This window comes from Malus sylvestris, chromosome 13 (assembly GCF_916048215.2).
Source record: "Malus sylvestris chromosome 13, drMalSylv7.2, whole genome shotgun sequence".
NCBI lineage: Eukaryota > Viridiplantae > Streptophyta > Magnoliopsida > Rosales > Rosaceae > Malus > Malus sylvestris.
Genome location: NC_062272.1, coordinates 26,190,904 through 26,262,992, shown reverse-complemented (window position 1 = coordinate 26,262,992; position 72,089 = coordinate 26,190,904). Strand labels below are relative to the sequence as shown.

General features: G+C 38.4%; 2 protein-coding genes and 1 pseudogene across 3 annotated transcripts; all 3 read left to right on the top strand.

Annotated features, from left to right (window-relative positions):
• Positions 1–33,677: 33,677 nt before the first annotated feature.
• LOC126596816 (VIN3-like protein 2) lies at positions 33,678–39,975 on the top strand. Of its 2 annotated transcripts, none has more exons than XM_050263472.1 (5): positions 33,678–34,024; positions 34,167–34,251; positions 35,373–36,051; positions 37,926–38,245; positions 38,609–39,975. In XM_050263472.1, the coding sequence occupies exons 2-5, from the start codon at positions 34,230–34,232 to the stop codon at positions 39,802–39,804; spliced, it is 2,217 nt and encodes a 738-aa protein (XP_050119429.1). In that variant the 5' UTR covers positions 33,678–34,024; positions 34,167–34,229; the 3' UTR covers positions 39,805–39,975. The 2 variants fall into 2 exon arrangements, with proteins under 2 accessions (XP_050119429.1, XP_050119430.1); XM_050263473.1 differs by lacking the exon at positions 33,678–34,024 and adding an exon at positions 34,646–34,673.
• A 2,041-nt stretch (positions 39,976–42,016) lies between these two features.
• On the top strand, positions 42,017–44,596 carry LOC126597011 (pentatricopeptide repeat-containing protein At2g20540-like; annotated as a pseudogene).
• Positions 44,597–44,623: 27 nt separating this feature from the next.
• Positions 44,624–46,688, top strand: LOC126597010 (ribulose bisphosphate carboxylase small subunit, chloroplastic 3-like). The gene is made up of 4 exons (XM_050263762.1): positions 44,624–44,841; positions 44,983–45,628; positions 45,698–45,829; positions 46,250–46,688. Exons 2-4 carry the CDS (start codon positions 45,482–45,484, stop codon positions 46,514–46,516), a joined length of 546 nt encoding a protein of 181 aa, XP_050119719.1. The 5' UTR covers positions 44,624–44,841; positions 44,983–45,481; the 3' UTR covers positions 46,517–46,688.
• Positions 46,689–72,089: the final 25,401 nt, after the last annotated feature.

Below are 72,089 nucleotides of genomic sequence, written 5' to 3'. Positions count from 1 at the left end.
ATCATACCTATGCTCCCCACGCTAATTACGATTCCTACTTCGATTCTCCCATGGTTAAGGTTCGTAATAAAGAAAAAGATAAAGCCTTTTTAAGTGGCCGTGGCCACTCGCTAAACAAGTTTAAGATCTGGTATGAGACCTATCTCCGATCCCAACCATCCTTGCACCAGAATCCATCCCTGGTATCTAGATTTATTGCTAAAATTTCCTTTATCCCATTTGCTGCAAGAGATTCTAATCTGCCACATGGTTAGTCTTTGCAACCTCACTCTTACCTCCATTCGTATCATTATTAGTTATGAGCGTCTAAATGTCTAGTATGGAGCGGACCTTGGTCTTCAAGAACTTTGCATGCTTTACACACAGATGAGAAGGGCCAATACCCACTACTTCTTCCAATCTCGGTCAAATCTCTAATATCACTTATTTGATCCACCAAGAAAAGGATTGGTACAAAGATGTCCTTGTTGTTGATGGAAACTGGGAGGGGGACACCACCAGGGCCAGAGTTCCCAACATGCCTGTGTTGAGAAAAAAACTTAAAGTACAGAACTCTAACACAAGTGTTGGAGAGACAACACAAGTAAACAAATTACTTGTATTACACACAAAAAATATTAAAACACTCAAAAGGACACAAAGACACTTTAGAAGCAATGACACTCACTCTCTTTCTAGAGACAAACTCTAGACCACTCACACTTCTCACAAGACTACTCTTAGTTCTCACTCTCACTTGGTTGCCTACTTGGCTATTTTCTTGTTGGTTACATAGCACCACACCCATATTTATAGGGCATGTTTGCCGACTATAAACATGCTAGAACTCTCTAGTGCATTTATTAAGTACTCCACCAACTTACACATTGCCCACTGACTTGGGCATGTCATTTTACTAGTTTTCTAGCTCTTTCTACAAGGTTACTTTAGCTTAGATATTTTTATATTTAATATTCATTCACTGACCACCTCTCATGCATATTCGAACTAGAAAAATCTAGTTCCATTTCACCAGGACAGAGTGCAAGTTTTCCAGAAGCTCTGCCTACTAGACTTGCTGCTAGAGTCTTCTAGAATCCAAACACCAACTGGGCTGGTGTTGATCTTCAACACTCCCCCTCAACACTAGCTCATTCTTTCCTCCATGCTGAGTTGATGACGAAGCTTTTTCTTGCACACCCATTTGCATGATATGGGTTTCACATCTTTTCGCTTTGGCACTAGATTCTAAGCTTGATTTAGCTCCGCTACAGTGAGCTATTCTCCCAACTTTGAGCCACTCAAGTTCAACTGCTTTTTCTTCTATGGCTACGTTGGCGTATTTAGGATTTAGCTTCCGGATTCTTGTTAACCTCCTTGGTTGTGGAGTCGATACTTCCACTTCACTAGGTCTTTCTTCTTCTGGTTGTTGATATACGCCACCTTGCCAATGGTTTTGAGGTACTGCTTGCTCAACACCATCATCATCAAGTGAATCCTCAGACTCATATGGTCTCAATTGGATTCGAACAGTTTGCTCCCTCATCTTCTGTTATAGCTTATCTTTAATCTCTCTCGAATCAGGCAATGCCTCTTTTTCTGAGGACCACCAAGAAGATGCTTCATCAAACACCACATCTCGTGATGTGTAACACCTTCTAGTTGTAGGATCACAACATTTCCACCCTTTTCTTTGGCTGTCATATCCCATAAAGATACATCGAATTGCCTTCTTGTCAAACTTGCTACGTAGATGACTTGGAACAAATACGTAGCACACACAGCCAAATACTCGAAAGTAACTAACTATAGGTTTCACATCCCACAGTTTCTCAAAGGGTGAGACAAATTCTAACCTTGGTTGAGGAAGCCTATTAATCACATGAGCTGTAGTTCTCATTGCTTCGGCCCAAAACCTTCCTGGTACATTCTTGGCATAAAGCATACTTCGACATATCTCTATAAGATGTTGATTCTTTCTTTCCGCTACGGCATTCTGTTGTGGCGAGTTCGCACATGTGAACTGGTGACGTATTCTACATTCTCGTAGATACTGGGAAAACTCATTCGAGGTATATTCTCCTCCATTATCCGTGCGTATGCAACGGATCTTCTTTCCCACTTCTCCTTCAACTGTCTCCTTAAACTCTTTAAATTTTGAAAATATTTCAGATTTTTCTTTCATAAAGAAAACCCAAACATACCTGGAGAAGTCATCAATGAACGTCACCATGTATCGCATCCCACTTATTGATGGTTGCTTGATGGGCCCGAACACATCGGAATGAACCAACTCCAATGGATTTTTCGCTTTAAACTTCGACTCTTCGTATGGTAGTTGATGTGCTTTACTATACTGGCATCCCGCACATACTGTGTCTGTTCGCACGTCAAGTTGAGGAAGCCCCTTAAGAATCGACTTTTTCACCATCACACTTAGCTTGGAATAGTTAACGTGACCTAACCGCATGTGCCATAGATCTGATGTCTCATTTTTCCTTGTCCTATCTACATATGCAGATTATGCTGACATTACCTAGACTGACTCCAATCGTCGCCCTTCCATTGTTGGTATTTCTGAGATTTTGAGGTCACAATACACCTTCATATCTCGTGGACCGAACAAGACATAGTGGCCTGATGATGTCAATTGGGCCACAGATAGCAATTTTTTTTTCATTCCTGGGACATGATAAACATCTTGAAGTGGCACCTGGTTAGAATTATATCGAGGCGTAACTATCGTCTTACCGATGTGAGTTATCGGTAACCTTGAATTGTCGGCTGTCACCACTACATGACCTCCCTTGTATTCATATAGGTTTTGCAACTTATGTTTATCACCCGTAATGTGATTTGAGTAGCCCGAATCTACAATCCAATCATTTTTGTAGTCAATCTGTTCTTGTGTTGTTACCGTGAGGGCTAATTCTTCTTCCTCCACAGCGAATAATGCTTCAGCATCCCAACCATCTTCACTATTCTCCTTTGAACTGGAAGTAGCAGTATTACTTTCAACAGGATTTTTCTTGGTCCAACAATCTTTCGCCATGTGGCCCATCTTCCTGCAATTGTAACACTCGCCATCAAACTTTCTACTATTACCACGATTCTTCGAAGCTCCCTCTGGACGAGAGCTTCCCTTTCCTTGGTGACTTTTCACCTTGTCTCCCTCCTTTTTAGATCCACTACCAGTGTACCGTTTGAAAGTGCCTTTGCTTTTGCTGGTGTAGAGTGCTTCCTTTTCACCCTTCAGCGAGACTCCTCCCATTTGCTTGGCCATAGCTTCTTGACCTACAAGCAAATTTTCAAAATCAACAAGCGATGGTTGTGTCGGGCATCCATGTATAACAGCAACGAACCCTCAATATTCGGGTCTCAAACCATGGATAATTATTCTCTTCATCCTGGTTTCCCCAATAGGAGCTGTTGGATCTAACTCTGAAATTTCACAGCATATCGACTTCACCTTGTGAAAGTACTAGGCAATCGTCATGTCGCGTTGTGCCATGGATAGTAGCTCGTTCTCTAGAAGTTGCAGTCTTGTATCATTCTTCTTTGAAAATAGTGTAACAAAAATGTCTCATGCTTTCTTTGGCGTTTTGGCATCCCGGATATGCTCCAACATTTCTTCTTCAATTCTGATCTTTAAAGTAAACATCGCTTTGCCTGCTTTAATTTTCCACTTTCGCAAGATGCCATTGGCATCTTCTGCCACCGGTTGTGTAACCTCACCACCACCGACAACCTCCCAAAGGTCCTGACCTTGTAAGTAAGACTTCATACATGTTGCCCACGTGTTGTAGTTTTTGTTGTTCAACTTCTTGATTCCTCCAACAACTTGAAGGTCTCCCATCGTGTCGGCAGAGCTTCGATAAGCCGAACAAGATTAACCAACAATCTTGTGAAGTACTAAACTTCTCACGATTCTTAGAAGCTTCACTAGAGACGGTCCCCAATCGTACCGCTCTGATACTAATTGTTGAGGAAAAAATTACTTGTGTTGGAGAGACAACACAAGTAAACAAATTACTTGTATTACACACACAAAATATTACAACACTCAAAAGGACACAAAGACACTTTAGAAGCAATGACACTCACTCTTTTTCTAGAGACAAACTCTAGACCACTCACACTTCTCACAAGACTACTCTTAGTTCTCACTCTCACTTGGTTGCCTACTTGGCTATTTTCTTGTTGGTTACATAGCACCACACCCATATTTATAGGGCATGTTTGCCGACTTTAAACATGCTAAAACTCTCTAGTGCATTTATCAAGTACTCCACCGACTTACACATTGCCCACTGACTTGGGCATGTCATTTTACTAGTTTTCTAGCTCTTTCTACAAGGTTACTTTAGCTTAGATATTTTTATATTTAATATTCATTCACCGACCACCTCCCATGCATATTCGAACTAGAAAAATCTAGTTCCATTTCACCAGGACAGAGTGCAAGTTTTCCAGAAGCTCTGCCTTCTAGACTTGCTGCTAGAGTCTTCTAGAATCCAAACACCAACTGGGCTAGTGTTGATCTTCAACAGCCTGTTGTTGATCTTTGTTGTAATAATGACATATGGGGCATCGGCCAGTGTCGTCCCCAACTAATTGACAGGGAGTTCTGAGAAATTCCAATCGAACACCGGAGTTGGAAATGGCTCTCCGAAAAGAAATATATAGCATGGGAGAGATGCCATTGTGAACTAGCTCTAATTATCCCATCCCTAACCCAATCTGGGTTAATGCTAAGGATACCATAATGCCAATGAACTCAAAAGCATTAAGTGAAGTTTCCAAAGTTGAGAAGAAGAAAAGGAAAAAGCCTGAAGGTGGTGCGAAAAATGAAGGTGAAATCAAGGCTTCCAAGAAAAAGCCCAAATCAACAAGCAATTCCAATGGCTTTCGAGGAGAGGTTGACCAAGTGCTAAAGGTTCGCGATCCCACTCCCTTTCAGACATAATATTGAGTTGTCTTAAAGTGTTATTCAGTTTCCCTAAGCGCTATGCTTAAGTAGTAGATGCTAGTATGATTGATTGAGTAAATGTATGATTCTTGAACTTTGACTGAATGATTTTGATTAATGATTTGATTGTGAATTTCATTTACTATTATAGTAGTAAATATTATTATGTAGTTTTCCAACTATATATGTTTTACAAAATGGGGGTTAGTATGGTCTGATTTTACTTGACAAGTGATTATGACCCACTCACTTTGTTATGCACCCCCTCAGGTCTTAGCAAGTGCAAGGCGTATGTTGAGAAGGATGAGTGAGCGTGGCAGTAGTGTTGACTTCCTACATTGTTAGGTCGTTTTTACTTTTGCTTGTTCTTTATTAAACTATAATCAATTGTATAACATTACTATTAATTATAAATGGCACAACGCATACTTTGCGGTTTATTGATGTGGGCACTACTGTTATGCTCTGCTTGATGTGATATAAAAATTGAATTGTGTTAGAATGGCAATGTCACAAGATTTTCTCCATGTCGTTGTCAGGCACATACCTTCTTATACATTGGTCTGGACAATGCTATAAGGCTCATCCCAATAGTAATGTCTGACTAAAAAAATGAATCCTTTCTTCTGTTGCCAAGTCAAATCAAGAGGCATGATATCACTAACTAAATTATTGACATAATCTGCATACCAATGAGTGACTGCAGATTTAATGGTAAAGAGCAACACATTAGGAAATGTTTCTGTCATTGTTGCTGTAATGATGCACTAGTCAAGAAAGATGACCTTCCACCACATTTTTAGACCCCTTTTTAAATTGTCTCTCTAAATCAAACTCTTGTAGCAACAACACCCATCGAATCAACCTAGGCTTTACATCTTTCTTGGATAATAGATACTTCAAAGCTGAATTATCGATGCGAACAATTATCTTTGAACCAATGAGATAAGAACATAATTTGTCTAAAGCAAAGACAAAGCTAGAAGCTTTTTATCAGTAGTGGCATAATTCAATTGTGTGTCATTAAGAGTTCGACTAGCGTAATACATCACATGAAATAGCTTGTTCCTCTGTTGACCAAAAATCGCTCCAATAGCATAGTCACTTGTGTCACACATAATCTCAAAAGTTAATTCCCAATCTAGTGTAACTATCACAAAGGTTGTTGGCAGCTTAACTTTCAACGTGTTGAACGCCTAAAGACATGGTGAATCGAATACAAATTCAGGATCTTTAAGGAGCAAGTTACACAATGATTTTGTAATTTTTTTAGAAATCCATAATAGAACAACGATAAAAACCAGCATAACCAAGGAAACTTCGAACCCTTTTGATGGAAGTGGGTGGTGGAAACTTGGAAATTATCTCAATTTTCGCCTTATAATCTCAATGCCTTTGACAAAAACTTGATGTCCCATAAAAATCCCTTCTTGCACCACAAAATGACACTTTTCCCAATTTAAAACTAAATTGGTTTCTTCACATCTTTGCAAAACCAATGCTAAATTATTTAAACAAGAATCAAACAATGAGTCGAAAACTGAGAAGTCACCATCCATGAATACCTCAATATAACGCTCCACCACGTCAAAAAAATACTCAGCATGCTCCTTTGGAAAGTAATAGGATGAACTAGTGCAGCTTCCATAGGATCATTGGGCTTCTCAACTTCAATTTTTTGTTCTTTTTATTTTTTTGAAATCGTTGTATCAACTAGATCAACTCGAAAACAATCTTCCTCTTCTCTTGGAAAATTTCAGCCATGAATACTTTGAATGTTGCTTCTTCTCCAATTCTCAATGTCAAAATCCCTTGTTCCACATCAATTAAAGTTCTTGATGTGATAAGAAAGGGTCAACCCAAAATCAACGGTTTCAAAATCTTCTTCCATATCCAATACCAAGAAACATCCTAGAAAAATTAGCTTATCAACCTTCACTAACACATCTTCAATTATTCCCTCTGGATATGCAATTGATCTATCCACTATCTGCAAAGAAACAGTATTGGGTTTAATCTCACATATTTCAATATTCTTAGCAACAGATAAAGATAATAAATTAATGCTAGAACCCAAATCACATGAAGCTTTTTCAAATAAATTTGTGCCATTAATGCATGGAATTTTGAAACTCCATCTATCTTTTTGCTTGAGCGAAAGCTATCTTTGGAGGATTGCAATGCAATCTTCTGTCAACTAAATCTTCTCATGATCGTCGAATTTTATTTTCTTTGAGATGATGTCTTTCATGAGTTTAGCATAATTCGACATCTGTTCCAGAGCATCGGCAAGCAGAATATTAATCTCTAGTTTCATCTTTGAGAGTTTGATATATTTCTTGTCTAACTTATTCTTCTTGAACTGCTGAGGAAGAGAAATAAGGGCACATATGCCTTAGGTAGCGATAGCAATGGCAGATTTTGGAGAAGCTTCCGTAGTGGTTCACGTGGTGGCTGATGGATGTAGGACAATTAACAATGGTTGCTATTCTTGTGCAATTTCTTTGACCTCTTCAAGGTCAGCCCTAAGAATTTAGGGGCCCTTGGCGAGCTTTTGATGTGGTGTCATAGAGTTATTTGACTCTCGACTCTTTGTACATTGATATGTATAAAAAATAAAATTAAAAAATTTAAAATTCTGCCTACATACATGAGAAAAGTCTATTTTACATCAAATGTCATTAATATTAATATTGAAAAAAAAAGATATGCAAACATTACTTAAATATTACAGGTTGTGTTTTTTTACACAAATGTACTAATTAATTTTATATAATGCAGTCGCCACCAATTAAGTTTACATATTATACATTTCGTGTGTTTACACGGCTCACCTGCCAGTCGCCAGCAAGTCAGACCAATTTGATCGAAAAAGAAGTCGCTATACTCCCTACGCAGGATGCCAAATTTCAATATTTTTTTATTGTTTATTGTTACATTGTTACTTATTGCGTCAGCAAATGTATGAATGGTTGGATTACAGGGACTGCATGGGACGGCTGGAGAAAATATTAGAGTGAAGATTATAGTAATTTCTGTACACGTGTAGCCTTTATTTACATGTGCGTGAAACAAAAAGTAAAATTTTTGTTGTGAAAAATTATATTATTGCATATGATTTAATTTTTTTCATATTTTACAAAGTCTAACAGTTGGATTATAGGGAATGCATCTAACAACAATTATTTAAACTAGCATATGCCCACACACAAAGTGTGTGTGAACACTTCTTATTTTTGTGTTTAAAATGGAAGGAGAGAGGAAGAGAGTGAGAGTGAACATGAGAGTGAACATGAGAGTGAGGAGAGAGGAGAGAGAGTTTTTTTTTTTTAATATTAGAGATATATTAGTCACGTGTTGGGGAGGCTTAAAAAGAAGGAAAATTTGGCATGTGTGAATTTACATTACTACCAATATTTTTCATTTATGTTCAGCTTTGATTAGAGGGATAAAATTATAATTTTATGGAATTTTGGTTGACAATTGGTGGTTACGCTTTCACTAAAGCTAAAGGTGGAAAGTCTATGAAGCTACTTGTCAATTGGTGGTTACACTTTCATGCATTTGGACAACTCACTTAATGACTAAGCTTGATTTAGCATAAGGTGGTAGAGTTAAGTAGGAGGTGTAATGTTTTAAAGCCCTTTATTACCTTATGTCGACACCTCTTGTGCATGCAAATAGGTAATCATCAAATATGTAAGAAGGCAGTGCATGCAGTTTACGTAGATTTTATATATATATAAGAAACATGGAGAGCTATGGTTTAAGGGTGTGCATTAATCTGAGGGATAAATGTAAACTGCACACGATGACATTATGGCAGACTGGCCATTAGGGGTCACGTAGCGAGTTACAGTTTATGAAGGATATAGTGAACACATAAAGGGATGATGTGATATGGCACTACATGGCTAAAGCGTTGATATTATTATTGTATTTTCTAGAGTGTGTAAAACGACATCGTTTGACTGGCATATTATATATTCTACTCACTGAGCGATGGTGGTTGTTGCTCACCCCTCACCTTTTATTTTACGGATGAGTCATTTGGCAAGACAGGTGATAGACGAGCTAAGATTGTATTAGACAAGAGATTTAAGAGTTTTACTATTTTGTACACCCTGTTAGGATTTTGGAGCTATTTTTATAAGAGAAGTTTGTTTTCTGTATTTATTTTAATTTTTGCTTGCACACTGAGTGCGGGGGTTTTTTTTTTCCACCGACCCCAAGTTCGGGAGGTAAACACATACCAAGCATTCACCTTCAAGAAAAAAATGAAAAAGAGTGAGAATGATCCTAAAAAATAAACAAATAAAAATTGAGAATAAAAGAAAATAAATAAAAATATCATAAAACTAAATTAAATAAACTTGATCCAAGACAACGGCGCCCAAAACTTACTGTGATAATGAGCTTAGCACAAGCACTAAGTTAGAAAGCTACTATGTTTAGATCCAAACTGACTTAGCTTACTCGCATAAGATCTCCTATTCATAGATATGCGCCCGCCTTTATATAGTTAGATAATAATTGCAAGTGAACAATATCGCTCAGTAATATAACGATAAGTAGAATGTCGTTCTAACAATGATCAAACTAACCTAATCTTACTTTTGCGATTAACTTCAAACTAAAATTAAATAAAACAAGACTTTCGTTGACAAATTTGAATATGCAAAAGAAACGAAATGCTTGAAAATAAAGATTGATCAAACACGAAACAAAGTGAATGAATTATGAAAGGTTAATACATGGAAACACTAGGATTTCAGGCTACTCGTTCTCAATCCCATCTAACTCCGTTCTTCAGATTAACATCAAATTGTTCTCATGTTGCTAGCAATTATCCCTTGATTCGTCAATATTTCCAATCAAAATATACTAAATGTGTTTCTAACTGATACCCACGCTATGTCTAGCCACATATATAGATAATTATACAAAACTGCACAAATCATAACCAATGTCTACTCAACTATGTAATTCATGGTAATTGTTATGAGAAGCAATCCCCTAAACTCAACTTGTCAGTCACAATTTAGTTTTTAACACAAATAATGCCCATCTATTTAATAACAATAACACATAATAACAATTACTCAAGATGAAAAATATGCTTAAATTGTGCAGCAACTTAAATTGTATATGCTTCCTCTTTTCTTTCTTTGTCTACATCCAATAATGAATTAAAACCCTTTTCCTTTTAAGAAAAGCCCAGCCACCACTTTTTAGTTATAGTGGGTCAACTGATAAACAGAAGTTGGACTAAATTGCTAAGGCCCAAATTCCAGCACAAATCTCACGTAGCAGCAGTCCACTTGTTAAATAATATGTAAAGAGTTAAAAAAATATATGTAAAATATCAACCTAACAGTTACTTTGTCAATTGAAATTGTTTTTGTCGCCTAAAGTCTCTGAAAAAGACTTCAAATGTTGATCCCTTTTAACCGATCAATTTTTTTTTTCCGTCGTGTAAGTTCATTTGCCCCATGAAATTGGATCTGTCGGACAAATGGTAATTTTTGATAGAGAATGTTTGAATATCCAGACGGTTACAGTGATCCATGAGTTCCTATTAATGTTGTGCTAGCATGTGTTCACAATGGTAAAATACTTTGTTGATCTTGCTCATCCAAATGGTTACAGTGAACCTCATTAGTGACTATAGTCCATAATTTAAGGTCGAGGGAAATACACTACATACATGCACTGTTTCTAAAGGTTTGGACAACAATATATTGTGATCCATGAAAAGCAAAGAAAGTAAAAAAAAAAATATTTGGGAACTTTAACGAAAAACTCCCGGTACTGTTCACTTTAACGAAAAACCATATTTTTACACTAAAAAATCAATCATGGTACTATTCACTTTACCCTTTATTTTATCTTTATCGTTAAAAGTCAAAGTTTTCAAGTCATTTTCTTTAGTTTTCTTAAAAAATGGTGCTTGTCATTGGAGAACAAAGGAGAGAATGAAGAAGTTCAATACAGATGACATATATTATAAGATATTATATTTCGTGTAAATAAGTGTCTATTTATACTTAAAATATATATAATCTCATCACAAACTACAAAATAGAAGGACATATATTATAAGTTTTTGGAACATAATGAAAACATGGGAAACAAGCATATAATGTGTGTTCATTTAAGTATTCAATAAGTCTCTTACAATTTATTGGAAAAAAATAAAATGCAAAATGAAAGTTATCTATTTTCTGTCTAAGTGAGTCGCAACTTAGGCGGGTGCCTAGACGGGTTTGGGTGGGCTTGGCGGGTGCCTAGGCAGACTAGGCAGGTGGCTCACTAGGTCTAGGCACAATTTCTTAATTTTCAAACGGCTAGACATTAATCGGGGCGGTGGATAGCTACCTAGCGCCTATACGAGGCCTAGGCGGCGCTAAGCAGAGATTTTTAAAACAGTGACTAGAACTAGTTACCAAGGTAACGAGTCTTCAGCTTTAAATTTTTTATTTTTTTTAAGTGAAACAAAAATTCCGAAAACTAAATAAATGAAACAGCCTAGTTGTTTAGGATTGGATTAATTAAAAGGTTAATTAATTACACGAACAAGTTTAAATAGGGTCTTAAGTTAGTTCTAGGTTTCATGGCCCTGGGCTTTCGGCTCATTGGACCCATAGGACAAACATTCCTCTCTCTTTTCTCTCTTTTTAGTCTACTTGACATTACCTTTTTGTTTTTTATTTATCAACCTTTAGGCCTTGAAAATCATGGAAAAATGATTTAATTTTGAGTTCGTGTTATCTTGCTTCCTCTTTTAATTCAATTTTAATACATTAGATATTCAAACCAACCCCTGATGGTAACAGATGCCGCGCAAGACCAACGCGAGCAAAACCCAACTTATTTTGTTCAGTAAAAGATCCAAGACTTACTTTTATATGTCTATTGTGTTTCTCAATTGCATGCTCGCATTAATAAAACAAAGTGGTCCACCATATTTTTTTGGGAGTTTTAACAAAACATTTCTGGTACTGTTCACTTTTAACGAAAAACCATATTTTTACCTTTAACTGATATTATTTACTATACCTTTATAAAGGGTTTTCCGTTAAAAGAGAAGTTTTTTTTGGACTTTTCGTTAGTTTTCCTTATTTTTTTCCAGTTGAAGACCAATTGTACTTTTTTTGTTTATGCTCCTTGTTATTTAATATTTTAGTACGATAACGCCAGAGAAGCAAAGGATTCAAACGATGCTAGAGAAGAAAACAATGATGGGGAAGCAAACTACACGAGCGAAGTCGACCGGCTCACACGAGGTCTCCATTAGGTTGCCACCCTAGGGCCAACTGAAAATGGCATGGCCGAGTGCAGGGGCAAGTGCATATATGGACCCGAGTGGTCTCTGGACCACTAGGAGGAAGTCCGAAGAAGCGTTTGTGAGGACTTTTGAGGACCACCCAACAGTCTAGAAAGGTGGTAAAAGAGATAATACCACCATGACTATGCAGATTTAGTGCAACAGAAGCTTTGAACCAAGAAGAAAAATTTAATTTCAAATGAAGAGGAATGCAGAAAAGACCACCATGACTCTGCTGTTCTTGGACCTTGGTTCCAACAAAGAAGAAAGACTTTCTCTCTCCATTTTCCATGTGACCAACTCCATATTCTTTTAGTTGTTATCCAATCAGGTTGTGTCACCTATCATTTTAATCAATAAAATAATAGTGTAGTACTCAATGGATACTTTTTATAGCATAAGTTGACACTTTAATTATTTTGTAAATTCATTATAAATTCATACAACCTTTGAAAAATATTTCGTAAAGTATTACAAACTCGTAGTCACTTGAACTTTCATTTCGTTCTATCAAACTTATTGATGTAATACATAATAAATCTACTTAAATCAGCTGCTAAGCGCATAGGCATTAGGTCCCAGTCTGTTATTCAGCTAGTGTCTAACGTACCTTGATTAAGGCTACCCGATATTTAGAATCCAAAATCCACCATTGGGCAGGCAATGTCGAGCCTCTATTTAGAGATAATGAAGAAGAAGAATGAGTGAGAACGACGAATGATGCTGAAAGAAGCAAAAGAATGATTAGTGATGGATAGCGAAAAAGGTGTTTCGTAGAGGGTTCACAGTTTCAGGTTGATAGAAGGTTCACGGTTTAAGGATGAGTTATTTGAAGAGAAAGGAAAAGAACGATGAGAATCGAGGAAGAAGATTGATGAGTGAGAAAGAGAAGAAGGGCGAGGGACAAGAGAGAGGAAGAGCCTTTTGGTCAACAAAAGATGTATTATACGTCTCCAAATATCCCCTCCAGATGATCTTAATTAATATTTAGTAGTAATGACTATTTTGTCGTGAATAAAATTTGCATCTCATCACACGGGAAATAAATATATCTAACTCATTGTGAGTAACGTATCTTTTCCATATTAATTTTAATCGAAACCGTTCAATCTCTTATTTTCTTTTGAAGAATATCTTTACAAAAACTCACTCAAATCAAAGATCATTTAGTCTTCCAAATTTAAAAAATAATATGCGCGGTTCAGTGGATGGTATTTGGACCGTCGATTTGTTTTGTACATTTGGATGTATAAACGATCTTCAATTCGAATAGTTTCTTGCAATAATGGTCTTCAAATGAAGATTAAAAGATTCTTATTATAAAAGTAACAAAAAATATACGCTATTTGTAAAAAGTAGAATATGAGCAAGAAGAAGTGGGATATGTGCATTCCTTGTGATGCAAGTACTATTTTTTTGTCTTAAAATGTGAGAGGAGGGGATGGAATGAGATAGGAATAGGAGGGGAGAAAACTCTATTTCTTTCTTATATGCTTTTGACCTCTCTTAGACTGACAATTGGTATCTTATTAAGACACTAACTGGTGGCTAAGTGCTTGTAGATGAGAAAAATCCCCTCTGGATCTCACTCACCAAAGCTCACCAATCAATTAATTTGGGTTTTTGAAATTTAATCAAATGATTACAAATAAGAAGTTCTTTTAAAAGTTATAATAATTTTAACCTCTTAATCAAATTTCAAGGATCGGGATTAATTGATTGATGAGTTTTGATGGGAAAGATCCGGAGGGGATCTCTTCCCCCTGTAGATTATCAACCAATTACGACACCCATCACACCGTCCAATCCATTGCTAGGGATCCAGGTGGCAACAGAGTGGGTTTTATAATTGATACCTAACACCCACAAGACAACAACTTGGCTGCAGGCTCACCCTTTCCCATCCAACCATTTCATGTGTTTCATGACAAAATTTTAATTTTAATTTATCTCTTATTATTTTTATAAAATTGGGTCAATATCTCTGAGAGTTTCTTAATGCCTCAATTTTTGTCGGCGCCCAATTAGAGTATCTCCTTCCCTATCTCTTATTATTTTTAAATTTGTGCACCAAAACTGAATTTCATTGCCAACCTAATTAAAGTCAGATTTTGTGTATGCATGGCTGGTTGTACAAATATTAATCTTAAGTTTGTACGTCTCAGTTGTGGTAGTAAAAATTTGCCGTCTTCAGTCATGACATTGTACTTAGAAAATAATTAAATATCTTTGATCAAAGATCAAAGCCACACGTCCAAGGAGTGGAGGAGGGGGTGTGTTTACTAATGGATCTCCGATGCCTAAGTCATTTTCTTTAAAAATAGAGTGTTTAAAGCTTGATTGCTTAGTAAAAGCTTATCAAAATTTGGTGTAGAATGGGGTATTTGTAAAGCATAGGGTCGGCCATGGAGCGAGGGATCTCACACCATGTATCAGCATTCAATTGACCAAGGTGTGTCATCCATTGGACGAAGGAGAGAATTATCTCGAAGACATTATTTAATTAATAATATTTTAGAATTATCTCATAAAATCCTGGCTTGGATTTGATTTTGATCCCTTACTTGATTGAGCTGATCTTCAATAAGGAAAGCTTATAGATAGGGATTAGTTATTAATCCTATCTTTAATTCCCTTGTCTTATCTCTTTGTCATAGGCAGCGAAGCTCGGAGAAGTTGTAGTCAGCAGCTCAGGTGTTTTTGAAGGTTGAATTGTGTGTGGAACAAATGTGGGCTTTGTCAATTGAACGAGGGCATCTCATCACTTGGAGGTAAAAGTCCCCATGTTAGCTCTAAGATTTTATGGATTATTTTTGGCACCACAAATGTCAACACCGTTGTTGTCCCGCTTGTAGGTGGTGCATAAATCTCAAGTTAAGTAGGCTTGCCAAAAATGGGTTCCTTGACTACATGGGATTTTGGGCTCTGACTTGCAGTGAAAGCCTTTAGGAGATGTAATATGTTGAGGCCTAAAAATGTCACACTCAAACCCAATGAAGTCTCATGGCCCAATTGTCGTACAAAGCCTTCATTCAAGCCTAAACACATGCCAAGGTGCGGGATCGAGAAGGAATTATATTTACAAACTTGCCACACCACGGTAATTAAGCTAGACATTTACACAAATCAAGCCATGTTCATGCCTATCCATCATGCCAAGCTTCTTCATGCTAGTCTCTATTCATGCTAAGCCCAAGTCACATTCTCAGTGCTTGTCAAGTGAGTTGTGGTGTGGATGGTTACAAAAGGTTATTGGGCCTACGCAAAATCGAGATTATTAAAGACTTTGAGCTGCTTGAGGGCCTAGGGATCCAAGCCCATACCCTTGCATTCCACGTAGGCAATTGAGAAAGAACTAGCCTAGTTACCTCTTTCCCTAGCAAGCCAACCCTCTTCGTTAGGACTAAACTAGATTCTTGCATTAAATGTATGCTAAACCCAGCAAGTCAAGCATTTATGTTGACTTTCTCTTCTCAGCTTGCACAGACAAACAATGTGCGAAAGTCATGGGGCGCTACCAGAAGTAGCGCATGCGGAAGGTCAGCCTAGGAAAGCTGCCCCTCGGGAAAAAGCAGACTGCAAGTTTCAAAAGTGCAACTACCTTACACCAAAAGGGGAATAGTAAAAAGGTTAGGGAAAAAGAAAGGGGAAGATCAAGCCACAAAGGGAGATTCCTTTGAAGCCTAAAGAAGAACCCTTCATCTACAAAAGGATGGAGGAAAACATTGAGCAGGGGGAGATATAGAAGGTAACACAAGGAGAAAGAACCACACAGGAAATAAACTCAGAGAGTTCCATTTAGCCTAAAAGTGTACCTCAAGCCTCTAAAATCGTCATTCATGCAACCTTAGTAATTCCCACAGTTCTCCAATGAAGATCCCAGCCATTAGAAACCTTGTTATCACCCTAAGAAAGCTTAAATCATCCAGCCAAGACCCTCATGCAACCATGCAAATCTTTTCTCTCTCATGTAAAACCAATAATCTTCAAGCTTTCACACCACTCTTCACTTGAGCAAGTCATTATCTTGATCAATCATGCTATCTTCGAGTCATTGATATCGCTGGGGTATTTCCTAAGACAAGCTAACTCTTTCGAGATATTATGGGACTTGGTACTAATCCTAACCAAGGGAGACAAAAGGACATTCTCAAGCCCAAGTCCACCTCGACCTAAAAGTTCCCCAACAGAATCTAATTGCCTATAGAATTTATTTAACTTTAACTTAAGTAAATGATTAAATAAAAAGCTAGAGAACAATTATTTTGCAAACAAGAAAGAGAGAAAACCATAGGAAATTGTTCCCCTTCCACAGTTTTCTTATTTGTTTGCCTTGTGAAGAGTTGATTATCGTCTTCGTCATTGTTGTAGCGCCTCTAAGGTAATAAAAAATAAAAAATATTTCCTTCAAATGCGGCTCGGTTGGAGCTCCTGGTGCAATCGGCGAGGGTTGTGAGTTTTGAAGAGGTAGGAGCAGCTAGGAGCCACGAAACAATTTAGCACTCCTGGTAGTCGTGGTGCACAACGAGCAAGCGTGGGCCGTGTCCTAAGAGGAGAAACATGATGGGCTTCACGTGGATTGGACTTGAAATTCTTGTTTGGTGATTCTAGGCCCGTGAGGATTGGGCTTCAAATTCAATTCAAGAGGAGGCCTGACATGTGAGGTGCTTGGTTACAACCTGATAGGTTGCTTTTGATTCTTCAAGCATGGGTGATCACAAATGCCAAGGGCATCCTGGAGAATAGTGGTGAGTAGGAGTACAATTCTTCGGCTGAGTTGTGCATCCCAATGAAGTTTCTCGAAGATAAGCGAATTGCCTTACTTTTCCACTGCTTGCAATGCAGAGTTGAGCTGCTCGTAAGCCATCATTTGAGTAAAAATCAATGACTTCCTATAGTGCTTATATTGATTATACTACCGACCTATAGGCAATTAAGTCTTAGATCACCTAGATAGCAATGATTTTCAGTGTTCTTCGTTATACATTTGAGAAGTAGGTAGACCTACTACGTACATGCTGTCAGATAAGGGATATGAGTGGTGTCAAATTACACACCTTATACTTGCGGTTGGAGGTTCTATTACTTTGGTGTGATTTAAAACTGCATCTACGAGTGGTATTTTCCAGAGTGATTCCAACATGAGCTATAGGTAGAGTGCACTACTACCGAGTAAAGCATATGTACGATTGATGAGTATACACTTTACTAGATTGTACCATTTTCTCAACATTTCTCTGAGGAGAAAAGGACAAAGAAGGTGATATGAGGTTTTTTGACCGAACATTCGAGACCTGCTATCTTTCAGGGGTTGTCGTAATACGCTTAGGTGATAGGTACATGCACAACGAAGCTCAATGAGGAATGTAATGCACGACCGAATGAAGAGTAGAGAAAAAAGCCTATTCAAATGGGCATTCATCTTATGCACATTCTGGTGGGGCTCAAAAGCAATATGGGTTTTCGTCTGGTAGGTCTTATGGCCTTTCTTGCAGATGACAACATTGGCTTACATGAAGGGGCGATTTGTTTATGTAAAGTCTAGTCTTAAATGTTTGGCTTTTCTTGTCAAATATTGTAAGTGTACCACATGCTCAATTTGGTTTTAGATTACTTTCTCTAAGTATGGGATGCTGCTACTGGGATTAAACGTTCAAGGATATGGCTCACCTCACTTCAAAGTTTTGTTCATGCATGTGCATATCATATCTCTATTTGTGTTGCATTATGTTTAGTTTAATTATATAGTTAGTTTTGCGTGCTGACTTCTAATTGTCTAGGGCACACAAATTAAGATAGCCTACATGGGTTGACTGACACCTTTCTACTGGTAGTCAGTTTCTGGCCATTGATCTGCCTAGATCTCTTTTGCAGTCGACAAGTGTCTTTGGGACAAGTTGGCTGATGGAAAACTATATTTCCTTGGGTATATTTGCTTCTAAGGTTGCAGATTGCTCTTTCGGGGTTTAGAAATAGAGTTGCTTTATGGCTTTGAGCTTACATCTTCTCCATTTATGAAACCTGAACTGCCTAAATTTTCTCATGCATTAAACACCCAATCATTGTCTATTAGGGTTGCATTGTTTTAAGGTTTTGCATTTAAAGTCTTGGTCTGATTTTAAGTTTTAAATTCGGTTTTAAACCAAGCTTTTGGATTCAAGTTAGATTCATCTTTCAACTGTTTGACTGGAGAATCTGATTGGTCAATTGAATCTATATTTTATGTGCATATCATAAAATCATATCACATCATTGATTGTGTTGATCTCGGTGCCACAAGGTGATGAGCTCAGGAGGAGCTGCCACTTCGTGAAAACCAAAGAAATCCATCTCGTGTAAGGCAAGGTTGTACAAAGGTAAAACTGCTCCATAGATAGGGTTTAGGAATTGAGCATGTGTGATCTTTTGCATAAACCTTTGTTTACACTAATAAATTGGACTCAGTGGAGAGTCCCCGATTTTTTAACACAAAGGTGTATTTTTCCTGCCAAAAACATCTTGTATTCAAGTTCTTGCTATTGTGTCACACATCTCACATACACATACATGATACATATATAGCTTTTAAACATTTAAATTGTATGTGCTCATAATATGGCCCACTGGACATATTAATAACTTGCAACAAATTGCAGCCTTGCTGACTAGGATAGTTTGTGGGATTAGAAATTGGTAATTGAATCTTTGATTTATTGACTAACAAATCTATCTCAGTTGACTAGTGGGCTTGACTAGTCAGTCCAGTGGATTATAATTTTTATTTATAAGAATTTCACCTGGTATCAATTTCAACTTACTTTTGAAGGCTTGTTCTTCTTGTGGGAGTCACTGTCGTTTTCGAGGAGACGCTCATAGTGTCTTCAGGCGCAGACCACATAGTTCTTCTGGGGGAAGATAATATGCTTAGTCACAGATGACCATAATACGATTTTGCTCACATTGTGGATGTCGACAATCGAGCCTATGTAAGAATGAGTCTAAGGCGTGCTTTTACTGCGGCCAGGTTGGCCACTTCATCAGGAATGCCCAAAGGTAGCAATTTTATGTACGAGCAAATCAACGGCTAGTGTTGGTGGCTCAATTGCACTTTCAGTGCAGAGTAAGCTAGTTGGATTACCATTGGACTTGATTCAATTTATGACTGGGCAGTAAAGTGGTAGATACCCGGGAGGAGGTCGGCATAGATTATCCTAGAGAAGCAGAGCATGATAGAATAGTTCATTGAGAGTTACTAGAGTTAGTGCACTTTCCGCTTTAGGGGCTAAGGCAGAGCCTGACATGATCACATGCACGTTGAGTTTAGGGAAGAAAACTATTTTTCAGGGAAGAAGAATGTGAAGTCCTATCCCCAAATTTCATTATTTTATTTTCGTAATATGTATTTTCATGACTTTAGTTTTTAGTTTCAACTTTAGTATTCCTTTGTGCATCTTGTTTGTATTTCTCACACCTCTACATCATAGTGTCACGTATCAAATATTGTACGTATTTCAAATCTAGGCATTACACCGTTAGCCTAATTGACGAACATCGAAAAAAGGGTGAGGGTGTTCGTCAAAGGGTTTGTGATCACTAAGTCGGAACTTGTTTGAGAGAAACTTTGAACTTGAGAAAGTTTTGAGAAGTAAGTGGCGATTATCAATTGCCTTGTTTGACTTGCTATTTTATAGACTTAAACCCTATCAGCCTACTGAGATAGGATGCTGCAGGCTATATTAAGCATACCTTAACGTTGTGCTAGTTATAATGCTGATCAATATCTGCAATCTTGCCAACTAGTAGTCTTGAATGTCCATGTTGGTAAGAGCGCAGGTGCATTGGACGCTCAAAGAGGGACTCCGAAGAGTCGGTTTCCTACCACCATTGGGCTAGGTATTGTTTGGTGGCAAGACATATCATAGATCCAAAGCACCTGATTTTAATTGCAATTTGATCTTTGATTTAGATTAGCTTATCACCAATCTGATCCTTCATTTTTTGTGTTGATTTCACTACAGGAGTTAGATGGGTCCTCAAAATCCTAGATTTTCAAGCAAAATTTAGTTGCCACTTTTCAAAAGAGTGTAGATTCGGTTAAAGTTTGATGCTTGAAGGGGGTTGACGCATTAACTATTGGTTAAAGTTGCAGTTTTTATCTTGAGAGAAAGTTAATTTTTAGTAGGTGGATATATTTCCAAAAAAAAAAAAACTCAAATTGGTATGATAAGGTTCAGTGTTTTCACATTTGGCATATCACACTAGAGTTGCTTGTATCAAATTTTAGCTTCATTTGATTTTTAGAATTGGATTTGAATGGACAAACATGTAAATTCAATCCTTTAGACCAAACAAGACATGGTATTGTGATCAAAGGGATGGACACCACTGCTATGCCCCTTTCCCTTAAAGCTATCGAACGAGCAGTAAATTTATGACATGAAATCTCACCGGGCAACAATTGTAATTTGTTTGTATGGAAAAAATTATGAACAACATTAATATTGTTTACTATCTAAAAATTATTTGGTTATCTACATTTTTTAAAACTTTTTACCTTTTAAATATTGCCTCTCCATTGGACAATTAATGACTTTACCACTGCATACAACGTGATATCTTTTGGTTGGTCATGTATTTATGTTTCCGGGCCATACTGGTTTGTACAATTGAGTATTGTACCTATTGATTGTATTGTACCATCATTATGTGGCCCCCAACATAACATTGTTATAGTGCTATATATATATTACATGGACCACGAGGAATAGGAGGTGCTCATATAATTTTATAATTTCCTTATCAACTCGTCAACTTTATATTATTTTATAATTTCCTGCACAACTTAATAGTTCTAGAGAGTATGCGTGCCACTTGTGCATGTTATTCCTTTCCTATAGGAATCGTATAAGATCATCTTAACACTCATGGGTCATGACTAGTCTAACCCTCAATTATTTTAATTGCCTATTATCATATTCAAGAAGGATTATTCTCTTGCTCATGTTTTTATTACATAAATTCATAATACTTCAACCTTTGAGATAAATCTTTTCATCCATTCAAAGTCTTGATCAACCGTTATTTCGTAATATGATCTAATGGTATTCTTCTTCACTTATAAGTGATAAGTCTTATGTTCGATTTTCGTCTAGATGAGTTTGAACCACATTATTACTAACCCATTGTAAGATTAAACCTACCTCCTCTCACATAGTGTAGATAATATCGTTTTGTTAAAAACAAAAAATCTCGATCAATCAAAGCCCTTAGAGTTAAATTAAGTGGTGAAAAAAAAAACACACACACACTAAGAATAGGCTAGATCGCGAATTCCTTTCCGTTCCGTTATAACCAAAAGAAAAGTCTCAATCAAGTGGTTTACAGTAAGGATAACAAAATCGATTATTCTCTTACCTATCATATGGCAACACGTCAACCTTGTTATTCCATCTAGCGAAAACATCGACATATTACAACCTTTTTTTTCCTCATTTATTCTTTTGTTGTGAGAGAGCAAGGGGGTTTTCTTTGGCATGTCTTAGAACCCCTTGGCTTTTCAATATTCTAGTCACTAATGTTAATGTTTCTGTTCGCTTTTGATCATTAATAGAATTCGTTTATCGTTCGAATAATAATAATAATAATAATAAAGTTGATCTAGTAATTACAAAAATAAATAAATAATGAATTTAAAAGGACCCAATATTTATAAGAGAAAATTTGATTATTGGTCTTTAGACTTTGATTTAAAAAAAAAAATTTTACCATCCTTCTGTGAGGGAGAAGGAGAGGGAGTGTGATTTCATCGAGGGGCACATTGGAGAGAGGACGAGAAAATTGAATTAGGCAGAGGCAGAGGAGCGGGAGGCGGTGGTGGGATTTGGGGAATGATTAGGGAAATGGATTTGAAAGAGAGTGATTTGGGTTTGCTTAAGAAGGCAGTGGAGGAGTCGATCGTAGGTTAATTGGGCTACTACTGACGGCGCCTCATCGGAATCATCATCCTTTGAATTCTCCGCCGTCGCCTTCTTCTTCGCCCTTGGCTGGGACTTCTAAAGCCAACTCATAGTAGAATCCACGGCTAAAAATTTACAACCATCCTCCTCCATGTAATTCAATCCAATCCTATCCAACTCAATTTTCAAGAAATAACATCCTAAAAAAATAGAAATTGGAAATGAAGATGCTAAGGGCTTGTTTGATATCCTATTTGAAATTTTTTATCATTTCTTGAAAACAATTTTCGTTAAGACTCAAAAACTTGATTGGCTTGCGATTTAAAATTTTTAAATCTTACGACTTAAACTAGACAAAAAGATATAAAAAAAGCGGGTCGCAAAAGAGGGAGAAAAAAGGAGAGAGGAGGAAAGAAAGTAAGAGATGATTGAAGGAAAGAGAAAGAAGGGAGAGGATCTGACGAGATAGAGAGGAAGAGGAGTGAGAGAATGAAGATAGCGGATTGATGGAAAGACGAAAAAGGTAAAAAACAAAAAAACAAAAAAAAAAGAGGAAAGAGAAATAAGAAAAGAGAGAAATAGATTTGGAGTGAGAGGGGAAGAAAGAGAAAAAAAAAAGAAATGAGTGAGTTTTAAGTTTAAAAACTCGCTTTTTATGTTTTTAAAGAATAGATTATATTTTTTAGTTAATCTTGAGTTTGTTGCAGTCCTATTTAGAATAGAAATGTGATTGTGTAAATCCTAGGAAATATGGGAATGTATCTTATATTCCTATTAGGATTAGATTACCTATTAAATGTTATGATCCTAAAGGGAAATGTTTTACCCTTCCTACTACTATAAATAAAGGCACAATGGGTGAGATAACACACACCCACAATTACACATCTCTCTATTCTTCTCTCTATTGCCGCACCCCCTCTCTCTCTAAGGCCTCCATAATTGTTCAGTAAATTATGCCTACAACACATTATCAGTACGCTCTTGACGCTGCGCTGACAAGAGAGTTTGATCTTCAATCTGGGGAGTATTACGTCTTTAATCATTCTTTTCATGATTAATTTAATTATTTTATTGAATTGATCTACATGCTATTGATTCAATTTAATTTTTCTATGTTGAACGTGATACAACGAATTGGAGATGCAATTTCGGCTTTCGGAGAAGGATCTTCTACAAATTCAAAGGCTTATTCGTTTTCTGCTACTCAAGTACGCTTAAAATAAAGGAAGATATTTGAAACGACCCATGAAGCATGAAAACATTCCCCATGATGCATGAACCCCTTACATTTATATTTACCTTCCAATATATATATTGTATATGTTTCATATATTTGTCAATATATATATTTGTTTCATGCATTACGCAATAATTGCTATGTGGAATTTGTGAGTCAAAGAATCGAAAGAAATTAGAAGCATATTAGGGTTTTCCTAAACCCTAAAGGATTTGAAAAAAAAAATGGGGGAATCAGGACATGGTGCGGCACACCACCGCACCATCATTGTGCAAATAATCACCAGGCCTAGGCCTGGATTTTACCTCGGTAAGGCCTGTAGCCCTGAGCCTATGCACACTGGCCTTGGCTCGCAGCCATCCAACCTGCCCAATTGTCTGGGCCGTCCTCCCATACACACGCTGCAACCTTTTTGGTTGCTGGGTTTTGTTGCTCTGGCCCGCATACATATAGACAGCATATGCTAGGCTTGTCCCTGTGCCACCCATACCCAAGCCCGTGACCTGCAATCACTATGGGGCTGCTTTCACGCAGCCAGCCTTCGCTGGGATCCCCGTGACAACCCACAGGCCATCATGAGCTGGACTTGCCCGTGAACTCCCCACAGCCCAAAACTGACACCCAGCTATGGATGGGGTTTCGTTCCCTCCCCGATGGCCTGCAGCCATACCACGAGGCCCTTTTGGGCCTTGCCGTTTTTACTCAAGGCACCTCGTGCCTTCCTTTTTTTTTTCACGGCACCCATGCCCAAATTATTTTGGGGCATTTTTAACCCACAAGCTATTATTCTAGCATTCTAAAATAATTTAACCCGTATGTTAATATTATTTAGCTTCTACAATCGACCCTGTATGGCCCGATTTATTGAATTAATTAAAAATGACATGCAGTCCATTAATTTGATAATAAATCCAAAATTATTGACCTGAAGATCACTTTTGGACATTAACGATTCAATAATTTATTTTCTTCTTTGAACCATCACATACTTTCGTAGTAACAAAGCTCTCACACTTGAGTTCCCGAAGACAACTCAAATCCACTACACTAAGTTAGTATATTGCATTCTGAGTTTCTTGCAAGAACCTCTCCTTTATGAACTAAACGTTCATAAACTAAATTGAACCTGTAGTTTCAAATTTAGTGCCTTTGAAACCTGAAGATTTCATAAAACAATACACCCATGAAAACCCGACGTTTTTCATGAAAACCATGTTTTAGAACTCGAATGTTCTAACTTTGATGCTTATGGATGATTCATTCCCATAGCACCAATCACAATCTTGTTCCCTCAAATTCAGTGGATTGTCGAACCGTCACAAGTTTGATTTTCCTGATTTGGACGTTTTCTAATAGAAACCACTTTAGGTGGGGTACAAGACGTGAATCTCCACTTGACTATCAAGAAGCTGAGAAACCATTGATGCCAACAATGGCAAAGAAGAGCTGAATAAGCCTCCGCCATAATCTTCATTCGAAGACTTATGCTCAAAGCATTACAAATGGAAATACTCCCCGAACGAAGATTCCATGGCTCTTTGGCTCGCTTCTATAGACCGTCTAATCATGAAAGAAATAGCCCGCAGCAAACCAAGATTACGTCCATGAATGAGTACAATTCTAAATTTTATAAATCCGATCGAATCTTGACTGGAGAATACTTTTCTCGTCATTCCATGTTTCTAACTCGCTCCTGAAGCAGCAGTGTAGAAAGTGAAAATTTACTAAATTCTCGGATCTGATTACTACTACAAACATGAGAGAAAGGTATAGACCCAGTTCGGCTGGAGTCTACCGAATGGCTCGACCCAGTTCAGTCAAAACCTAACCAAATGGTGATGCACTGCTTCGGCAGGGATACACTGAATGGCATATTCTTTCACAATACAATTTCGAGTTTGTGTTCACAAACATATATTATAATCAAGGCCTGTCAAGGTGTGGCATCATGCCCGAAGCATGATCCTTGGTACATAGGACCTAAAACTTCAAGAATAAGGGATAATATTCTCGAACCTCAACCTTGCAAGAATCTACTCCCGCCTTGATGGAATAGATCATTGATTATGCACCTGTTCGTGCCCCTACCAATGTTGTTGAGGAGTACCATTCTAGTAGTCAATATGTGAGATTGATTTTGCTCCACCGAACATCGTTGGCAGAGCAAAATTTTGACATGGATGGCCTTATTGGCCGAATCCCCTTAGTAAATTTACTTTGTGAACATTTTTCCATGTTCTTGGATTCAAGTTTGGTGTATGTTTTACTTATGGATAATCTTATTGATATTGTCCTCGAATATGAATTAATTGAATCATGTTTCTTAATAAATGTGACCGATTTAATTAAACACGTGATTAAGTAGGAATGTGGGAAAGTTAGTTGTCTGGATGAATGTGTACTACGCATACTAACTTTACACCTAAATCACATCTCTAACAACGACTTCAGGTCTATCCAACCTGATTAAGAGCATTGGCACGCTCCTCGTTGTATGAATGATACTGAATTATCATTTAAAGGACCTTAAATTCTTCCTGACGTTGAGTTTTTAAGGATATTCGAGATGACAATGATCATAAATGAAACCAATGAAGAAAATAGAGTGAAATATCTTTGCACCACCTTCAAAAATGAGCCTGAAGCTTTGATTTGGGGCCAATGGGTTGTCTCCCAACTGGGAATACACTACATGTGGCCGGCCTATAGCCTGGTGATTGAGCAGTTTACTTGCTTTGGCACGACCTTTTGGGACACTTAGGTCGAACAATGATGCTACAACGCATCTCCTTATCTGAAGTAAGGACTTTGTGCCTACAAGCACACTTTGCCAATCCTGCTCATTAGGGAAATTGATTTTCTATATCATTTCTTGCAAAGATACGACACGATTCCATTTTCGCAGTGGATTTAAGGGAATATATGTGGACTAATCCAACCAAAATGCGGACCATATAAATATTTACGGTTTTGGTTGATGAATCAACAAACTGGTTACATGTTTGTCCACACACATTACTGCTAAACCTCTTGGCCGATTAAGGGTTTACCACCCTACTTATCCCTTAAGGTCTAGAAGACTGGATAATGCTAGAGAGTTTATATCGACGGTTTTCGATAAAGTATTGCATGTCATTTTGGGTTTTTAATTGAACATCGCATTCCCATGTTCACCCCAAATAGCCTAGCCTAGTGATCATAAAGCGCAATTTAAATGATTGCCCAAATTTTGGTAAACATACCAAGTTTTCGGTATTTGCCTAGGGCTATGCAATCTTGCACGCAGCTATGTTGGTCCGCCTTGAGGCCCATTGCCACCCAACCTATATGACGTTACAATTGGTTACTGGGTACGAACCTGACGACTTTCGTATTTACGCATTTGGGTGCGCATTCCATGTGCCAAGTTGCGCCGCCGCAACGTACCACCATGGGTCTTCAAAGAAGGATGTGTATCTTTTGTCGATCATGATTCTCCTTCACACTAGCTCTCTTCGAGCCCTTGCACACGATCTCTTTACCGTTTATTTACGGGTTGTCACTTTAATGAGACAGTCTTCCCGCCGTTAGGGGGAGATAAGAACGTCAACGTTCCTGTAGAACGACGTGAATTTGCATGGACGTTGCCCACTATGTCTCATCTCAATCCCCATACTGCACAAGTGTGATAAGCAAGTGCGATGAATTCTATATTTCAGAATGTTGCTCCAGACGCATTCCTCTGATCTAGCTAAAGTGACGAGATCATATACCAGCTGCAAACATGCCTGCAAGGATAGACGTACTTAATGGATGTCGAGTCAAAATCCCTGGAGGGTGTGCCGCCCATGTTGGACGGTTTGGACGCCCCTGTTGGACGGTCCGGTACACCGGTGGATAGCCAATCAATATGTCCTGGCCTGGAGCACGACATATCATTCAATTCGTAGGATTCACTTCCCTGGAAGAGGAATACACGGCACAACAATGAATCTAAACTCGATCGCTGTCTCAAATCATTTCCATCTCATGAGATTAATCCGGATTACTCCCGAGACTTGAAGTTCTTGGTCCAGTATACTAGTTTGGATGAGAAAATGGAATTGAAATGAGATTATCATCGATGATGTTTTCACTTATATGGTAGCTATCGACATAAATGAAAAGCGACGATATCGATATGTGTTCCGTTGATTAAGTGACAACGTAGAACTGATTGGACAACTAAAGTTACAATCCAGGTCAAATTCCTTACCAAAGTGTGTATTGGACCTGTCGTTCCTACACTGCCCAAGGTAACCCTGTTGAGTTACAAGTGGGAAAGGAAATGTTATGAGATGACTGAAATAGTACGATATGATGCACGCCTTACGGCGCAAGGTTTTTCTCAAAACGTCCTGTGATTGATAGCATCATTATGAAATGTGGTTAGTATTTCTCCATGGGGATATAAATACGGAGATTTACATGTAAGTTCTCGAAGAATTACATGGACTGGTTCAAATAGTTCCAAACCACGGAACACCCTCTTAACTCGTTTTGAAGCGTTCACTTATGGATTGAAAAATCCGACGAATGTGGTATACCCGTCTAAGTGATTATTTGATCAGTCAAGGATATGAATTATGCCCTTACGTGTTAAACTATGAAGTCTTATTCCAAATTGCTAGAGTTACAGTTTATGTCGTTAACACGAATCTCACTAAGACTCTAGAAGAGCTTGAGAAAACTGCCTCGCACTTAAAGATGGAATTTGAGATGAAGGATCTTGGGCAAACTCGTTTATGCCTTGACCTGAAGTTGAAGTATTGTTCTAACGGTATTTTGGTCTACCAGTTGAACTACACCCGGAATGTGTCACCTTTGAGTATACCCATGATCGTCCATACGTTATATGTAAATGAGACTCTTGAAGAGTCTATGGAATCCAAAATTCCATATCTAAAAGTTCAACTTTGCACTTCGTTGTACTTAGCTCATTGTATTTAGACATGACATCTCATTCGCTGTTGATCTTGGTAAATATGCAGCACCGCGCCTACACGCAACCACTGAATTGGTATTAAAGACGTACCCTGAAGGTATTACATGGGCAAATCCCAACGCATCTTGAGCGGATCTAACTCCCTGATCCTTGAAATGATGCTTGCCTTGTTTGTTATGCTGACGCTGGTTACTTATCAAACCCGCACAAGGCAAAATCCCCGAATGGTTATGTCTTTACCATTAGGGATATCGCAATATCTTGGAGGTCCACGATATGACCCTACTTGAGAAATCTTCGAATCGTTCCAAGACTCACCTTACTACACTATGCCACAAGTGAGACATGGTTAGGAGTTCTTGTTGAGCATATTCGAAGTACTTGCTATATTTTCATCCATCGTTGAGTCCCAACGACGATCCATGAATATTATGCCACATGTATCAACCCGACCAAGCCATGATACATCAATGAAGTCAACACCAAGACATATTACGTCTACATCTACATCAGCATACATCAGGAGATTGAAGTCATGCAAACCGATCCCAGACAACCTTGCCGACCTCTACACGATGTCACTGCCGAAGTCAACCTTCCAAAAGCTTGTCCGAGGCATTGGTATGCCTAACTACTCATATGCAATGCTTGTAGTTCTCATTTGGAAGTTATGTCAAACTCAGGGGGAGTATCCAGAAGTATACTCACTTGATCTTAATGTACTCTTTTTCCCTACGATTAGGAGCATTTTTCCCACTGGGTTTTTGCTACCTAACTAGGTTTTAACGAGGCACCCATCATGGGCTGATCATACCCTTGAGAGCTCTTCTACTTGTGTCCAAAAGACGTATAGTTTTGACTTAATGCAACTTCTCACTTTTCTCCTTAGACTATGGGTTTTTCTCCTATCTTGGGTTTTACCATAGCGAGGTTTTGTGAGTTTTACTTTTTATGCATTCTTCCGTTGATTTGAGACTCGCATTTGCCCATTGTGCCGACGACTTCATCAACTGTACTTACTTCATCAATGAAGACTTGATGCGCCATTTACTTAAGTATTTACACACTTAAGGGGGAGTGTTGCAGTCCTATTTAGAATAGGAATGTGATTGTGTAAATCCTAGGAAATATGAGAATGTATCTTATATTCCTGTTAGGATTAGATTACCTATTAAATGATGTGATCCTATAGGGAAAGGTTTTACCCTTCCTACTATTATAAATTAAGGCACAATGGGGTGAGATAACACACACCCACAATTATACATCTCTCTATTCTTCTCTCTATTACCGCACCCCCTCTCTCTCTAAGGCCTCCATAATTGTTCAGTAAATTATGCCTACAACAGAGTTCAGTTTTTTAAAATAGTCTTACCAGACAAGTTTTTAAAGTCTAAAACTTTAAAATTATTTTTAAGTTTAAAAAGTTTGCTTCAAGTAGAGTACTAAAGACGGCTTAATTTACTGAAACATAATTTGAAGTGATGTGGTTGGAGGCGTGGCTGTCAGGAGTTTTTGGGTGGGTGTCAGGAGTTTTTCGGGGTTGGGTAAATCCCAAACTGAAAACAATTTTTTTTTTATTAATTTCGGATGTTGGGAGTTTCTGGGGGTTGGGTATCTTGACGACCTCAGCAAGACAAGTTTTTGGGTGTGTGTTTCATTTCTTTAATTTTTTTTATTAATTTTATAAAAAGTTAATAGTGTTTTTGTGGAGTTAAATTGAAAGACATGTGTCAAAAAACTAAACAAGAGACATAAAGGAGACATGGAATTCGAGTCAGACAATGATTGTCTACCCTCCCACTTTCGGTGCCCTCCCGTGCCCTCCTGTTTGTGTGGTCACGGTTAAGCCACGTCAACATTTTATATTACTATTCATTTTTGTCTTATTATCTCTATAAAAAAAAGACAATATAAAATGTTGACGTGGCTTAACCGTGACTACACAAAACGAGAGGGCACGGGAGGAAGTGGGAGGGCAGACAATCCTTGTCCATTCGGGTCAGCAGATCCTAGGCCTTGCCATTTAGACTACAAAATGGGGGTTTAAGGTTCGTTCAATATTACTCAAAATGTCATTGACCCAATATGGCAACATGCCTTAGTTTGGATTATTTGAATATTTCTTGCTGCTACAAATGTAAAAATCCTTAGATAACTCTATGTTTGTCGATCTCAATTTTCTAATTTAATAAGTGTTGGAGGATTTTTAGGTTGAGTTAGACTTGGACTTTGGTGGACACTTTTTTTTTTCCTGGTTCGTTTGTGTATGGACTTCTGGGGTGCCTCAAAAGAATTAGCGTGTCTTAAGTATTTCGATTAGATCAATGACTCGAAAATAGCATGAATAGAGAAATACTGGCTTGCATAAATGAGGCATGGTGTGTAAGCTAGAAGTTAGAGAGAATTTGCACGGTTGCATGATCATGGAGGGTGGATAATCTAGGTTTCCTAAAGTTCTAAGGATGTTCTTATTGACCGAGGAAATTCAAGGGAAAGCTAAAAGAACCCTTAAAATCAGAGATGAAGCATGAGATTTGTATGAGGGGGCATCCTTAAACAATAAAGTCATAATTAAAAAGCTCAAGAATTTATTGAACAAAACACTTATCTGTTAATCCATAAAGTTTTTCATATAAAACACTTAATTAAAATCACTGTTGGCAAAGATACCAATTAACATATAGGGTTCATATGTAATTTGGAAAGTTTATAGAATAAAATCTCAAAATTAGAAAGCCCAAAACGAATTAATGGTGTAAAGTCATGTAAAATACCTTGTGGAGTAAAGTTTTTTGTGTCACATTTGGTACTTGATGAGTTGAACTCAGCTGTTTATGAAATCCCAAATTTATTGAGTTGGTTGAAAGGGGAGGATAAGAATTTGGAGAAGACAGGAGAAGAATCTAGACCTAGGGTTAGGAAACAGGGGAGCCACAATTAAATTAATTATTAATTTAATTTGCATCACCACGTAGGGCATTGGGGATGCAAAACGGTATAATTATTTTAATTGTCTTCCCATTTTTTTAAGGAAAACTAACAAAAAGTTCAAAAAAAAAAAACTTTAGTTTTAATGAAAAATGACAAATGAAGATGTAGTGAATAATACCAGGGAAAGGTAAATATGTGGTTTTTCGTTAAAAGTGAACAATAACCGTAGTGTTTCGTTAAAACTTCCTTTTCTTAATTGTAGTGTAATTAGGATGGGTCATTGGGATTCAAAATTATACCAAGTTTTATTTAAAAAATAAACTGAGTGGGGGCATCCGCCCCCTAGACCCATAGTGGCTCCGTCCATACTTAAAATTCTAGAGGGGTGATTTCCCCAAGGATTCAAGGTTGCCTGCACTTAAAGAAGGATTTCCATGCTTGGTGTGATGCAATTATGAGTCTTCTCCCTCCTTTTTCTCTCTCTGTTCTGCCCTCTTTTGCATTGAGTTGATCCTTCCCTTTTATAAGTGAAAAGTATCTTTCTTGAGTTTCCCTAAAGAATCATTTAGTTTCTCTACTTCTTCTCGTTTTGGCTAAGTCTTCCTCTCTCTTTCCCCCAGTGCAGCTACGACTTTCCTTTTAAGTGTAACATTGATGAACGCATTTGCTCTCATGAAGACTGCATCGCACGCTCTCCTCATATTAACCTATTCCCTTATCAGCTTTCCACATGCACTACTTTTGGCAACACACTTCCTTATTTTCCATCATCATTCTTCTGCATGAGTTAGGAAAAAAAAAAGATCCCTTCCCCCTTTATTAATGGAGGCCCTATACTAGGCTTTCATGTGAACTTGAGGCTCTAAATTTTGGTTTCTTCCTAACTGGGCTAGTTGGTTAGCTAAAGAAAAGGGAAACTTAGTTTGTTTTCTTCCAAACTTACCTAAGTGGAATTCAAGGATTGTGGGCTAGATCTTTGGTGCTTGCAAGCAATCCAAGTCCCCCACAAATCTTGATTCCACATAGGCCCGATAAACTTCCATAACCGTTTACACCACGAGCCACTCGGCATGCTCCAAGACATAACTTGGACTTACGTGAGCATTTATCATAGTTAACATGATTTTGTACATGACATCAATGTCGTGGCAATGATTGACATGGGGAATATGCATGGGCTTGGAGTGATTTTACTAACGTTCAATTTATAAATTATTATTTTATAAGCGTGGCATGATTGTAAATATTTTTTTTCCTCTCGATTGTGCACCTTTGTATTTATTTAAGCTTGACTTGGAGTGTTTTTACGACAATCGAGCTTCAAGATGTAATAGGCTTGAATATACATAGAACAGGAAGCCTAACCATCTAGTTTATAATTTTAGTGAACTTGGGTTGGGGAAGAGATCCCCACTGGATCTCTCCAACCAAGTCATAGGGATCTGGAGATCCGGACCCTTGAAATTTGATCTCACAACTACAATTATTATAACTTTTAGAGGGACTCCCTGTTTGTAGGCGTTTGATCAAATTTCAAGAGCCCGAATCTTCTGATCCCTAGGATTTGGTGGGAGAGATCTGGAGGGGATCTCTTCCCCTTGGGTTGAAGGGTGGTAGACATCCAATGGAGGTTTATAATAGGGTGGTAGACATCCAATGGAGGTTTATAATAGGGTGGTAGACCTCCGGTGTAGGTTTATTATTTTGGTGAACCAGGGTGGTGAACTTTCAGTGCAGATTTGATATTAATGTGCTTAGTATCCCAAGTCTAACGAAGTTAAATAAAAAGCTGAAAATACAAAACTTGTAAATCTTGGTAAATTAAATAAGACATTGTAGCAAAATTAATTACTTTACCATTTTGGGAACAACTCAAGGGTATAGTAGATATTTGTGAAATATTATAAAATCTCGTCTTCAAAGAAATGACTCATCATCACGAAAAAAGAAGTTTGCTTAGTTGAAACCCAAATTAGTAAACAAAAATACCCATAGCAGTGGTGTGGTGTAGTGGTTGAGGATGAATTAGGTCTGCATTTCACACGGCACGTCTTGACTTCAATTTCTGCAGTTAGTGTATCACATGATAATGGTTAGGAGAATGCTGAATTGCCTCTATAAGTCTTTGTGATAATAGACGGCTGTAGCTAGTCACCAATTAAACCCTTTTTTTTTAAAACATTGGTAAACAAAATGTCTCGGATTAAACCTAATAATTGACTCAATCTTTAGACTTGTATCTAATTATCTAAAGGAAAATAGTATTTCTTCATAAAGGAAAGGAAATGAAGCAAACCAAAGTAACGCTTGAGTGAGTGAAAGGAAATGAAGCAAACCAAAGTAACGCTTGAGTGAATGATAGGTGAAAATGATGATGACATGCAGCCGCTTTTGCGCTTGTCGTAGCCTCAATTCATGGCCATCTCCTCTCTACTCTCTCTCTCTCTCATAAATTGGTTTGATACTCTTTTCCCCTTTCTCTCTCTCACTAAACTTTGTCTCTCTCTAAAAGAAGAGGAGGAGGAGGAAGCAGCAGCAGCAGCAGAAGATGAGTCTTCCTGGAATCTCCTTCCACTACATCTTCGGGTCCTGAAAGAAAAAAAGTAGAGAGAGAGAGAAAGAGAGGTGATGGATTCGTAGGCTGTGCGGCAGAATTTCAAGCGTCTTTTTCTGGGTGGTGGTTATTCTATTCCCTCTCATTCTCTCTCTTCATCATCTCCTTCCTTCTTTCCTTTTTTGGGTTTTGTTTATTTTTCTTTTCTTTTCCTATTTTTGTTCATATATGGTGTGTCCTATTTCCTTTTTCTTCTGATTTGCAGCTTCACAAAAGTTGGGCTCTTTGGAGGTAATGTGGAGGCTCAACTGCTTCTTCTTCAATAGCTATGGCCACGGATTCTTCTCACGGTACCTTTTTTGTTATTTTTAATCTCCATTTTTGCTTTTTATGCTCAAATTATATCTGGGTTTTGATTCATCATGGTCTGTGGATGTCTGGATTTGATATTTTGTTGATTGGGGAATCAAAGTTGAATCCTTTGCTGGATTTGGAATATGCATGTTGTATTCAGATTGCAGGATGGGTTTTTTATGTAAAAACAATTATTTGGGAATTCATTGTTCTTTTTGTTTGTGATTTGAGCTTCTAGGTTTTGATGGGTATGGAATCTGTGGGTAAATATCGACTGTAATTGCTTCTGTTATATTATTTTGTATGATTAACTTTTGTTTAGTGCTTACTGTTTCCAGATTGATGTTTGATTTTAGATCATCTTCTGACTGATGATTTTCGGCATTTCAGACTTAATTGCAAAGGGTAGATTTCTGAGGTTGTTCAGCTACGTTTCACTTTATTCTGATGAAATAATTCAGTGGGGTTTTTTTCTCTATATGTTATTGTTTCTTAGAGGAGAAGTGAGCTGGTATTTCCTTTTTACTGGGGTATGCCACCTTATCAAATACTCATGTGAAAGCTCTTAAGAAGATGCAGAGCCAGGGGCATTCCAAAGTCAACTGAATATTGTGTTTAGTTTAAGGATTCATGTGGGCTTGATGCATCGTACCCAATTATGCGTGCCAGTCCCATCCAATTCTTATTCTATTTGGTGTAGTTGAGCTGTCTTTGTAAATGAAAGTCAACTCTCTTTCTCTATTGATTTTGGTTGTGCTAGTAATATGTATTACCTTAGTACTGAGTTTATGCTGTGGCATAAATCAAAATTAGAACTGTGATTCTTAATGGGTCTCTGAAGTGGCAGGCAATGGAGATTTGTGCTACTGGTCAAATCATATCATGTTTCTTGTTCCTTATTGTTGAGAATTGAGACGTATGGATTATGGATTCAATTAGATGGTCCTAATTGTGAAAAGATGTAACTAAGGAATTTTGATTAATTTTCCCTTCATCTCTCTTTAAATATCTGTCCCTTTCTCTTAGGAATTTTTCAGAGATCTATGTTTTTTCTTTCATCTGTTCAACTATTCTACTTTCTATATACTGATATACGTCCCTTTCTCCTTGGCTTTAGGACTTGCACTTGATCATTTGAACAGCAGCAAGTTAAGTATGGATAAAAGGAGAGAGCTTGTCTATGAAGTATCAAAGTGGCCACGTGGTGCCTCTGAAGTGTTACAGTCATGGAGCCGTCAGGAGATTTTACAGATCCTATGTGCAGAAATGGGAAAAGAAAGGAAATATACTGGCTTGACAAAAGTGAAAATAATAGAGCACCTTCTGAAAGTTGTGTCTGAAAAGAAAGCAGGGGGAGGTGAGGATGTAACAGACCTTAAACCACAGTCATCTAATGCCACTGGCCAAAGAACTACTAAAAGGCAGAGGAAAACTGAGAATCCATCTCGGCTACATGTTCCAGAGAATTGTATTTCTAAAAATAGTAGTGGGAGTGACCTAGCCAATAATGCATTTTGCAAAAACTCAGCTTGCAGAGCTACCTTAAATCCGGAAGATGCATTTTGCAAAAGATGTTCGTGTTGCATCTGTTACATGTTTGATGACAACAAGGACCCGAGCCTTTGGTTGGTTTGCAGCTCTGAGCCGCCGTTCGAGGGTAATTCATGTGGCATGTCGTGCCACCTTGAGTGTGCTTTAAAGCGTGAAAGTTCTGGTATTGGAAAAGAGAGAGGACGTAGGGGACTTGATGGGAGCTTTTGTTGTATATCTTGTGGCAAAGTGAATGATTTGCTCGGGTAAACTTTCCTACCTATTAACTATTTTTTATATCATTTTTCTTTCATAATTTTTAGATTTTTATAGACAAATGTTTATGGTTGTGATGAATTTCACATTTCTATTTAAAGTTTATCCTAAGTCCTCCACTAAGGAAATAAAAATTTTGCAACATTTTAAGTTACTTATTGGTGGGGAATTTTAATTCATTGCGGTATCTTAGTAATACTGGTTAGTTATATTGTACATTGGCCTTATTTTTGGTATAGTGGTTCTACGAGTGTAACATAATTTACACGACCATTCACACTTGGAAGGAAATATTTTGTTTATTATTGTGTAATATCAGCGATATCACTATCTTGTACTAATTCAAAGAATATTGCTTTAAGAACTTCCTCCCTTCTTTAAAGACTGATGTAGGATTTTAAGCATGAAATATGTCCTTTAACAATTTATGAGTTTTTACAATTGTTTATGGTGCAGTATTGAATTTATCTGATATGACCATTTATTATTTTGAGTTATTCTTGCATTTAAGTGGGCGCATGAACTCTTTTAAAAGTGGGCTTTTTTTCATCTCATCTAATGCTTTGGCAGATACATCTAATAAAAATCAGTCTCCCTCTATTTGGTCCTTCCATTGCAAAGAATCACCTAAACAACAAATGGTGGGATGGATTTTCCTGGGGTGCTTTTGCCTCTTCTCCAAAGCTCTACTAAACTTTCTTCAGAGTATATGAAGCGTGCTAAATATCGTAGTATATCAATGTGTTGAAAATCATAATCCTAACGCCTTATACAGAAGCTTTCTGCATGCCCTCAGTTTAATGTCAAGGATTAACCATTTCTGGTGAAACTTGTAAATTGTTGTGAAACTTTCCTTACACCTACGAATCATCGAGTTGACGAGTTATGTTGACTTGTCTTTAGATTCTATGAACACAGATTTGGAGTGGGTAGTGTGGTGGCAGTACCCTGTTTGTTGGGTCAATGACCTTCACTTGAAACTGCTACAGTTCTGGTTTGATGACATGGTAACTTGCAGACCTTGATAGTATTATAAAAAAAGAGAATGTTTAGTGCTTTTGAAAATGTGGTTTGGAGATCTTTGCTGCAAAAGCCACATGGTAGATGCATATACATATATATCGAAGGGCAAGCATGTAAATGTATAATTCACACGAACATGCAGGTGTTTGTGTGTTGTTTCTATTGCCTGAAAGTTAGGAATTCTGTCTAGTGCTTTTGAAAATGTGGTTTTGGAGATTTTGCTGCTAAAGTCACATCGTAGATACATATACATATATATATATATACACACATATATATACATATATACATATATACATATATAGACATATATACATATATACATATATACATATATATACATATATATAAAAGGCAAGCATGTAAATGTATAAGGTCGTACCCAGTGCACAAGGCTCCCGCTTTACGCAGTGTCTGGGAAAGGTGAATGTCGGGTAAAAATGGGTGTGTGGATGGCACCGCCCTATTTCTATTGCCTGAAAGTTCGGAGTTCTGTCCTCATCGGTTTTGTGTAGAGTTGATACTATTTCTATTTGTCAAAAACTTGCTCTCTCTCTCTCTCTCTCTCTCTCTCTCTCTCTGTGATAAATAAAGTGAGTTAGATTGTGATTGTTTGTTGACAAGTGACACAATTGAAGACATCATGAATGGTTCACTAATACATTTATTTCATGTTTATTTAATGCAATTAAATGGTTCTTAGTTCTTTTCTGAGTGAACGTTTATGATGAAATACTTTCAAACACATAATTAATACTAATTTTTTGTACTGGTTACCTTAGATGTTACTTTTTCCTCATATACAGCAATCTGATTGGCCTATGTTCTTACATGTATTTAGATCCTGGCGGAAACAGCTAGTAATAGCAAAGGATACCAGACGGGTAGACATACTGTGCTATCGTATTTCCTTGAGTCATAAGCTTCTCAAGGGGACTGCAAAGTATCAAAAGCTTCATGAGATTGTGGATGAGGCTATGAAGAAGCTTCAAGGTGAAGTGGGTCCGCTAACTGGCTTACCATTAAAGATGGGTCGGGGTATTGTTAACAGGCTTTCTTCTGGACCAGAGATTCAGAAACTATGTACATTTGCTGTGGAGTCACTGGATTCGGTGCTTCAGAAAGCAACATTGCCTCTATTGGCCAAGCCTAATGTACAAGGTAATCTATTTACCAGTAACTGTCACACCCTAACCACAATCACTGGATTTACATGCACTCGAAAACTCTGTAAATAGCTGCAATTTTCATGCCATAACCACAATCATTGAATTTACTTGCATTCGACAAATTTTCTAATGATAATGCATATACAATGATGTAGTTGCGATAATCTCTTCATTCATTTGATTCTGAGTTTCTGGTTTTTTTTCTTTCCTCACCACTTCCTAATTGAATCACAGAATAACCATGAGGTTATTGGAGAATGGAGATAATGCATTTTTTCTTGTATTTGGCTTATTCAGAGAGTGCAATAAGGAATTTAATGGATGTTTTCTGCTATACATCTTTTAAACATTTCAGATCCAAGTTTTATTGCTCCAGACATGGTTAGATTTGAGGATGTCCATGCTACATCGCTCACTGTGGTTTTGAGTTCTGAATATCCTCCCTCAGAAATTTTAGTTGGTTACAAATTATGGCACCGGAAGGCTGATGATATGAATTATCCAACAGAACCCACTGCTACACTGTTGTTTGCACCAAAGACGAGATTTGTTGTCACTGGACTAACTCCAGCTACAGAGTACTGTTTCAAAGTGACTTCGTTCAATGATTCAAGACATTTGGGCATGTGTGAAGTATGGTTCTCCACAAGTACTGCTGGAGATGAAGTCCCTAATTGTTCAGTAACACAGAGAAGTCAAAGCCCAGTTACCAACTATAGTAGCCTTTCTAATCCTTCTTCAGTGGAAGATGAAACTAATAATATTACTGCTTATGGTGATCAAGCTGATAACCGAGCTGACAATTATATTACTTTCTGTAAGGACACTGATAATACCGTCTTTGCTGATTTATCAAATGATGTTGTCAATGCCAACAGCATGGATAGAGGACCTACAGCAGATGTTATTTCAATGCTGGACGAGGAACACACCAATGGGATGGTTGGCTCCATATCTAGATCCGATGTCATTGAACTCGAGCGCAAGCAATCACCAGATTGCCAAATCGTTGAAGACATCAGCACTGATAATGGGTCAAATTCCCCTGCTCGAACTGGAATGGAATGTGTCCCATTTGTTGGTAGCTCAGAGGCTGGCTTACCCATCACTCCTTGCAAAATCGACATACTTAAAGATGGGCTAGGAAGGAATGTAAGATCAAATTCCAGTAGCAAGGATTTAAAAAATGGGACTGGGAAAGGAGAGGAACCCCAAGATGGCAGCACATCAAAAAAGAGAAGTGCGGAAAGGAAAGGTGAGGAGTGTGTGACAAACAATGATTCAGATAGGGATTTTGAGTATTACGTGAAGATTATCAGGTGGTTAGAGTGCGAGGGGCATATCGAGCAGAACTTCCGACAGAAATTCCTGACCTGGTATAGCTTGAGAGCTACCCCTCAGGAGGTAAGGATTGTGAAAGTGTTTGTAGATACCTTTATCGAAGATCCTGCATCGCTTGCAGGGCAACTTGTTGACACCTTCTCAGAAAGTATTTCAAGCAAGAAATCGTGTGTTGTGCCCAACGGGTTCTGCATGAAGCTTTGGCACTAAGTTTCTTAAGAGTTGGGAACTCAAGGGTATCTGCAAGCAGTAATACTTGTGGATCTCCTCTGCCCCTAGCATTTGTTATTTATGTCGTATCACAATTCTAGTACCATTTTATGATGTAAAATTTGAAAATTCATCAATTCTAGATCAAGGTGCACAATGTTTTTTCGGTGATGGTCATATTGTCAAGTGGTGTTACTAACTTATGCGATGTTTGAGTGACATTTTTTTCCCATTATTTTAGGGTCTCCTCGGAGAAAAACTTTAGTCAGATTTCCTAACCACGTCCCATTTCCACTTGAAACCAAGTGACATGGTACTCAAATGTCCTTGGCTTGTGTAGGTTGACGAATCTCTCATGCTTAAACTAGAATTTTAACCTAAAATAACACTTTTTGGGAGTTGCTTTTGTACTTTTTTGGGGTCTTTATAGTAGTGAAAGTTCATTTCCGTAGTTTGACATCTGGCGTTCTTCGAGCAACCGTGCATGTTGTGTGACAAGCATATAGGCACGTTATTTATTAGGCCAAATCGGATAAATGATCCATGTGGTCATAAGGTATTCGGAAGATAGCCCATGTGCTAAAAAAACTTGGATTTAAACCCTTGTGGTGTACTTTGTTAGCAAATTTAGTCCAAAAGTGATTTGTTTGTTAACTATATGTTATTACATGGGTAAAATTGTTTTTTAACATATGCACCTTCTTCTTCACAGCCCACCAAAGAAAATCACGAATTAGATAAACTTTCCCATCATCTTCCAGATCCAAGGAAAACCATAAAATTGTTCATCTTACACACTGAACCTCAATTTAATTGGAAAACAAAAGTTACCCAAATTATTAATCAAGTCACACGCACACATATGTTCTGTAGAAACGAGATAATAATTTGATTAAGTTTACTAAATAAAAAATAAAGACAGAACAAACTCAATCCCAGAAACTTTATCCCCCCTCTAATTGTTTGATTGATCATTCTCTACTTTCTTGGACTTTCTAGGCAACCAAACAGGAAGATAGAAAATTTCACATCTAATATATCACACCTCTGGTAAAACAGAGATTTCCTCTGCTACATACACCAATTCGAGAACAAAACACCCCAAAAGGCCGTAATTGTTCGAATAAAAAAAACCCAAGCTGAGATGGCTTCGATTTCCTCGGAAGTCGCCCAAACTATGGAAAACTCCCATAAGCGCACCCACAGGGACACGATGGCCGCCATGGTTGCGGTGGTAGCTCTGTGGAAAACTGAAAATGGTTTCTCCTTTTTCTCTTGCACGAAGTGAGTTTGGGGGTTGCGTAGGGGAGATGCAGGAAGAATAAGGTGCACACGTCAAAGTACAATTTTATCCATATATTAACAGACAGTAAACGGAAAAATCACTTTTAGACTAAATTTGCTAACGGAGTACACTACAGGAGTTTAAATCTGAGTTTTTTTAGCACATGGGCTATTTTCTAAATACTTTATGACTACATGAATCATTTATCCGATTTGGCCTATTTATTATGGATATTTCATTCATATTATTATTACTTCGGCTACATAGTTATTTCATATATTTTTTTCAGCAAAAATTTACGTGGCAAGTAAATGAGGATGTGGCATCATCTTATTAAATGATTTAATGGACAAGTGATCAGCCCCAATTTTTTTTGTCTCTTAGACCATGTGAATAACTTGCAAATAAATACAGTATGATGGTCGTATTCTAAACTAATCATACAATGCTATACAAAAAAAAGTTAAAATATACTCGTGAAATTGTAATAGATTTGAGACGACACTACCACAACGAATATGTCTTTTGCATGTCTCTCACACTTTTCGAATATATTAATAGATTTTCTCCAAGAAAAATAGGAATATATAAATATCAAACTTGCGATTGACAAAAACTAATAGCAACAATTAAAAAACGGAGTTCAATTATGCTGTGCGAAAATTGCTTGTGTGAAACCTTTTTTTTAGGAACATGATCGTATCCAAATCCTCTTTGTGATAATCTCACGAATCAGTTCATCAGTCATTCTGTGACTAGAAATCATTTTAAATTTTTTATTTAAAATTGAATACAAATATTACCTAGCAAAAACTAACCGCGCAATATACAATGGACGGCTAAGATGATACGGGAATCTGGAAAGAATCCTTATCCAATTTTTTACACCTGTTCCTTCTCTTGACAGTGTCAGTTTTATATGAAGTTTTATAATAAAATACAGAAAACCCCATCAGTCACCACGCCTCTGCACCCACCCAACCCAGTGAGCCGCCCACCACCCAGTGGCCGGCTACCCTCCCTCCTCGACTCCGGCAAAAGCTCATCCTTTGAACCTTCTGCCTCTTCCTCTCACCTTTTCTTATCTACCCAGCGAAAGCAAACCCAACACAAACCCACAACATCTCCATGGCTAAGTTGAGAAAACCGAATTAATATGTGCCGCCGCCGCCACCGCCGCCTTCAGAGACGAATATCTCTCGTCAACAGAAGCTCAGATTCCCTAATTCCTTCGGCATCAATCAGGTATGGGTTTTGAAGAAATTTCGTTTTACTCAAAAGTAGACATACACAATAGGACTTTTTTTATATTTATTTTTGTTGAATGGGTTTTTGAGTAATTTTACTGAGTATTCAGACCCGAAAGAAAAGTCGTAATATTGATGAAAACATTTGATTCCGATCAGGTTACAGATATCTGGTTATTTGTTAGGTTTAATTGCTTACTATTTGTTCAATGGGGTTTACAAGAACTGGCTGAAAAGAAGGAACTGATTATGGCTTTCATAGGACTTTCTCATTCACTTGAAACCCCAGTAAGTATATGTTCTAATACTTTTCGTTCAGTTTGTTTAAATGCTTCTGGGTTTAGGGGCGAGTATTGTTATTGGCACACCAATAACATAATCATGCGCTACTTCATGTATAAATTCTCCCCTATAAAAAAGTACCAAGGGGTGGGGAATGACATTTTTGAAGCGCCAACAAGGTTCTAAAAGACACTAGGCGCTAGTTGGGCGGCGGGCTAGGGCCTAATGCTTAGGCAGCTAGGCGGATTTAAGTAAATATATTATATTTCGTATAAATAAGTGTCTGCTTATACTTAAAGTACATATAATTTCATCATAAACTACAAAATAAAATGACATATATATTATGAAGTATTTAAACATAATGAAAATATGGGGAACGAGGATATGAGGATCAGAAGATGGTATGATGTTTATGATGTTTAGGGTTTAGAGAAAAAGATAAGATTAAGAAGGAAAAATAGAGTTGGCGAGGATCAAAAGATTTTATGGTCACTTGTCAGACGTCAGATTAATTTTTGCAATGGAAATATAATATTCAATTCTTTTTTGTGGTAAATGGCAGGCCGAAGCCAAACAAAAACTAACACACTACATCCCAAACATGAGCCCCAAACATGAGCTTTTCCCCTCTTGTCATCATCCAAAATACAAGATGGATCAACACTGAGCTTCCTCTTAAACTTTGAACATTAATATTCAATATTTTTAAGTATTGTATTACAGGTGCAACATACTTACATTCACTAAAACTAGTAGTCAGATAATTATTTATAACAACACATAATACTTTGGCCACAATAAGGGGTCAAAATTCTTTCCAACGCCTGGCTTTATTTTTGACACATTAATTACCCCAACCATCTCTTTTTTTCCTTTCTTTTGAGCTCAAGATCTATTTATTACTTTGTGGCATACTCAGTATTTGTTTTGTCGACAGTGGCGGATCTTGGATATGATGATGTTTGAGTGTCACACAAATGAGCACTTTCCCACAAAGTCTGATAAATAAAAAAGGGGCTTAAAATGGGAGCTGCTGCTTTGTCAGCTTCAAAGTGTGCTCCAGATGGGCAGCAAAATGGTTTTAAAACCAGTAACTTGTCCTCCATATCTTCTCCTACTACAAAGATGTTCAAGCTTGGACGAACTTAAGAAAATCCATGCCCATGCAGTCACTACTGGTCTTGCTCGTTTTGCCTACACTGCCAGCAAGCTCGTAGCCTTCTCTGCATTATCAGAACATGGTAATATGCACTATGCTGAGACACTGTCACACCAAATTCCAAGACCCAATGTATTTGATTACAATTCCATGATAATGGGTTTCTTGAAAAGCTCAGAATCTGAAAAGATGTAACTACTTGGAGTGCTATGATCATGGGATTTTCCATCAATGGTGAGAATGATATGGGGCTTGAGCTTTTTGCAGAAATGGAAAAGAAAGGACCTAAACCAAATGCAGTGACATTTGTTGGAGTACTCACTGCATGTAATCACAAAATTCTGGTAAATGAAGCATGGCGGTTAATAGGACGCATGAGTAAAGTTTATGGCATTGCTCTGGGGATTGAGCACTATGGCTGCATGGTTGATCTCTTGGCCCGTGCTGGGAAATTGAATGAAGCAGAGGTATTGATAAGAAGTATGGCAATGAAACCGGACGGTGCCATTTGGGGGTCTTTGTTTAATGGATGTCTGATGCATGACCATGTTGACTTAGGGGCGAGGGTGGGGAAGCTTTTGATTGAATTAGAGCCCCAACATAGTGGTAGGTATGTTCTTCTGGTCAACATGTACGCCAAAATGGGCAACTGGGAGGATGTGACGAGGCTAAGGAAAATGATGAGAGATAGAGAAGTAGTTACAATTTCTGCTTGGAGCTTCATTGAGACTGATGACTGATGATATTGTCCATAAATTTATAGCAGACGATAAGTCTCATTCCCATTCGAGAAAGATAAACAGAACTTCAAACCAACTCAGCAGGGCACTTGAAAGTTTTTCCATTGCTAGCGACGCATCGTTACTTTAAAAGAAATCATTATCTTGGAAATGGAAGGACCAATCCGCAGGCAAGTCAATCCTGTCTTTTCAAAGACGCATCTAGCTACAATCTTTACGTTGAATATTACAGCCTAGCTGAGTTGAGTTCTGGCAGGCAAACATAACTCAAGCATGCGAGTGATATGCTGTTGTATTTAGCTCAGGCACCTGCCTCCTTTGGTGTGTCTCTAAGTTTTTCGCCTCCGAAATTTAATTTAAAAACATCGCCTGTAATAGTAGATTACGGAATGATATTGTCCATCAAAGTGCTGATTTTTCTCATATTCTCTACTGAATCACCATGCCTTGCCTGTTTTGTAGAATTCAGCTTGCGTTCGCAGCGAAGAAAGGTTGTTGAAATTCCTGTGTTCCCATTCAGCTATTTTAAAGTTTCCTCCACATCCATGAAAAGGCAGTTGCAGAAATGAGTCGTACATCTTCCTAATATTTAATTCCCACGGTTTCTCTGATGTCTGCAAAACTGGCTATGAGAGACTCCCAAGTGGCACCATGAATTTGGTGGGGCCCAAGACTTTGTCACCATGCCAAGTGGATTTTGATTGGCTTATGAAACTCTACAACATCTGGTACCCACCGTTTTTTCAATACCACTCTCACTCTCACTCTCACTCACTCTCTCTCTCTCTCTCTCTCTCTCTCAGCAAACCCTACATCATCAGCCTTGCAAACCACCAAAACTGCATCTTTTTGTTCTTTTCTCCTACCAATTCCACCACCTTTACAAATAGTCCTTCACCTTGTGGTTGTGTTGGTTTACTATACTTTTGATCAGTCATCCTGTTGGACATCAAGTTCGAAGATGTCTGCTGCGATCTTTAATGCTCCGGTTGGTGCATCCGGTTATGCTGGCTTGAAAGCCAACCCTTGGAAACTTTTTCCGGTGAACGATTCTATTGGATGGGCCAAGAAAACCGTCTCCAATGGATCAAGAACTCTCTGCATGAAGGTAAGGGAATCTAACAAGTTATATCCCAAGTACCCAAGATTCTCATCCTCGGTTTGCGGAATTTTACAGGTATGGAATCCAATCAACAACAAGAAGTTCGAGACCCTCTCGTACCTACCACCACTCTCTGATGATTCTATTGCGAAGGAGATTGACTACATGCTCAAGAAGGGATGGATCCCTTGCCTCGAATTCGATGAGGTTAGTTGATTTACAAAGTTTAGATGCTCTTCTTTGTTCTTAACAAACAAATAAATCAGATTTCAACTTCTCTTCTGTGCATTAAACTATGTACTATAACTTGCATCTCTACCTCCATGGCGTATGATTTTAGTACAACATGTTATCTGACAAAATTAAGTAATTGAATAGTTGTATCGGGTTGCTGTGCAATATGAATGACACTAACACCAGATTGGACTATTTAATCCAATCCAGCATCATATCCGACGTACTAAATATGCGCTGTATTTCGACTATTATGATCAGTCATATTTGAACTATACATTTGACTAGCAAGGGTAACTTCTCGATGATAATCCTGGGTAGATCGCTAGTTAAGCAATCAACTTTTGGGGTTTATCTCATAACATTAACATTTGATTTTTGCAAATATGGAAGGTTGGGTATGTCTACAGGGAGAATAGCCAGATGCCAGGGTATTATGATGGGAGATACTGGACATTGTGGAAGCTGCCCATGTTTGGTTGTACTGATCCGTCGCTCGTTCTCAATGAAATCCAGCAGTGCAAAACAGAATACCCGAATGCTTATATTCGCTGCGTGGCATTCGACAACGTCAACCAGGGTCAGTGCATGGCCTTTATCATTCAGAAGCCAACAGCTACCGCCGCTGCCGCCGCCACCACCACCACCGCTGACGCTTAATGGCAAGATTCGTCTATAGAAGTTTAGAGAAAATCGACTTTTCATCTTCACATCGTTGGTGTTTTCCTCTGTAATTTCTGTGGTATGTATGCATAAGGAAGGTTATGGTTTATGCAGCTCCCTGTTTTGGGAAGATAATTAGTAACTGAGTTAAAATAAACAGCTTTTCTTATCTGGTTTGTATGTAATCCACATCAGCAGCCCATGGTTTTGTATGAGGATCCTCTCTGGATCCTCTTTGTGAGCATCCTAGGATCCTTAAATCATATTCGTTTATTGTACATCGTGTGGTTAAAAATTATTTTAAATACTTCTATTTAAAATTAAATATGAATAGTACTTGAAGATAATTGATCGCAAGATATACAATGAACATACATGATTTGAGGATTTCGAAGATTTTTTATTTAAAATTAAATATGAATAGTACTTGAAGATAATTAACCGCACGATATACGATGAACATAAAAGATGAATATATACGGTTTGAGGATTTCCAAGATCCTCACAAAGAGGATTTGGAGAGGATCCTCATTTCATGGTTTTTAGCTTTTCTTAGTTTTGGTGGGACCAAGGGATTAGAATTCCCACTAATTTGGTTATATCTGCATTTTTTATTTGAATGAACAATTGTCATTCATGGGATAATTTATAACATATAAATCAAAACTTCTAAGAAAATCTTCAAAACGGATATCAAATTCGAAGTGGAGATACGATTGTGCATATTTGATATAAAAAATCATTCTAGCTGAAGTGTTATTTGTTGACTAGATTGGAAGCCTTTGTGTTTAGAAGTCAAATTTGACATCAATGTCAAATTTATTTTTAATTAGTTTAATGATGGGTCTCTTATTTCACTAACATTTCAACCAATAAAATTTTGGAAAATTACACAAAGTATACTTTTAATACTTAATTGTATATGGAGACAACACTTTTAAACATTTCAATAACAACAACAACAACAAAGCCTTTTCCCACTAAGTGGGGTCGGCTATATGAATCCTAGAACACCATTGCGCTCATTTGTGTCATGTCCTCCGTTAGAAAAATTAATACATGTAAAATATGACATCGTTGACTATTTTTTTAAGTTACAAAAATACCCTCTATTAACATAGGTGTTAACATCACAATCATTCAGATTCTAACCTACATTTTCCACCTAAACCCAAAAGCTAATACCTCACAAAACAACATAAACATTCATCAAACACCATGCTCACGCAGCCATACTCCTTTCCATCTGTATATAAAAATTCCTCATAGGTGATTGGGTTTCTGAGATTTGGGGATTTTTGATTAACTAATGGGTATATAAAAAGGAATGGTCCTTTTGATTATTCTTTTTATAATTTTTTATATGAACAATGTTTAGATAATGCATTTCTGACCGTGCCTCGGTATATAGTGATCAACATTTCAAAGTGTTGCTAAACATTGAAAAACAGGACATGTGATTTTCAAAAGCTTATATAAAGTCATCAATAAGTCAGAACTTAGCTATTATGTGAATGCCAATTTAAATTATTCCAGGATTGTGACTGTGTTCAAGAGAGCAATACTCAAACAAAATAAAAAATAGAGGAAATAATCGAATACAAGGGTATAAGAAGATAAATATGAGTCTAGCCATGCTTGAGTCTCCCTTTGTTTGGCTTGCTGTTGCAGCAACTCTTCTCTAACCCTCTTTATCCCCATTTCTCTTCTGAGTCTTTCTTGCTTTTCGTCCTGATATAACATTAATCATTTGTGCCTTGGGCAATTCTGGGTATTACAAAATGATTAATTTTGTTTAATCATTAATCACAGTGAATTTTCTTAAATTGGGGTTTTTGAAATTTGGGAGTTTTGATCGATTTGTGAGTGCTGCTTTGGTGGCCAGCTCTTTATTACTCATTTCCTTCTCTGTTCTTGTCCCATGTAGCTGATTGGCATGTTGCAATTTTGAATGTTGTTAGTTGTTGGCTGTTAATTGTGATTTTTAATTTTAATTTTTTATGAAATATTTTCACTATTGAAATTTGGCTTCAAAATTCAACCCACCTCAGTTTTGGATCGTGGGTTTATGCTTGGGCAGAGTAGACTTGTAGTTACTTAGAATGAAATGGTCACACAATCTCTGAGCATCCGTTCTATGACTGCACAATTAGTTTGTGAGGATAGTTGAAGTAATCAACTACATTGAATGTAAGTATGTATTTACAAATTGGTTGCACTAAAAAGCATAATACCAAAATTGCTTCTGCATATGTTTGAACCGATTATGCAAAAAATGGTCGAGGACGGGTTGAACTGATTCTGCAAAAATGGTTGAAGACGGGTAAACTGATTATGCAAAAATAATGAGGATGGGTTGAAATGATTCTGCAAAAATGGTCCAGGACTGATTAAACTGATGCTACAAAAATGGTCAAGAACAGATCGAACTAATTATGCAAAAATGATCAAAGACGGGTTGAATTGATTATGCAAAAATGGTCATAGACGGGTTGAACTGATTCTGTAAAAATGGTCATGGACTGATTGAACTAATTATAGAAGTAAATGATAAAAATTGATTCTACATATAGTTTCAAAACTGATTCTGCAGAAGTAGTCGAGGATGAGTTGAGTTTATGACACATTAATTTTATTGAAGTTGTGAGGGTTAATTTCTATTAATAGCCCTAGAGCCTTAGGGGTATGGCTGGTACTTTAAAACATTGTTTCCATGTTTTGGGGCTGGGTTTTAGTTGTTTTTATATTTTTATCTCTCATTGACATGTTTAAAAACTAGTGGAGTTCCTTGAAATATAGTGTAAGTTTTTGTCTCTCTATATAAAGGTCCCTAAAATTTTGTTTCAACAATTTATTTTATTTTTATTTTTTTATAAATAAAACCATTTAAAGCTCTACCTAAATAAAAAATAATAATATTTGACAAATCGGTTAGAGAAACATAAAATTTGACATAAGACTTTAGATTGTCACATCAAATATCAATTGTAATTTGCTCTAATAATTTGACATTTCCATTGGCCATGGTCTAATAATAAGTGATAGATTGCTTTGGTAGAGACATTTTTTTCTTCATCCCACTATGTCTCGAGTCCAAAAGCTCCCTGCTGCCTTTACTGTAGATTAGAAATGTGGGAAAAAAAATGGACAAAATGAAATCAAGATGCCACTGTAACATATTTATCTACTATGATAAATTGCTTTGCTAGAGACGTTTTTCACTTCATCCCATTGTAGACATGTAAATTTCGTTTCATACAAATGATGCATCCCAAAGCTCCATGTGGCATATGACTCATCATAAATGAACAAGTCATCAATGACATGTGGCACAAATCAAGCAAAGGAAGTGTAAAACATTCCCAAAATTCGGCAAAATGGAGAAAATCCCCCTTAAAATCGGAAAGGGGCCAAAAATCTCTCAAAATTGGAAAGAAAGCCAAGCATTTTCACAAAATAACTAAGAATTGAAAATTGCTCACAAATGGGTAACAAGGCCTATAAATTTCGGCCAATATGAGGAAGGTGGCTGAAATTATGACACAAAACATGCTTAAATCCTCCCATGGACGAATCAAGACACAAATCAAGGCCAAATCCATCTAAAAGCATGACTTTGGAAGTCTATAAATACAAGGATCCATGACACACATTGAGGGTCGAAAAATTACACATTGAGAAGAACCTCTACACAAATCTTTGAAGACTAATACATTGCCAAAGCTCTCTTCGAAGAATGTACAACCAAAGCCAAAGTTTTCTATTTACCAAAGCCCAAGCACTCCTTGAAGAATCAACAAGCACCTGTGCCGATGTCTTCAAGACTTTGTTGCAAGCTCAAAACTTGTAACGCTGTTCGATTCAGGATCAAGTCGCCAAGACCCTTGAATAAAAAAATCCCACATCAACATCACCTTTGCCGTAGGTCATATGCAAACCTAGAGGTGAAGACTATCCAATCATTGTTTCAAGCTCAAAACTCGAAGCTATCGTTCAATTGTTCATCCGAGATCAAGTCATCGTGACTCTTGGATCAGCAACCTACACATCTACATCAAATTTGAAGACTGAATCAGAGGAAAATTGTAAACAGAGATTGTAACCTACAAATTCAAATCAATACAAATCTACCTCGTACACGTGTTCTCGTTTCATTTAGTACAGAATTTTCGTGTTTACAAATTTGGCACGCCCAGTAGGACCTCTCAGCCTCTCATCTTTGTCTTCAAATCCACAAGAAACATACATGGCATCAAGAAATGATCAAGTTGTTCCCGCAACCAACGTGAAGAACAAGAACATCCTTGCCGTAAGTGGTGGCACTTTGGGTGTCACAACCCAAAGAAAAACAAGAGCTCTTTCTGCCGTGCCTTCCACCTTTACATCAACTATGCAGAAGGAGCAAGAGTACCCGAGGCACGAGCCCGTGATCACCCTGGCCTTGCTAAGGGCGCCAAGGGAAGAAAGCCCAAGGAGGTACTCTGAGTCATTGACTTCTGATGCCGACTCAAGCAGCAACCCGTATCCCGTAGCCATGCAAGTCATGACTACTGGTGCAACTTCCATCGAGAAGCAGTTGACTCAAATGAATGAAGCAATTACAAGGCTAATAAGGATCGTGGAGGAAAATGATTTGCAAATTGCCACACTCGTTAATCGATTGGAGGTGCAGCATGACGAAAAAGCTGACCACCACCTAAGGGTTGACTTATAAAAAAAAAAAGGAAACTGACGAAGATGAGGAGCCTCTGATAGAAAAAGCCGAGGAGAAGTTGGACCAAACAATGATGCTCATGAAGTCTTTCTCTATCTAGCAGCTGCAAGAGATGATCACTAGCACCATTAAGGTGCAATACGAAGGGACCTCACATGACTCCGTGCTGTATTCAAAGCTTTACTCTAAGAAGATTGATGCCTTGAGGATGCTAAGGGGTTATCAGCCGCCAAAATTCATGTAATTCGATGGAAAGGCTAATCCTAAACAACATATTGCCCATTTCATCAAAACTTGCAACAACGCTAGGACGGAGGAAGACTACCTCGTCAAGCAATTTATGCGCTCACTGAAAGGTAACACCTTTGACTGGTACACTGACCTCGAGCTTGAATATCTCAACAGCTGTGATTAGTTTGAAAGGGAATTCCTCAACCGCTTCTACAATACTCGCCGTACCGTAAGCATGCTGGAGCTGACAAGTATAAAGCAGTGGAAGGACGAACCTGTCGTCGACTACATCAATAGATGGCGTTTGAGTCTGGATTGCAAAGATCGGCTTTCTGAAACCTCTACCATTAAGATGTGTGTTCAAGGCATACATTAGGGGTTACATTACATTCTCAAAGGCATAAAACCGAGAACGTTTGAGGAGTTGGCAACTCGTTCCCATGACATGGAGCTGAGTATTGCCAATCATGGGTAGAAGGAGCTGATCACCGACTTCAAGAAAGATAAGATGTTCACCCCAAAGGTAAACAAGACTGGGAAAAAGCCCGTAAATGAAGCCTTTACCTTCAACACTACTTCCATCAAGACCTCTTCCGTGCCCGTCAAGATCTCTTCCAAGAACAAAACAAAGGAGATAAAGAGAGGTGAGCCTTCTCGCACCCAAGATAGGTACAAAAACACCTTGAGGGAACTAGAGTAGAAGACGTACCCTTTTCCAGACTCTGACGTGGTCGCAATGCTAGACAACTTGTTGGAGAAGAAAGTAATCGAGCTGCTTGAATGCAAGCTCTCCGAAGAGATGAATTGCATTAACGATCCTAGGTACTGCAAATACCATCGTATCATGAGTCATCCAGTTGGTAAGTGCTTCGTCCTCAAGGAGCTCATCATAAAGTTGGCATAACAAGGGCAAATTGAGCTTAACCTTGAAGACACGACCGTAACTTACACTACTACAATTGTGTTTGGATAATTTGATCCCGTGCCTTTCCAAGTGACGCATGCCCACTCCCGTCCATGCTCAAGTTGCACGGTACCTTCTGCACAACCATCCCTAGGGGAAAATGACCAAGATGCACCTACCGACGACGAAGAAGGGTGGACGTTGGTAACCTACAAAAGGACAAGGTAGCCAAGACCACAAGCCACATGGCCAAAGGTAGAGCAAAAGAGAAAGCACCACAGTCGCAACAATAGTAAACCCAAAAGAAAAGTAAGAGTTGTTAAGCCAACGTACATTGGGGAGCCTATGGAGCAAGAGCCACATATTCCTGTCTCTTTGCACGAGTACTTCTCGAAGGATTTCTTCCAATAGTGCACTACCGTTGCCTGTCATATGGTTGAAATAGAGATAAAAGAGCCCTCAAAAGGCAAAGCTATCGCCATCGAGGAAGAGAAAACCCTCACGCCCAAAGAAGGGTTGCCAACATACTTGAGCATTGAGGAAGCACTACTATTGCCCAATTAGATTCGAAAAGCACTAGTAGTGGTCTTGGCAAGTCTCGACGACCACGAAGTGCAAGAAAGAAAGGACGAAGGCTTGAAACTTCGGCCACATGAGCATGCCATATGTTGTGCCGCCCATGATGCAATCAACTTCACTGACGAACACTTGCTGCTGGGATCAAAGCCTCACAACCATCCCCTTTTCGTCTCTGGGTACATGAGGGAGCACAAAGTTAACCGCATGCTTGTGGATGGTGGATCGGCCATAACCATCATGCCAAAATCGACAATGATTGCAATCAGCATTAAGGTGGATGAACTATCCCGAAGCCGCCTCCTAATCCAAGGTTTTAACCAAGGAGGACAAAGAGCAATGGGTATGATTCAAGTAGAGATGAACATTGGCGAACTCAAGTCAAGCATGCTATTTCAAGTAATTGATGCAAGAACTTTTGAGGAAGGCCTTGGATCTACGAAAATGGAGTAGTGCCGTCCACCCTCCACCAATGCTTAAAATTCTATCGAGAAGGAGTGAAGGTGATACAAGGCAACACCAAGCCATTCATCGAAGCTGAATCACACTTCATGGACGCCAAGTTCTACATGGATGAAGAAATGGTGCCCGAAACTCTTCCAAAGGAGATCAAATCCATAGGCAAAGCTGCACCAAAAAAGCAGGAGTGGCAAGTTGTGCCCAAGAAGTAAGAATGGGAAGCCGTGCTATCTTCAAACAAAGATGATAATGAGCTTGCCAAACCCACAACAACCAAAGGGAGTGTGACGCCCTCAAAAGGATCACACAAACCTATCTTTTGATACATCCCCATGTCGAGAAGAAAGAATGGGCAATCCCCATTCGAAACTGGAACAAGCAAAGCCGACACACAATTGCACAAGGACGATGTAAAGCTGCTCAAGACAAATGCAGTTTTACCTCTGACACAGCTAGGCAACACTAAAGTTTCAAAACCACCACAAGGTTTCGTAAAACCCCTACCAAAGAGGGTAGAACCAAGCTCTCTTCCAACTAAGAGGATCGAAGAAGGTTTCAACCCAAACGCTTATAAACTCATGTCAAAGGCTGGGTACGATTTCGCCTCCTTTTCAAATCTTGGAAAGAAGAATGCAAACACCGTTAACAACAAATAATGTGACCTCACTGAGACTCAAAAGATGTTGAAGGAGCATGGTCACGGAGTTGACAACAACAAAGCTGGACTTGGCTTCACACCAAAAACACCCGTAAATATTTCAAGAAAAGCGAAAAACGCTAGCGCTCAACACATCAGTTTGAGCATTGAACAAGATTAAGAGGAGCCTAAACCCACCCATCGAACTTCAGTCTTCGATAGGCTGAATTGTTCAAAACTCAGAATTTCGACACTTGATCGCATTGATGGTTAAGACTAAACTTTTATCTTCAAAAGGCGTAACACGCCAACACCCCAAAGCTCTATTTTTGAAAGGTTATCAAAACCCAAGAAACAAAGCAACACGTCTAGCTATCCTCCGAGATGGTCGGCCTTGGAAAGACTTGAAGAAACCAAAAAGCCTTCTAGAAAGAGGAAGACAATGCCAAAAGAAGAAAAGCTTGACAGTCTAGCAGAAAAGGATGACGTTCGAAGCTCGATTCCTTCAAGGATGAAACGCCAAGCAACCTTGGAGGTTAACACAAAAGGACCACTGAAGGTAAGGAGGCACACTATCATCCATACTAGCCAATCTTCATGCCAACAACCCTAAGAGGATAATACTGAAGAAGAGGTCCAAGACGTCTTCCACATCACGATCCAAGAAGACAAACAAGATGAAATGCCCGAGGAGGACGTCACTGCTGCATCACCACAGCTCGAGGATAGGGGGCAAGCCACGGTTGATGATCTCAAGGAGCTCAACTTAGGCACAAGCTAGGAACCGAAGCCTATCTTCGTAAGTGCACTACTAAGTGCGGACGAGATCTAGGAGTACTACCAACTGCTATTGGAGTATAAAGATGTCTTTGATTAGACCTACAAAGAAATGCCCAACCTTGACCCTACCATTGCCTGCATCATCTTATAGTCAACCTCGGAATGTGGCCGATAAAGCAAACTAAAAAATGCTATCGATCTGAGCTCATCCTGCAAGTTAAGACAAAGATTTACAAGCTAATTGAAACATGCTTCATTTGGACAAATACGTGTTTGCGTAGACTTCCGAGACCTCAATGATGCTTCCTCGAAGGATGACTTTCCTTTGCCAATCATTAAAATCATGGTGAACACGACCACTGGCCACGAGGCGCTCTCATTTATGGATGGCTCTTCTGGATATAATCAAATCTGTATGGCTCCCGAAGACGAGGAACTAATAGCCTTTTGTAATTCAAAAGGTATCTACTGCTACAAGGTAATGCCCTTTGGCTTGAAAAATGTTGGGGCTACATATCAACATGCAATGCAGAAGATCTTCAACGACGTGTTACACAAAACCATAGAATGTTATGTAGACGATGTAGTTGTCAAGACCAAGAAGAGATCCGATCACTTGAAGGATTTACGAATGGTGTTCGACAAACTATGAACTACAACCTCAAAATGAACTCATTAAAGTGTGCATTTGGCGTCACTTCTGGGAAGTTCCTCAACTTCATTGTCAAGCACTGTGGCATTGAAGTGGACCAGTCAAAGATCAAGGCCATTCAAAGCATGCCTGAGCCAAGGAACCTACACGAGCTGAAAAGTCTACAAGGATGACTTGCCTTCATCAGACACTTCATCTCCAACCTTGCTGGACGCTCTATTCATATGGGATGACGCTTACCGCAATGCCTTCGAGGGCATAAAATGGTACGTGGCAAGCCCACCTGTCTTAGGAGCTCCTGTGCTTGGAAAGTCGCTCATCCTATACATTGTTGCATAAGAAGGTTCCATTGGGGCACTCTTGGCACAAGAAAATACCAAAAGGAAAGAGCACTCTACTACCTAAGTAGAACCCTCACTGGTGCTGAGCTCAACTACTCACCAATCGAAAAGATGTGACTCGACTTAGTCTTTGCCGTCCAAAGCAAAGACACTACATGCATGCTTACACGATTCACTTGGTTGCTAAAGCCGACCTGGTCAAGTACATTATGTCTAAACCGATTTTGACAGGCGACTAGCTAAATGGGCATTGCTTCTGAACCAACACGAGATCATTTATGTCTCAGCTAAAGCTGTCAAGGGACAAGCACTAGCAGACATCCTTGCCGATCACCCAATCCCAATTGATTGTAAAATCTCGAGCAATGTGCCTGACGGGGAGGTGTTTTACATAGACATCTTCTTGACATGGACAATGTTCTTTGACGAATTCGCACGAACGGACGGTGTAGAGACGAGTAGTATTCATGTTGCCACAAAGACAAGTACTACCCTATTCCTTCCAACTAAGCAAGCTATGCTCCAACAATGTTGTTAAGTACCAAGCACTGATTATTAGACTCCAAATGGAGATTGATATGGAAATCACAACACTAGAAGTGTATGGAAACTCCAAACTCATAATCAATAAACTCTTGATTGAATATGAATTGAAGAAAGATGATCTTGTCCCATACTTTCGGCTAGCAACTCAACTGCTACAAAAGTTCAAGGCTGTGATGCTATAACATGTGCCAAGAAAAGAAAATCAAATGGCGGACGCTCTCGCTAACTTAGCCTCAAGTATGGCGTTAGAAGAAGACAAAGCTGCAGACATGTCTGTTTGCCAAAGATGGGTGATCCCACTCGTCATTGAAATACTACTAGATGACACAAACATCATCTTAGTACTTCCAGTCGATGTTGAAGAGTGGAGACAGACACTGATTGACTACTTGGAGCATGGAAAGCTTCCGGACGATCCTAAACACTGCTATGAAATACATTGACGAGCATCTCACTTCCTTTACTATAAAAGAACACTCTACTGACGCTCTTTTGAATGAGTACTTTTATGATGCCTAGGTGAGGAAGAGGCCAATCAAGCCATGGAAGAAGCACACTCAGGCGTATGCGGAGCATATCATTTTGGACCAAAGTTACATTTCCAGCTCAAAAGAATGATTGCCTGGAATACGCCAAAAGGTGCCATGCCTACCAATTCCATGCCAACTTCATACATCAACCACTTGAGCCTTTACACCTTACAATTGCCTCATGGTTGTTTGATGCATGGGGATTGGACGTCGTATGACCAATTGTACCAAAATCATCTGCCGGAGAAGCCTACATCCTAGCCGCTATAGACTACTTCTCCAAGTGGGCTGAAGTCGTACCCCTAAGGGAAGTCAAGAAGGAAACTGTCGTCTGTTTCATCAAAGAGCATATCATTTATCGATATGGTGTGCCTTGCTACATCATCATTGACAACAGAAAATAGTTCTCCAACCGACTCATGGACGAGCTTTGCGAGAAATACAAGTTCAAGCAGCACTAGTCTTCCATGTATCATGCTCCGGCCAATGATCTTGCACAAGCATTCAACAAAACGCTGTGCAACCTCCTGAAGAAGGTAATTGGCCGAACAAAGAGAGACTGGCATGAAAAAATAAGTGAAGTACTTTGGGCACATAGGACAACACATAGGACTCTTACCTAGGCTACGCCTTATTTTCTCGTGTATGGCGTGGAAGTTGTTCTACCGCTCGAAAGTCAAATCCCCTCACTAAGGATAGCTATACAAGAAGGCTTGACTGAAGAGGAAAACGCAAAGCTATGACTTCAAGAGTTGGAAGCACTCGATGAAAGGAGGCTCGAAGCTCAACAACACTTGGAATGCTACCAAGCACGGTTATCCAAGACATTCAATATGAATGTCTGCCCAATGATAGAAACATATTTATGCTACTTAGTTAGCTTGTTTTCTTGCATTTTCATAGCTAATTTCTACTTATTAGAGTGTTAAAAGTTATTTTTGTGTGTTTTTAGGTTCAAATGACAAAGTTGGCAAGAAAGTGCAATTTGGAGCATTTTGGAGCAGTTTTGGGCCAAGAATGGATAACACATGAATGGAGCAAGGTGGATGGACGTTTTTGAAGTTCAAGAGGCTAGGAATATGTTAAAGAGATGAAGAAAATAAAGTCAAGACAAAGAAGATAAGGAATTAGCTAAAAGGAAGGAACATTATCCAACCTTATCTTATCCAAACTAACCTTATCTTATCTTATCTTATCCTACCTTAATTCTAGTTGCAAGGGGGAATTAATTTCACATTAAAGCACCTAAATATCTGGTTTTAGAAGCCCTATCCTCTGCCCTAAATTGGTGCCGCACCCTCTTATCCCCTTCCTTCTAGAAACCTGCCACAACACCCCATTTCTAGAAGATTTGTGCCGAACTCCCTATCCATTTCCCCCTAGGAATCTGTCATGCTAAATCCTTCTCCTTTACAACCTTTGTGCCAACCCTAGCCCTATAAATACACATCTCTAACCACAATTTCGCAACACACACAAGAGAGAAATTCAGGGAGAAAAATAAAAAGAGTGCCGCAGGTTTCTGAGAGTTTTAGAGGCTTGTGCCGTGCTTGTAAGGAGAAGAAGGACTTGTGCCGTGACCCTGCAGCCAAGGATTGTGTCAAATCTACCATTGGAGTGCTGGAGCATTTCTGGGTTCTTTCTATCCTTAGTTTTAGTCCAATGTTTAGTTTAATTTGGTTTTCAATTATGATGAACATGAGGAACTAAATTCGTTTTAGCTAGAGGAGAATTCAAAGCCATGAACATATATGTGATATGAATTGATTACATCCAGTTATTGTTTCATAAATCGTGAATGCAATTTACTTATCTATTTTATGGAGAACTTGTTCTTGTGTGTTGATTGAGGATGCATACTTAGTTTGCATGCATGAATTTGATGCTAGAATATAAGGGATTTTCACCTAATAGTTATGAACTTATATTCACAAGTAGTAAAAGTCACTAGTCATGATTTTGTTAAGTAAATTCTTGGCAGGAGTATCATGCAGTTCATAGTTACGAATGCCTTGTTAATTCTTATGATTTTCATAGAACTTAATGATCTTTGATATGTATCTCTATCATGCTGTTCATATAGGGAACTTGATAAGAATAATTTGGTTGCGTCGTTGAGTCCAATTCAATGAATTTAGGAAAATCTAAAAGTTAATTTGTGCTTCTCACGATTAATTTGGGGCATTGTCATTCATGGTTTATAGGAATAATAATTGGAAATCGATTTGTATGCATATGTGTCATGTGTGGAGAAGGATCCTCTAGCTAGCCTTACACCCCTAAAAATATCCAATTTCGTAGTACATTTAGTTTGTTTCTGCAAGTACTTAGGTTTACTTTAAATTCGTCAAAACAACCCCCATCTAGTATTCTGAGTCTTTTTAGTTTAATTTTCATCCATATCACCCTCTAGTTCTTGTTTTGAGTCAATTTAACTTAGTTTTGTGTTATTTGAGTCAGTTTAGCTTGTTTTGAGTTGTTTGAGTCTAGTTTTCAGTTTTTCAATTTAATTTGTGTTGATTAGCAACCCTAACTAATCTCCGGCCTAGAACGATCCCTACTTACGCGTACTACAATCATCTTAATAGGGTTTAATTTGTGTGTTAGTTTATACCACATCACCCAAGGTCTTTCCAAACTGGAGATCTTATCTTGGCATTACGAAGGCCTATCATCACAACTCACAAGACAAAAAGCAAGTTCACATCAAAGTGGGATGGACTTTACGTTTTCAGTTTTTAAGTTTAATTTGTGTTGATTAGCAACCTTAACTAATCCCCGGCCTAGAACGATCCCTACTTACGCGTACTACAACCATATTAATAGGGTTTAATTTGTGTGTTAGTTTATACCACATCACCCAAGGTCTTTCCAAATTGGAGATCTTATCTTGGCATTACGAAGGCCTATCATCACAACTCACAAGACAAAAAGCAAGTTCACATCAAAGTGGGATGGACCTTACGTAATACAAGGGTTTACACTAATGGCGCCTACTTAATCATGGCAGAAGACGACTTAAATATCGGCCCCATCAATGACAGATTCTTGAAGCGTTACTACCCTTCAACCAAACAAGCAATGGTCTTCGCCTACACAAACCTAAATTGCACACAGCAACAAGGCTCCTCGTCTGTACGAGCCTAAACTGCACACAACAACAATGTTCCTTGTCCGCACAAGCTTGAAAGGCGACACCCAAAACTCCTGGCCCGCAATAGCATAAATTGTGTATGGAAAAATCACCATCAAAACAGTCAAAACCATTAAAGCAACCCATCACTCATTTGAACTACGTCATGACTTGATCCCTCCTCAACTGAGGGTATGTAGGCAACTTGAAACTTCAAAACTTCAAGTACAATCGCATCATTAACAAAAACACAAACACTTTGAAGAATAAAGAGAAAATTCAAGAATATGAATACTTTATTTCTTTAAAGGAAGAATTTGGCTACAAAGCCTTGTTACAAAATGAGAAAAAAAAAAGAAGGCTTCAAGCATAAAAATTAGAAGACACTACATGAGAGTTATGTCTTTAAAACTACGGCGACGATCTTCAAGCAGGCCTTTCAAAGTCTTCAAAGTCTTTACATCAGTGGGAGACAAGGTGGGCATTTCCATGGCCACGCCTTTCTCTTGCTCTAGGTGTGAAACCTACTCTTGATGCTGAGAAAGTGTAGCTTCATGCTCCGAGAGAATACCTTGAAGTCGTGATGCTTCGGTTTCCAATTGCTCTCGCTCACGTGCCAAAGCTTTTAGACTTGCTTGGACGGAAGCCAAAGAAGTCCTTGTATCTTGATAACCTTCTGAAGCAACTTGCTGAGAAGACCGAACTTGGGCAATTGATAAGTCTATTGCCGTAAACTGTTGAGCTCTAACCTCCAGACTTAACTTCTTCGAGGAAATAACATGCAAGGAAGAATACTCAATCGAGGTGGCCATAAGTTGGGCAATCTTGACTCTCAAGATAAAGGAATCAATGTTAAGGTTGTCAATTGCAGAAACAAGCTTCAATAAGTCCTCATTGAGCAACGCAAGATCCTCCAATGGGCACTTCGCAATCCTCTTCTCAATGTGGCTCTTGATATCCATAGCTGCCCGAAGGCTGATGCGATGGATGAGCTGCTCAGTACCACTAGGGTTTGGCTCTCTAAGAGAAATCTCAGAGCTAGCTGGCAAAGGTGTTGGACGCATGGCGGGCTCTTGGATACCTTTACCCACACACGGCAAACTTGGGCAACTTGGTGGATTTGGAACAAGCTCTGCATCGGGCTGGTTCCCAATCTCCTTTTCTGTAGGTAGATTGCCTCTAAATAGCATCTCCGTAAAGGAATGAATGCCCATGTTCGCCAAGTCAAAAAAACAAGAAGGCCCAGCCTAAAGAAGACAAAGAAATGTGTTAGAAACAAAAAGCTAAACCAATAAAAAACAAAAGAAATCACAAGAAAGAAGGAAATATATACATCTTTCTCAAGCGACACACGACCATCAAACTAAGGAGGTCTAAACACTTTCTTATTCTTATGATGGAAATTAACGTTGCTGTCATCCAGACCACCCTCAAGCAATCGCTTGTTCAAAACTTTTGACAATGCCGTAAAACAAGGTCATCCTTATGCGAGTCAACCTCGTCACCCACCTCTTCAGAAGCATCCAAATGATGAGAAGACAAACACAGGTGTTGAGAAGTTAAAGCCGCATGTCCATCTTGCAAAGGAGCTGCACTCGCACAATCAAAAGGTGCCAGTTGCGTAGGAACCGTAGAACAACCTTCTTTCGGCGCATCATTGCTTGAATGAGAAGAATTGGCACCACTTGCCATCCTCAGGTCCTCACGATGGACCTTTGAGCACCAACCTACGTAAGCATGAGTCAGTAGATTACTCTTGAACTTGTTCTTGGCTGGGAAAGTGATGGAAGCATTATTTCATGAACGGGTGCAAGACTCTCAATGCATATACACGGCTTGCAAGGATTCTGATTGTGCGTTTTCCTTCAGTTTGCCTAGCACATGTTAGACAAAACCAAATTCCCTGCTGAAATAGTGAGGACTATACAGCTAAACAATACATCGGTCTCCTTGCTGCAAAGAAGCATACCCCGAGCCAAAACTTGTAAAATAAGACAAATATGAGAAATGAAGGTGTGAATCATCTATGAGGCCTCGATGTGCCGAGCCAACCTTTGCTAGATGGTCCATTCTCAAACCTTCACATATTCTAAATAAAGCTCGCGCCTACAAATCATCAAAGCTCTTCACAGAAAGAACGCTGGAGTACTTTGTCATCAAAGGCTCTAGCTTGATTGAAGTTGGCGAAGAAGGCCCTAACTTGTCTAAAGTTGACGAAGAAAAATGAGTGCCAAAGTACTCACTTAACCAACTGTACACATAATGGTAGGGAAGTATTGCATCACCATCTTCAGTGCTCGATGAGTTCGAAACAATACTCACCCCTAGTTGAACCAATGACACCTGACGGGTTTGAGTCTCTTTTTAGCCTAGTGGTTTTGTTGCAGCCACTTTTCTTCAAAGGCTTCTTGTACTTCATGGCATCCCAATACCAAAGTCGGATCCATGAAGAAATCTTCATGCCTGACTTACTCTGAGCCTCATGGGAAAGCTTGTGATACGCCCAAAACAAATAGCGGCAACTCGCATGCAATCTTTGGCTATTACGATGAGAAAATTCCTCAACGCTAGGAACAACCTCATCGTAAAACTTACCTTGGATCGGCAAGCCTCTTATCTTGTGGAGATCCCAAAGTGAAATCGACATCTCCCCTTAAGTTGTGTGAAGTGTGTTGGTCGTTGAACATCAATGCTCAAAGAATGCACAAAAGACGAAAGGATGGCGATCATAACTAAACAAAGATGCGTACACAGCGTGATAAAAGCCCATGTTGGTAAGTACATCTTTGGATCGGCTCAAGACATCTTCAAGCCACTCCCAATAAAGCTCAACAAAGACAGCTTCTCCAATAGTCACCAAAGTACTATTCCAAGTAGCAACTCCACTACGGACGTGAATTGTCATGAGCATGGAGCGAAGGATTCAAGATAAGAATCCTCAACATACACACCTTCTTCATGTTTGGTCAGCTAAAATCTGTCACCTCCCAAGATGCATTTGAAGACAACGACTTGATGTGCATCGAGTTGTCTTTTAAAGGAAGAACAAACGCCTTAGGGCCAGTCAACGATGCATAAAGCTTCAACGTCGTTCCTTTATCTTACGAATCGCCTTCCTTCACAAGAATGGTGATGGAATTGCTCTTAAAGTACTTAAAAAATACCATGGTTGCAACAAAACAAACAAGGTAACATAAGCACAAGGTGGGATGGTAAGAAAAGAAATTGCTTCGTTAAAGCAAAAAACATGTGAGACAAACCTCGTAAGCATTGAAGGATGACGATGACAAAGTCACAATGACGAAAAGAAATCAGCCACAAAAGCTTGAAAAGCACGAAAAAGAGGGCAGTTACAGGATGGTCCTTCAACGCATGTTACAGTAGCAAAGAAAACCAAAATGCTACGCAATCGCACTACGCAAACCCGCAACAATTACGCAAGTAGTTTCTCACACTGGATGGCAAACAGGGTAGCTAATAGATGGTCATTCAATAAAGAAAACCAAAATGCTACGCAATTGCACTACATAACCCCTCAACGATTACGCAAGCAGTTTCTTGTACTGCACGATAATATTACCACCAAGGGAAAACTGTGACCAAAAGGCACTGTACACTGCAAACCCACTGCAGTCTTTTGCACAGCACCACATGATAAAAGTGACGCACTGCAACAAGCTCCAAGCAAGCAAAACCCACGGCAAGCAAGCATCATAACCCATGACAAAGCATAGTAGCAAGCACATGGCAATGATGTGAATTGTGAAAAAAACACACCCATTTGTCCTATAAATAGGTGTCAATTGCTAACGTCACCACTGAGGGAAAACTGTGATCAAAAGGAACTACACAGTGTAACGCCATTGTAGTCTTTTACATAGCACCACGTGGTAAAATGTGATGCACTACAACAAGCTCCAAGCAAGCAGCCCATGGCAGTAACAACAGTAGCACACATGACATAGCAGCAAAGACAATGCACGACAAGGAATTGTGAAAAAAATACGCACCCAATTATCCTATAAATAAGGGTCAATTGCTTCCTGATGCTATAAGGGAAACACATACCCAAATAGAAAAAGGAAAATAAAAACAAGGAAGCACATTCCAACCAAAAGCTGGAAGCAAATTCCAAGCAAAAAATGGTAAGGTAAGTTTTGGCCAACAAGGAGAAAAGCATGCTGTTTTTGCACCCAAAAATCAGCAAAGAGAAGAAAAGGAAACAAAAAAAAAAAAAAAAAAAAAAAAAGGAAAGGGCTTTAAAATTTCCAAAATATCAAAGAAACAACTCCCTCCTTGCCGCGGAAAACAAAAAGGGAAAGAAAATTGCCCTCCTTGCCGTGAAAATCAAAAGAGGAGAGGAAAAATGCTCCTTCCTTGCCATGGGAAAAGAAAAAGGAAAGTGAAAAATGCACATCCTACTTACCGAAGGACAATCATCAAACCTTTCCAAAACCTTGAAGGAAATCATCAAAGCTTTCCAAAACCTTGAGGGAAATCATCAAAGCTTTCCAAAATCTTGAAGGAAATCATCAAGGCTTTCCAAAACCTTGAAGGAAATCACCAAAACTTTCCAACATTTTGAAGGAAATTGAAGGAGGTTCCTACCTAAGAAAGGAAAAACATTTTTTTCCTACAACCACAAGGAAAAAATTCAAAATACACCAAATGTATTTTGTCAAAATTATGGAAAATCAATGTGCACAATAAGTATGTGCCGATTTATCCATTTATAAAATTTCTTTCAAGATCAAGCCTCTATGGCCCTTAAAGAAAAAATTCATTTCATTCAAGATCAAGCCTCTACGGCCCTTGAAGACAATTTTCATTTCATTCAAGATCAAGCCTTTACGACCCTTGAAGAAGCAAACTAATTCAAGATCAAGTCTCGACGACCCTTGAGTTTGAACATTCACATTGCAGGACTTCAAAACATATTTCCTACATGTGACAAGCACATGCCTACAACGCGCCTTGAAGTGGGGGCATTTGTAGACATGTAAATTTTGAAGCATACAAATGATGCATCACAAAACTCCACGTGACATATGACTCATCACAAATGGACAAGTCATCAATGACATGCGGCACAAATCAAGCAAAGGAAGTGTAAAACATTCCCTTGGCAAAAGGGAGAAAATCCCCCTTAAAATAGGCAAGGGGCCCAAAATCTCAAAATCGAAAAGAAAGCCAAAGCATCTTCACAAAATTAGCAAGAATTGAAGATTGCTCATAAATAGGCAATAAGGCCTATATATTTCAGCCAATAAGAGGAAGGTGGCTGAAATTAAGACACAAAACATGCCTAAATTCTCCCATGGACGAATCAAGACACAAATCAAGGCCAAATCCATCCAAAGGCATGGCTTTGGAAGTCTATAAATACAAGGATCCAAGACAGACATTGGGGGTTGAAAAATTACACATTGAGAAGAACCTTTGCACAAATCTTTGAAGACTAATACACTACCAAAGCTCTCTTCAAAGAATGCACAACCAAAGACGAAGCTTTCTGTCGACCAAAGCTGAAGCACTCCTTGAAGAATCAACAAGCAACTGTGCCGATTCCTTCAAGACTATGTTGCAAGCTCAAAACTTGTAACGACATTCGTTTCAAGATCAAGTCGCCAAGACTCTTGAATCAACAAAATCCCACATCAACATCACCTTTGCCGCATGTCATACACAAACCTAGAGGTGAAGACTATCCAAGCATTGTTTCAAGCTCAAAACTCGAAGCAATCATTCAATCGTTCGTCCGAGATCCAGTCATCACGACCCTTGGATCAACAACCTACGTATCTACATCAAATTTGAAGACTGAATCAGAGGAAAATTGTAAACAGAGATTGTAACCTACAAATTCAAATCAATACAAATCTACTTTGTACATATGTTCTTGTTTCATTCAATACAAAATTTTCGTGTTTACACCCACTATGTCTCGAATCCAAAAGCTCCCCGCTCCCTTTATTGTAGATTAAAAATGTATTGAAAAAAAGAACAACCAACAAAATGAAATATGGATGCCACTATAACATATTTTACTGCTAATTAAATGCTAGCTTATTCCATATCTGGTATTTCGTTTATAAAAAATAAATACATATACAATCCCTTTAAGGAACCAGGTACTTCAAAAATAGAGATTAGTTGTGGGACTCACTTCACATCGAACTTTAATGATTAAATTAACAATTAAATTGAATCAATGACAACCATGATTGGACTATGTCAAGAGGGCTCTCAAACCGCAATAGTTCACTGGGAATATGAGGACCTTTAAGGAATTAGGTACTTCAAAAATAGAAATTAGTTGTGGGACTCACTCTACATCGAACTTTAATGGTTAAATTGAAGCAAGGATAATGACGAGTTCGATTATGTCAGGAGGGTCCTCAAACCACACTGGTTCACTGCGAATACGAAGAAAAAACTCGGCTAGTTGCTTGAAGCATGAAGAAAACATTTGGCATGAAACTGAAAAGCTAACTGAACTGCACAGAAACCCTAGATTGATGACAGTCAAAAATGCACCTCAGACTTGAGTTTGTGTCATCCACGTCTAACCTTCCTGATAAGAAGTAAAAACCAGTACGTAGATATTTTGGATCAGATGTCAATTCCCCCTGCTTCATCCCCGTCTTAAATTCTGCTTCGATCAAGGTTTATCTTTTCGATTGAATAAGTTCCTCCGTAAGTAGTCCCATGGCTTGCAAAACCAATGTTAAAGTAGGCTTCAAGCCTTCAGACGCTGCCACCCATTCGATGTGGATCGCCGATGCAATTCCATCCTTTCTGTACAGTATGTACTAACTGGGAAAGCATTGTACAATGGTGTTGCAGGATCACTTAGGTTTTCCGTGATCTTTATTTCTTACCCAAAAAAAAAAAAAATAATCCATTAATTTAACTAAAACGAAACTCATAAGTTTTCCGTTAACCTATGTTTAGTTGTAATGATATATATAATATATGTTTATACCATGTTTGACTAGTTATATTTACCATGCTTGGCCCTTGTGTTTTTATATAATCTATTGAACTCAAGAATTCCAATTGAACTCAAGAATTTTAAGATCTGAACTAGTGGATGTCCTTGTGGGAGCCGATCAACTAAAATATTGAGAGGATTTCCGTAACAAGTTCATCTACGTTTCTTGTAGCTGTAGGTAGCTGCATATATACACAGTTCAACATATTAAATAATGAATAGGTATGTTATTTTCTTCTTTGACATGTATACCTAAAATCTATGCTCTCATATAACGAATAATTCATTTTTGGGTGTACTCCGAACACAACCACCTGATGTTATTATTTCATTTGAATTATAATGCATGTATTCACGTTTTATTAATATTTAAAAGTGAGACATCAATTTTTGACACATCTCGACCCAAAATGTCCACCTGGACTCCAAATCGAGTTGTGTTGGCCGATACTTGAAAGGTGATGAAGCCATATAGTGTAGTGAGGTGAAAAATGTGAGTAAATTTAAACCTAAAAGTGCCTAGATGTAAGAGTGCGCTAGTAAGCGGGAATGAACCCATTTCCCACGTGATGTTAGAGTATAAGTAAAGTATAGCAAAGCAGAATGAGAATTATACCATCGAAGGTAATCACCTATACCAAGATTTGCCAAAAATCCTTGTTGTCACGAAAGCTTTGCTAGTAAAACCTGGAGGGGCAAAAAACAAGGGTGAGTGGGCCTAAAAATAAACCTTTGTAAAACCCTTTGAAAACGTAATAACCCCTCATCGTAAAACAAGTATAGTTTATAGTTTCCAAATATACACACACTACATATAGTATGAAAACATTTACCGCAACCGGCAATAATTCAGGAATACGAAAAAAAATCACAATATTTCACCTTTAAAACATGACAACTTGTAACCACAATATCTTGCATGAATGAACATGTAATATCGGGTGCTCGTCGACATATGCTAACACATGAGTTCATGCAGAGGTATTCTGGGACGAACAAGAATGGGTGTTATAATCATTTATGCTCTAGTACAACAATCATGTGAAGACTGGCGCTATGCACGTCACATACGAGTCCTAATTGCCTATAGCAATTTAGGACATGACTGGCACCTGAGAGTACGGTGTGATGGTACCATACCTAAACTGAAATAATAACCATAGTTACGCGTGACTCAAATGAAGATAGGTGTCTATCATAACCATGCTAAAACGGCAGAACGGACAATCATACCTATCCACTAAGGTCCGGATAATTTGTTCAGACTGGCCATTAGTCTGAGGGTGAAATGTGGTACTGGACAACAACTTAGTACTCATTGCCTTCAAGAAGGCTTCCTAACACTGGAAAGTAAAACGCTCATCATGATGAAATACAATAGTGATAGGCTGACCATATAACCGAACATTGTGATTCACACATGCCTTAGTAAGCAGATTCATTATGAATTTTTCTCAGGTTTAGCGAAAAGCTACGCTGAAAAGGTTAAACAAACACTCAAGAATTTGAGAGTCAAAACAAGTTAATCAATTCTAGAATACAAGGTAATTGGATTTAATGCATAACATCTCGCTACAACAATAGCTTCCAGGATATTCAATCACCAAAACGGTAAAAATTCATTTAGCAAAGTATTTGTTGGGTGATTGCAGAATTAATGGCCACCACTAAATTTTAATGTTCGAGCGATTCTCTTAGATGGTCTGTGTGGTTCATAAGCAATACGATGTCCAATAGGGTAGACACGTACCCAAGGTTGACTAAAATGCCTTCTAGCAAAAGAAGGTGAATATGGAATCATAGTCAGAGTAGATGTTGATCGAAATGCCAGAAATTGTAATGAATTTAAGAATGAAGAATTTTACCAAGTGGTCTTAAATGTTGTCTCTCTGGGACCAACGGAAAGTGAGTTGAATTGTCCAGTTGGTCGATAATCACTGAAACATCATCATAATATCCACATGTACAAAATACCTTGTACCGAGAGCTTATGATGATATTTCCCCATCTCCATTTGGATACATGAAGTGATTATAACCACTCGAGTGATTTCTTGATGATTTGTAAGTAACGTCATATCAATACTCGTGAATTCCAATTGAATTAGGTTTGATTAGGTTGAAAGCATTCAAGGGTAGATATGTCTTTTGATGCGGTAAATAATAATTACGTTTGCACAATCGAAGTAACATACGATAGTGCAATCGTAGACATTGATTTGGTTCTTCCATCATCCGCTATCAGAAATTTAGTTCCTTTCAAATGAAGATGCATTTGAGAAGGCTAAGGTTGGTAAAGATTTTGGACATGTTTCTCCATAGATAAGTGTCATTTGATTTTCAAGTAAAGATGATAACTGTTGGTTCTAAATCATGATTAAGATGGTTTATTTATTATAGTTCCAATCGTTGGGAAACATAAGCAATACTCCGTCATGCTGCATCGGTACACAACCAAATCATTTAGAGAAAACGTCATCATGGATATCGAAATTATCGATGTTATCGAAAAGTGTACGAACAATGGTCAAAAAGAGACAACACCTCGGTTGTCACAACTTTAATCATATTCAACATCACAAACTAAACTAATTTTTCTTGGTTGACAAGTGAAGAAAAACACCATAGCCAAAATATCGCTAACAAACGGCCGATAAAATTGACAATACCAAGGATATTTTGAATTTCACAACACTTTGTGAGGATTTCAATTTTCATCCGCTACAACCTTTTGGGGAAAAGAAAAGAATATTGTCTGTTGTGATCACGTCTCCCAAGAAAAGTACTTGATCTAAACAAGGTTAACATATGAAGAATTTGGTATAAAGCTGACTGTTAGTGTTTAGAGAACTTGATTTCGTTGCTAGAGTAAGTAAGAAAGTCATCGGCAAGACTACTACGAATCCGTCAGGCTACGAAAGAAAACTCAGGCTCCAAAGTTTGGTCGGGTAGACCATCAATTCGAAGTAGGGGTTAACAATTTTAATTGTCACTCAATTGAGTTGCTAAAATCTAGGTATGATCCTAAGGTTCGGTTTTTCACCTTCACGGATAGGTTTGAGGTTCCCTAGATAAGGTGTTTGATTGGGTAAATTCCCAGTTTGTAAGCTTTTGTAACTATGTTTTCTCAATGCTGTAGAAGTTGTTGAAAAAGATGTAAGGAGAATTTGTGTAATACTAGAAAGTGGATCGATGGTGTACTCTATTTCCTGTTTTGGTGGTATCTTAGGTAAAATTTTGAGAAGTGACGCCAGAGATATGCGTCATCAGAACGTACAATACTACTTCCTTTCTCTACAACATGTACAAATAGGTCTTCACAGCTTTCTCGATACTCAATTTGCTTTTACAGCGGGAATTCAACTCGTGCTTTAATTCTAATGTTTGTCTGTGGAAGTGACCTTAAGGATGAATGGTCAAGAATGTTCTCGTTACCTAGATGGGTAAAATGGCTAACATAATTGCAAATAAACCGTCCTCTAAAAAGGCTTGCTCCTAAGTTTCCATGATTTAAATTTCTTCGGCTCAGGTAGTTGCTGTTAATGAATCTATTAGTCGCGCCGTTAATTAACGCATTTAAGATATTGTGATATTGTTCGTTACCCTGAAATTGTGAACCGGCGTTCTTGCACAAAGGTATCACTCCCAGATACTAGCATGAGTCTAGTATCAGAGATCATACCGCCTGAATACTGGTTGACAGCTTTTGGATATCGAATAGTAGCATCAATTAGTAGCACCACCGTAGGCTAATTACAAGTTAGAGCCCGCTCAGGTAGATGGATTTGGATGATCAGTAAAGAATTGGTTCTATGTGTTGGTTTCATTGCTTCTAGGGGGATTTACTTACTGCTTATTGATGCACAAAACCGGAGGTCTTGGAACAACGTAAATCCGACCGTGAATCTGCAAGAAATGTAAATAACACAAGATGTATCGTGATTCACCCCAAGGTTTGGGCTACATCCACACTGATATTGTATTTATCTGAGAGGTGAGGGAGAGAACCTCTGAATATGAAAGGGGATGTGAGAGGGGTGAGAAGGCTTAAGAAATGGCCTCTTCTAATTATGAGGGTGATGAGTCCTTTTATAGAATAAGGGCTCCTCACTTATTACATATTTGCCCCTTCCTTTATTACATAATTACATATAAGTCCCTCGAGTATTTGTACGAGATCTAAATACGGAGGCCCTAAATATGGTGCAAACAGTAGTCCCCCAAGTCTTCAGTCAAGATAGTCTTTTGGCTGGAGACTTGAAATTCAGTCCATGTGTGGGCCGAAGTAACTAGATGTTGTCTTGAACTGATGTTCAATATGAGGCAGTGATCAATCTGAAATGATGCTCAACTAGAATTACCATATGCTGCGAGGCTGCTCAGCTCGTGGCTTATGTTGCCTTGGTTGGCTCGGCTTGTGGTGTTGAAGGTGAGCGAGTCCCTTTTAAAGAATAAGGGCTCGCTTCTCAATACATGAATGATAGAGTTGATGCTCTCTAATAATGGTGATGGAGTCCCTTTTATAGAATAAAGGCTCACTCCTCAATACATAAGTGATGGGTTAGAGTTGATGCTCTCTAATGATGGTGATGAAGTCCCTTTTATAAGATAAGGGCTCGCTCCTCAATACATAAGTGATGGGTGCTTTCTAATGAAAGTGAGGGAGTCCCTTTTATAGAATAAGGGCTCACTCCTCAGTACATAGATAATGGGCTAAGTCCCCCAAGTATTTTTCATGAGGCCTAGTTGAGGCCCAATATATGGTACATAGTGTAGTCCCCCAAGTCTTCGGTCAATAGAGTCTGTTGGCTGGAGACTTCAAATTGAATCCATGTTTGGGCCGAAGTGGCGGTTGTTCGGAGGTAGTATTTGTATACCCTGCACTGAAGCTTTGTAGGTGCAGTTTTGCAAGTGAAGCTTTGAAGCTGGAGCTCTGTAAATGAAGCTTTTGAAGCTAGAGCTTTTGTAAATGAAGCTTTTGAAGCTAGAGGTCTGTAAATGAAGTTTTTGAAGCTAGAGCTTTTGTAAATGAAGCTTTTGAAGTTGGAGCTCTGTAAATGAAGCTTTTGAAGCT

Excerpts from the sequence above, each read along its gene's own strand:
- LOC126597010 (XM_050263762.1), top strand. The coding sequence starts at position 45,482 with ATGTCTGCTGCGATCTTTAATGCTCCGGTTGGTGCATCCGGTTATGCT. Across the intron at positions 45,629-45,697 it reads CAAGAACTCTCTGCATGAAG|GTATGGAATCCAATCAACAA; the intron begins GTAAGGGAATCT and ends GGAATTTTACAG. Across the intron at positions 45,830-46,249 it reads CTTGCCTCGAATTCGATGAG|GTTGGGTATGTCTACAGGGA; the intron begins GTTAGTTGATTT and ends CAAATATGGAAG.
- LOC126596816 (XM_050263472.1), top strand. The coding sequence starts at position 34,230 with ATGGCCACGGATTCTTCTCACG. Across the intron at positions 34,252-35,372 it reads GGCCACGGATTCTTCTCACG|GACTTGCACTTGATCATTTG; the intron begins GTACCTTTTTTG and ends CCTTGGCTTTAG. Across the intron at positions 36,052-37,925 it reads AAAGTGAATGATTTGCTCGG|ATCCTGGCGGAAACAGCTAG; the intron begins GTAAACTTTCCT and ends ACATGTATTTAG.